The sequence below is a fragment of the Nelumbo nucifera genome, chromosome 6 (assembly GCF_055504915.1).
Source record: "Nelumbo nucifera cultivar China Antique chromosome 6, China Antique-T2T, whole genome shotgun sequence".
Lineage (NCBI taxonomy): Eukaryota > Viridiplantae > Streptophyta > Magnoliopsida > Proteales > Nelumbonaceae > Nelumbo > Nelumbo nucifera.
Genome location: NC_142654.1, coordinates 42645526 through 42717614, shown reverse-complemented (window position 1 = coordinate 42717614; position 72089 = coordinate 42645526). Strand labels below are relative to the sequence as shown.

The 72089-nt window shown below is 42.7% G+C and overlaps 1 protein-coding gene across 2 annotated transcripts; it reads right to left on the bottom strand.

Moving 5' to 3' along the window:
* Positions 1-48996: 48996 nt before the first annotated feature.
* On the bottom strand, positions 48997-58802 carry LOC104611520 (putative polygalacturonase). 2 transcript variants are annotated; one of them, XM_088890556.1, is made up of 7 exons: positions 58525-58670; positions 58092-58207; positions 57718-57937; positions 55102-55222; positions 50198-50372; positions 50026-50096; positions 48997-49923 (listed from the first exon to the last, which is right to left on the bottom strand). In XM_088890556.1, exons 1-7 carry the CDS (start codon positions 58555-58557, stop codon positions 49208-49210), a joined length of 1452 nt encoding a protein of 483 aa, XP_088746682.1. In that variant the 5' UTR covers positions 58558-58670; the 3' UTR covers positions 48997-49207. The 2 variants fall into 2 exon arrangements, with proteins under 2 accessions (XP_088746682.1, XP_010276902.1); XM_010278600.3 differs by lacking the exon at positions 58092-58207 and having other exon boundaries at positions 57718-58050; positions 58525-58802.
* Positions 58803-72089: the final 13287 nt, after the last annotated feature.

The following is a 72089-nucleotide window of genomic DNA, read 5'->3' as shown; positions in this document are numbered from 1 at the left end:
TATTTTGTGAAAACTACTCCTTAAAAATACTTTCTGGAAGTATTTTGTAAAAATTGCTCTTTAAAACTACTTTCTAGATGTAATTTGTGAAAACTAAACTACTCTTTAAAAGTATTTTCTGGAAGTATTTTGTTAAAACCGCTATTTAAAAGTACTTTCTAGAAGTATTTTGTGGAAGTATTTTGTGAAAACTACTCTTGGAAAGTACTTTATGAAAGTATTTTGTGAAAATTTCTCTTTGGAAGTACATTTTGAAAGTACTATTCAATATTTTTTATTTTATTATTATTTTTTGTGATTATTATTATTATTATTATTATTATTATTATTATTGTTATTATTATTTATTAATATTATCGTTATTATTGTTATTATTATCATTATTAATGTTCATTATTTTTTATATTAATGGCATGTGTGGGGCCATGTGGATTCATGTGTGTCACGACATGGTGATGTGGCGAGTTTCCTTGAAATCTATAATATAATATGTGAAAACCATTATTTATATGTTTGGGTGAACTAGAAGCTAAAATAAGCACTTGTAGGGAAACTAGCTCACCAAACATCCCCACCCCAAGAAGTCCTTAAGAAACCCAATAAGTGATTTGGCAAATGGGTCACCAAAAACATTAAGTAGTTGTTAAAATAAGTACTTAAAATAATCAATAAGTGCTTATTTATCAAAATTTCACCCCAAAATTTCACAAGAACATGGGTAACAAAAATAGTGCTCCTTGCAACTTCCACAATATGTTTGTTTTCCTCTCTACTACTCCATTTTTCTATAGAGTACGGACACAAGAACTTTGATGAACAACCCTAAAATTTTCAAAGTAAAAGGTAAGGTTCCTCTCAAAATATTGTTTAGCATTGTTTGATTGGAATATTTTGATGTGGGTATCAAACTGAGATAGTATATTTCATGAAACTGTTGCATAAGCTTGGACACTTCATTACAAGAGTGCATAAGATAGACCAGGTATATCATGAAAAATCATTAATAAATAGGATGAAATATTTATAGCCAGCCATGCAAGGTAAATGGTAAGGTCCCCATACATCAGAGTGAATAATAATAAAAAGGAATAGTAGATCTTTTATTGCTTGCAGGATAGGTGTTCTTAATGCTTCGAGAACTCCAAGGCTGACAATGTAAACTTGACAGACTAATTCCTTTAATTAATTCTAGAAATAACAAACTTAATAAAAAAAAGGACAATGATCCAAATGATAATGACATAACATAATACGACTAGTTGACTCTGAAACAAAAAGTAGTTCTTTGAGGTTGTACTTGGGTCTCTTTAGGAATGTCTAATAGATATATCTTATTCACCACATGGCCACTCCCAATCACCTTTCTAACATTTTATGTCTTGAAAACACAATATGAAGGGAAAAATGTCATACATAATTCAAGAAGTAGGTGTTGTAGTAGTAGGAGGCAAATATGTGTGAAACATTGGTCATATGGTTAGAGGCATCAGAGTCAATTATCCAAGGGATTTTATAATTACCTGAAATAGTAACATGATTTGTAGTGGTAGGAATACATGAGTGTAATAGGGAAAGGAACAACATTTAAAGGAGTAGGTGTTGTAGTAGTAGACTCCAAATGACTGATGGTTCAACCATACTTGTCATACTTAGCCCTGGTGGCTTCAAGTTGCTCTCCCATTGACTTCTCAACACTCTATCCCTGTTCACCCTATGAGGAGGTGGCTACATTTGCATTTCCACCTTTTTCCACTCTCAATCCTTTTTCCACTATTTCTATTCTTGAATTTGATAGGCATAAGCTCTCGATATAACTTCCAACAATTATCTTTAGTATGTTTAGGCTTCTTTCAGTACTCATAAACAACATATTTTTTCCTAGTATTAACACATCAACTTCATCCCAACTTTAGCATAGTGATCAACTTGTGGCTCTATAGACTGAACCTATCTTTTACCATCCTCACTACTCATTGTAGTATAAGCGTAAGGCAAAGTCACCTCATCCTTTGCTAAAACATCCTGCTTCACAATATCATACTTTGGGTTGAGTCCGGTGAGGAACTCAAAGACCTGATTTCTCTCCACCAACTTCCTATGTGTTAGCATCTTTTGTACACCCCCAAACAGTAGTCCCCATCAAGTCAATCTCCTCCTACCAAAGAGATTTCAACATGGAGAAGTAGATGGCTAAGGGCTTCTCCCCTATTATTCATCAATTTATAGGCCCGAGCAACATTCAGCTTAGGGAATAGGTATCTGTAACACTGCCCTACACTTCCTTTGTAGTTTCCATCCACAAATAGTGTTGACTAATATGTGGTTGCATTATGTTTACTAACCAACCCACAATTGTGTAATTTCCCTACATCCACCTCTTACTACTAGAATCATCCAGTGTAGGTTTCTTCTTGCTCCCAGTGATGTAATCCCACTTCCCTCTACTACACACATGTTTCTTTATAGATTAAGACCAAGAGAAAAAGTTGGTTCCATCAAACTTTACAGTGGTCACTACTCCTAATAGTCTCCATAGACATTCCATGTCCAAACCAAGAAATTGTGGGATATTTGGTTTCTCCTCCAGTTTGCTCCATTGATAGAACGAATGCAAATGAAAATCAAATTAGGGTTTACTAATCTAGTATTTCTATCCCAAAACAAAAAGTACTCTTTAACCATCCAAAACTGGGGTTCCATAGAACCCAATATGATAGGAGAAGAGTGTAAGCATATGTAGTTCACTACTAAGGAATTTACGATATAAACTATGAATAAGAACCACATGAAGAAATCCCATTTGTGATAAATTCAATGATCAAATAAAGCATAACAACAATCAATGTCTAGGCTATCAAAATGTGTAGTAAACCTCTATTGACTTATGCTTGCGACGAGCATACAAACACCCCTTCATAGTTGACTTACGCTTCCTATAATTTTAGAACTATGATGAGGCATTTTGAGGATGATTGCTAAGCCATCTGAACACGTTAGCTGTTCAAAGATCTTACCCCTGACACGTGGCGATGGGAAAACCTACGAAGGAACATAGCCAGCATGTGCTATATGAGAGTCCTTGGAGAAAAGGAAACCTTGTTGATCTCGCTAGATACGTTGCAAAACCCCAATGGAGTTTACCTAGCAACAGATAAAAGAACCAAAATCCCCTTCTTGAATGAGAAAAGTCCTCTTATGGACGATTCTCTTTATAACTTCAGGATCTCCTCTATAAAACAGAGGCACAAATCATGGGGGAAAACACTGAAACCCCAAGATCTTCCAACCGAAATTCCTTAACATTCCCCATAGAGAAACCAAGCTCATCCCTAACACCCTTTTCCAAACTCTAAACCTATACCATCTTCGTTCTTCGAGGAGAGCATTCCTTTCCGCTTACCATCCCACTTACATTAGAATCTTTGGTTCTTCCCTTAATCAAAGAAGATGGCCGCAAGAACAATCAACCTTTCACCAATCCCTGAGGAACGACACACTGATCCCGAAAATCACAACATAGACCCTAGGGAACAGATTCCTCAAGAATTGAAAAATCAGGCCTACATCAAGCTTCTACCTTACAAGGTCTATGAATTCGAAACATGGTTTAATTGCTTAGAGCAGATGCAAACCGAGATAAGAAATACCCTACAGTTATTTCTACGATAGATGACCATGCCAAAGAATCCCCTTTTCACCCCTGCCAATCCATCTACAATGTCCTCTAGCCGCATAGGAGACCCTGCACCCAAAGAACCTATCCTTCAGCCACATGGAGGTAGTTACCTGTCCATGGCCAACATTGCTCATAAAACACAAAGCCCCATTGTCCCTGACCAGACACTAATAACCATAATCGAGGAGCGTAGCATCACACCCATAGAAGCACCTGTTAGCCATATGGAAATTTGGGAATATGTGCAAGGTCTTATAGAAGCCAACCAAAACAAAACTCAATCTGGCTATATACCTCAAAATCCCTATTTAAACTGAATCCTACACAAGCCTTACCCCACCAAGTAAGTTCCCCCACAATAGTGGCCCCTATGTGACAAATAGAAGGGGAGTTTATAAGAGCACATGAGCAAGTTCGAAGACATCCTGGGGGCCTTCGTCTTAGATGGCAATGTCAAAGTCCATGAATTCTCTAAGTCCCTTATAGGGGTAGCCTATTCATGGTTCACTAACTTGACCCCAAGAATCCTAGAGTCTTAGAGGGATCTCATTGCCAATTTTTTGTGTAAGTGGTTCACCCTAGAGTAGAGACTCACAATGACTGACCTTCGTAACATCAAGCAATGGTAGGAAGAGGACCTCCTAGCCTATGTTATGCAATTTCAGAAGCTTACTCACATCATATTCGATGAAACCCACTAAAAAGGGGTTTGTAGAGTAATGCATCCAAGGAATGCACCCCACCTACTAGATCGGGACCGAGAACATTAAGCTTGAGACTTTCAACCAACTGTGCAAGTGTGCTAAGAGGACAATGAGGACCGTCACTACACCTAGACCATAGCTAGTCCTGGCCTAATGTACTAGTGACAAGAAGCATATGTCTTTGATCACAAGTCGCGCAACACCCGGGGACCCAATTGTACTCCATACTTCTAGCCTATCAAACAGGGGCAACGAGATAGTGTCCCACAGCTGCCACCTCCTACTCCATTTGGGTGCAATAAGAGCGAAGTGATAATGATAATGAACAAAATGGTGGAGGATCTATCAGCTTACCCCCACCACCTATTAGCATGGACCCTAAGAAAGATTGACACAAACCAAGATATTGTGACTTCCATCACTCACCAAATCATGACCTCATGGACTCCTTCACCCTACAACAGTTGTTTGTTAACAAAGTCAAATTAGAAGACTTCATCAAGTGCAAGCCTGCACAATTTGAAACCAATCCTCTTCCCTTCCATTAGTAGGGAGGAAGTGTGAACATGGTCGGTACAACAGCTCACAACAATATCGCCGCAGACATGATGATATAGCACTTTGAGCAAATTGAAGAGCTATGACATTTCTTCAATAAATAAGGGCGAGTAGCACCACGCAGAGGATTGTTATCTAGGTATTGGATGAAGCATTCAGGAAACCTCTTGAGCCCCATCACATAAACAACTTGAATGTTGAGTTCACAAAGGTGGATATGCTAGCAGCTGATCCCCACCACAATCAACCCCTGTACATAACAACAAAGATAGGAGGGTACGAGATGAGATGGTTACTGGTGGACCAAGGTAGTTCTATAAATCTGATCTCCACACATATATTGAAGCTAATGAAAATGGAGGGAGAAGAGATCAATGGCTTACACATGGAAGTTGCAGACTTCAATGGAAATGTGCCCGCTACTAGAGGATCCATCATGTTTCTGGTCATCATCAGCCCGCTTCTTATAGAACCAAAATTCCAGATAATATCAGGGTAGACCATTTATCACACCCTTCTCGGGCAACCATTAATACATGCTTTGGCATTTGTGCCATCCACCTATCATCAATGCATTAAGGAAAACACAAGGGGAGAACAATCTGCATCCGTGACACTAGGGTGCCATTTCATAAGTTAGAAGCACCTCTGCAAGACATAATCTACTACATTGACTTAGCCAAAGACAATTGTAAGTGTGGTGGTGAGGCAATCTACGGGGATCTCCTTGAAAGACAAAGGAAGACCGGATCCAGGAGGTAGGCTAAAGGCTAGGTATTAGCACCCAACTTTTATTTGATCCCTTCTTTAACCCACCCAAAATCGAGAAGATTTGTTGCACAAAGAAGGGTCAACTGCAAGCCCCTTTCTCTCAAAATCCTTGCCTATTTTGGTGAAAAAACTCTACTGAGCTATAGACACTGTAGTTGGATGAGTTTCAGACCCATCTCCCTCCCTTTTCTCTATAAATAGAGGCTCACCTCGAGCTTGAGGTGAAGGGGGGAGAGATTTTCAACTCCTATAACACACCCAACTTGCTTGAAATCCCAGAATCCTTGCAACCAAGCTAAAGCCTCATCCTTTGTTTTCTAGTCTCAACACTAGAAACGCCTAGCCTAGCTCCTACCTTGTGTTCAAGTTTCATTTGAAGTCCTTTCGGCTGCTAGATAGCTTGTTTCAAGGTCGTCAACTAAAGGTAAGCCTCTCATTCCATCATCTCTTTGCTTTTAGTTTAGTTTCAAGTTGCTCAAAGCTCTGAAATCTTGGGAAATTTGCATTCCCATCTTCCTCCGGATTGAGAAAAAGAGGTAGAGAGGCGAGGGTCTTAGGGAAACTAGTACCTAAGACCTGATAATATCACCTCAAACCAATTCTAAGCGAAGTTGGGAACATTTTCACCTAATTTCAGGAGCTTTGAACAATCTCGTTAGTGCATGTTTTTGCCAAAATTTGAGCCTAAATTACTCCCGTAGTGGGCTGCTATAGTAGCTTGGAGAGAAGGGTGCCTAACACCTTCCCTCTCCTAATCCTTTGAACCCAAAACCTTTCGGTTCAATGCCTTTTCTTGGTAGAAAACGGAGTCACTATCAAGGCTAGTAAACCATTTTTTCAAACCCGAAAATGAGGGTCCATTTCCTCTAAAAAATGGGTGGCGACTACAACTCCTTTGAGCCGGCCATGAGCTTACCAAAGCTCACACTAGGGTAAATATAAGTGATAAGATCATCCCTTCATTACGAGATGGACCCCTATTTATAGGGAGAGATCCCGAGGTCCTAAAAGGAAGGAGCCAAAATCATTTGATTCCCACTAGGAAAGGGAATATTGGATTCATTGTCAATTGTTAGCGAACACTACTAGGGTTTCGTCACATGTCTTATGAGACATCTCTAGGACAAACTTTCCTTTTATCCAATGATTCTCATAATCTATGTATGCTACTTCCTTTCGTGACCCATTTAACCAATGTGGTACGAGTGACATCATCATTTAGCGAGCGCACCTTTACCAGGCCCACAGAGTGCTTTGTCACATGCGTAATTTAAAGACACACGTGTAACTAATATTTATTCCCAATCTACAATGGTTCTACGGTTCTACAATAGTTTTGAACTTATCACAACCTCGCATGTGTCTAAAGCTCATCGTGAATCTATGTGTGTCTAAGGTTCATCGCACATTTATGTGTGTCTAAAGTTCACTGCAGATTTATGCATGTACAAAGTTCATTGCGACTCGTTTTGAGTACGAGTTTGTCGCAGTCGTAAAATGAGTTATATACTCCCTGCAAATGTCAAATGAGTTATGAACTCATCACAAGCATCTTATGAGTTATGGACTCATCACAAGTGTTTATGTAGTATAAATTTGGTATACTCTACACTCTGATGGTCTGAATCATCACTATGTACCTACACTAGCCCCGCCCCCCCCCCCCCCGGCTTATCAATAAGTGGAATCTTACTGATAAGAATCTTTGTCTTCAGATTTATCTTAGGGTTTTGTGATGGAGTAATGTGAAGGGAGATCAATGCATTGTGGCATACTAACCTTTGTGCATTAAGTCTAGTGATCATTCCTGTCCCTATCTTAACTGGATCTTCTGCGATCAACGGAAAATCCATTTGGATTTGTTGTCAACCCCCCTGCTTATTGACAAGCTACGGACCAGTCAATAAGCAATCATGCATTTGGCTTAAGTGGTATCTTTAGATGGAAATCGGGGTGTTCATTTTGGGCTAGCTTTTCGTTCATTCTGTAATTCAGCCCCCCTATCTTTTGACAATTTTCTTTCTGTCAATAGGCAATTTTATGCTCAGTTTTTTAGCGAAGTTCTTAGCTCCCCTGCCTAATGGTAGGAAGTAAATTGTCGAAAGACAAGTGATAAACATTAAAGTATAGGCGTCCAACCCCCCTGTGTTTTCCGAAGTAATGCCCATCACAAATACACAATGTGATTTGGGAGTGTTTTGCTTGGTGGGTTTTCACATTTGGTTAGTTATTTGGTCAGGAACCAAGGACCGATAACTCAAAGTCCCTGGTTAGTTATTCGGGTTGGGCCCGTTACGTCCTGGAGAATCTGATGTTTTGTCGGCTGCTACGAGATGCCGAACTCCTACATTTTGTGGATTGTTTCATGGATCTTCCCGGCAAGGTGGGGATAAGTTACGTGAAACCCCTTTTGGAGCATTGGTGTTTCCGCACTCACACATTCGTGGAGGTGTTCGGTGAGTTCGGCATAACTTTAGAGGATGTGATTACCTTATTGGCTTTACCTATTGATGGGTCAATGTTTGCCCATCATTTGCAGTTCCTTGAGTCTCTCCCCACCAATTTTTTAGGGCTCTGTGAGGAGTTTTTGGGTGAGATTGCTGCGTTCAAGGCTCAGGTAGATCAATCAACCGCCCAGGGCAAAATGCCGCTTGAGGCATGGGTGGTGTGTTGGTTCAAAACTAAAGGTAGGGGGGATGTGATGGTACAGGGGGTAGATAGCTAGTTTCATCTTGCTGCATTCATTTTGTACATCGCATCCCGTTTCCTCTTCCCCAAGCTTCCTGATTACAGTCTGTGCATGGTATTGGTTCCACTTGGGAAAGATAGTTTTGGAGAAATTTTAGAGGGGGGTTGTCTAAGTGATTGGGAACACGAGAGAGAGAGAGAGAGAGAGATTTGGAGGAACATAGATTTCCTACTCAATTTTCCTACCCACTCTCTACCCGCCGTGAATTGCAGCCACACAGAGATGTAGAAGAGAGGGCTGCCACATGGTTACATGGAAGGGCTAGGGGTGGGTAAGGGAGAAAGGAGAGAGGTTTAAGGAGAGAAGAGAGAAGGGGGGAATGGGAGAAGAAAGGGCTGCTAACATGGAACCTAATCACTTTATAATATAGTAAAGATATTACAACAAGAGCAATGAGAACATTTAGATGTTGCTAGATTCTTATTTGGCTTAGTACTTTTTGGACTAATACGTGATCAAATTTTAGGTAGTAATGGTCTTCCATCTCGCTCCTGCAGAATGAGAACACATACTAGTCAGGACCCATGCAATATATGAGCTTTATTAAGAAAATATGAGGATGGGTCTCTATGACATTTCCATGTAAGTAGTGGCCATCTAAGTCTAATTGAAGCATTACTTTTTGGGTTATGTGTAATTTGTCCAATCACAATCCAAGTTGGACTTTAATGACAATGCAAATCGGTTATGCTCTAGATAAATTTGTATTAATTTTGTACCTTGATGCTATATTTTATTAATTTTTTAAATTTATTGGTTTGTTATTATTTTCGTAATATTTATAGGTAAAATAAAAAAAAAATCCTCCTATAACAATTCTATAAACCACCCTTGTGTTTTGATCCTAACAAAAACCTCTCCTAGTTTTGAAAAAAGTGCAAATATCTCCTCTCCATTAGTTTTCAATAACAAAGACGTTAAAGTTACCAAAATACCCTTATTACTGTTAATGCATTATTGTACACAATTAAAAGTTTCAACTTCACCTTCAATTAATTTATTTTACCTAACAAATTTTAAAAAGTAATGCTCTTTACATTTTTGGACGAAATAAGGTTAAGGTTGAAGTGAAGTAAAATGGAGCATAACTTTTTTTCAAGGAATCTTAGTAAATTTACATCTAAATAAAGTGGATTAAGGGTAAAGTAATATTTAAAACATCAATGCATTACATTGGCATTTTCAATTTGGAATGCTATTATCAGATATTTTCACCATTTTTCAAAATAAAAGAGGAGGTTTTTGTTATGGCTAAAACATAGGGGGGTTCATAGAATTGTTAGAAAACCCAAGGAGGTTTTTATAATTGCCCCTATATCTAAATGGAATTTAAATTGATTTAAAATTAATTAAAATATATATATATATATAAAACTAATAAAGTTTTATTAATTTTTATTAATCATTACTAACATTAATAAATAATATTTAGCTGTTATTTTTTAGTGGAATTTAAGTTGGTTTTAAATTAGTTGAAATTAGTTATAAACTAATAACTGTTAGATAATTTTGTATTATTTTTAAATGAATCTCAAATGGACAATAATTTTTATTATATTATAAAATATTTTATCAGTAATAATAATTAATAGTTATTTTTATTTTATTTAAGTAATTTACTGAATTATTTTTACTTTGGTCAATTAATATTTATTATTTTCAAATGGAATATAAATGGATTATAATTGTTATGATGTTTTGTTCAATGTTTTCAACCCGCCATTGACTTGGATTATTAAACCACGCAAATTGTGACTTCGCCCTATTTATAATTCTTGATTTCCTAGACCCACTATTTTGTCAAAAACCGTTGATCTGATTAAAATTTGTTGAATTTAGGAATATAAACCATTGACCCTTTTGACCCAATCAATGGGTCACAAATTATAATATATGTATTGAAAACTTCTAGATGACTTAACTTTCACAATCTTTGAAAACCCACTATACAATATAACTAAATTTTTTACCTCAAATTTCAATTTTTGGTCTTTTATTTATAAAAAAATTAAAAACTAAAATAAAAGTACAGATTAGTAATATTATAAAAAAAGACACATAAGATATAAGTTTTGAGTTTGGTTTCAAAACTGAACTCACAGCCTCTAGGGGTGGCCACGAAACGAGTTGTTCACGAGCTGTTCCAACTCGGCTCATGAAAAGCTCGGGTTGACTTAGTCTAAACCAAGCTTTGAGCTAAACTCGAGCCTAATATATAGGCTCATTTTCTATCTGAACCGAGCTCAAGCTTAATAAAGCTTGGCTCGTGAGGCTCGCGAGCCTAATCGAGTATATATGTACATAGGGTGTCACCTTGGCTACCAAGGCAGACCTCAACTCAACACTTCAACAATTGAAGGAGACCTCAGCTTGGCACCTTGGCAACTGAGGGAGACCTCTGCTCGACACCTCAACTGCTAGGGAGACCTCAACTAGGCAGTTTAGCAGCTAAGGAAGACCTGCAATCAGAGGCAGTCGACCTCGAACTTCTGAGCTTTTGACTCAAGTCGAGCTCGAGCTCAAGCTCAAATAGTCAAGTATTCGGCTTCGCAACTCGAATCCACCCCTAACAGCCTCTCAAATTCTCCCATTTCAAATGCTTCAAACCCAATTGTCACAGCCATTGTAGGTTTTAATGTCTGCAGTTGCAGGTTTTCAATCTTCAAGGTTTTTTTTTTTTTTTTTTAATTTGGTAGATTCAAACTATTAAAAGTTTCAAACCGTTCTAAGTTTAAAACTTTTTTCATTTGCACCAACCATAGATGTATAGAATATAGAAAAACAGAAATTAAAAAAAAAAAAAACTAAAGTTGGTGTCCCACCTTCGAAGAAGACAATCAAAATGGGTCTGTAGTGATCCACTTTCGATAAACTGGAATTTGAAAAGTTGGGCCATATGTCCAAACCTGTGTACTATACGGGTTCGCCATGACTCGTGTACAATACGAGTCATCTATCAATATCTACAACCAAATTAAATTTATAATAATTACAACCAATATTTTTAAAACTATTAATTTAACAATATTATTTGCATTGGATGGGAACCAACTCTACCCAAATGAGAATACTGAAAAAATAAAATAATGAAAACAATACAATTAATTTTTTGTAATTATAGGGCATATACTGAAAATTATATTTTTGATTAATATTTTATTTGAAAATTAACTGAAAATTGTTATTAGTGAAATTGCCAAAATGACTAGAAATTAATGAAAAATATGAAAATTAATGATAAATTATTTAAAACACCAAAAACACAAGATATTTATAAAAATATTTCAAAATCATTAAGAAAATATTAAAACGACAACAAAATGCTAATTTTCAAGTGAGAATTTTTTGAAAACCAACTGAAAAATATTAAAAATAATTAAAATACTGAAAAAGAAATAATAAATTAGTTTTCAACGAAATTAATTTTCTGGTGAAAATTTATTAAAAATCAACAAGAAATTATTGAAATTTTGCTAAATATTATTCAAAATTTACTCATAAATTCAGTTTTTCTAAAAATTAATGAAAAAATGCTGAGGCATAATGAAAAAAACATTGAAAACCAATAGAAATTATGAAAATGCATATTTTGCTTATTGAAAATTATAGAAAAATAACTGAAAATTGTTGAAAAACTATTGAAAATGCAAAAATTACTAAAATTTATTGAAATTTTCTGAAAATTACTGAAGAAAATACTAGAAATACCGAGAATGCAAAATAAATCTGAAAATTAATTGAAAATGTTAAAATTACTTAAAAAGAATCTAGATTTGTTGAAATTAATTTTCCAGTTGCTAACAATCAAGATATCCTTGTACAAAACTAACAAATAATATGTAAAAAGTAATTATTTTATTAAATTATTATCAATAATTTATTATTTTTGTTAAAAATACTAATAATTACTAAATTGGATATTACATTTTTCCATGCATCGCACGGGTCCCCACTAGTTACTTTATTAATGAGCTTAGAAACTTAACTAGCTTTTAAATAGAAAGAAACTACTTAGCCAAATAATATAATTAATCATTCAACATTTTATTTAAATATAAATAATTTTTAGTAATAATTATAATCTAAAGTAACTATATCCAATATGTCTAAAATTGTAGTTAAATTGAAATGTATATAGTTATAAATAAAGTTAATGAATTTATTGGAGTAATGGAGATGAGAGAGATAGTAGCATAAGTTATTGAAAGAGAGTTAATGGCATAACTAATGATGGGAGATAACTAAAGGAGTTATGACAAAGAAGAGAGATAGTTATGGTGAGTTAATGTGGAGAGATAAAAGTCTTAATGGTGATTGTCCACTTGAGTTATTTTGTTCAATTTTAGAATTAAAAAAATTCAAATAAAACCAGAGAAAATATAACTACTTTTAAAAACAACCAAAAGGAAGGAAAGTGCCATCTTGGCACATACAAAAAAAATTATTCAAAAAACTCAAAGTTTGGCCTCAAATTTCAACTTTTGGTATTTTATTTATAAAACAATAAAAACTAAAATATAAAGTAAAAATTAGACAAATTAGTAATATTATATACAAATACACATAATATATATGTACGTACGTATGTATGTATGTATGTATGTATGTATGTATGTATGTATGTATGTATGTATGTATGTATGTATGTATGTATGTATGTATGTATGTATGTATGTATGTATGTACGTATGTATGTATGTATGTACGTATGTATGTATGTATGTATGTATGTATGTATGTATGTATATATGTATGTATGTATGTATGTATGTATGTATGTATGTATGTATGTATGTATGTATGTATGTATGTATGTATGTATGTATGTATGTATGTATGTATGCATGTATGTATGTATGTATGTATGCATATATGTATGTATGTATGTATATACACACACACAAACACTCAAATGGATAGTGTCATGATATGACTCATCCAACTCGAATAATTGAACTAATAATCCATTACCTAGAGGCATAAATTATTCAACCTCTAAGCCATTTTTTAAAACACTGGTTTTATTTGTTGAGTGAAGTAAATAATATTTATTCTAAAAAGAAAATTACTTTATCAATTATCTTAAAAATTAACTCTCTTTGAAATAGAAATATATTACTTAGCCAAATAATATAATTAATCATTTAATATCTCTATTTCAATATAAATAATTTTTACTAATAAGTATAATTTAATGTAATATATCCAATATATCTAAAATTATAGTTAAATTCAAATGGATATCGATACAAATAAAGTTAATGAATTTAATGGAGTAATGGAGAGGAGATAGAATTAGTGGCATAAGTTATTGAATGGGAGTTAATGGCATAATTAATGATGAGAGATAACTAAAATAGTTAATGAGAAAGAGGTGAAGGAATTATGGTGAATTAATGAGGAGAAATAAAAGTCTTAATGGTGATTGGCCACTTCAGATATTTTGTTCAATTTTAAAATTAAAAAGTTCAAATAAAACTAGACAAAAATTAAGTGCCTTTTAAAGCCAAAAGAAAAGCGGGAAAGTGTCAACTTGGCACGTTTCATCTCAAAGAGATCTACCTTGATAGTTGCTAGAGGAGGTAGTTCTAGTAGAGGTGTGTGTTGTAGAGGTGCCATAAGAAATGTTGGTTATGGAGTTAGAGGTTGTGGTGGTGGTGGTAGATAAGGAGGTTCTAGGGGTGGTGGAAAAGGTGGTAGTATACGTGGATGAAAGGATGGCAGGTCCATCATATGGATGGCCGAACCCTACAAGAAGGTTGTGCAAAATTTTAAAAAATTTCTTTACTCCCATTCGGGAATCGCATTCCCTAATTTAAAAAACTACATTTTCAAGGTTCGTTCTTATAATCAAACTGGACCAAATCTGAAACCAAGATTAGGGAGGGATATACCTTATATGGAATCCACACAAAAAGCTCCTCCCAGCGCAGGTGTTCACGCCCAAAGAGTGTACCAAATCCTACCTCCGCTAAAGATGACACAACTTAGGATGATGTAGGATCAACAGGTAATTCTTCACCAAGAACCTTTGATTCTTCAGCAAGAATCAAATGGAGTAGTGAGCACAACTTCAGAATTGTTTCTTCCAGCAAGAAACAATATCAAGATCAAATCTTGATCAGTTCCAAAAATTGGAGATCGAACAGGGTAGGGCGGCAAGAGCAGGGAGAAAAAGAACTAAAGGCAGAAATAGTCAAACTGAATTGTCTTCTGTGTTGTTTGTGTGTGTTTTTCAGATCCAGCCTACTCTCTATTTATAGCCTTAAAGAGATGACCTCCTAATTTGATTAGGAGTCTCTTGATCCAAATCTTTATTTAGATTTGAACTCTTTAAGTTATAAGGATAATCCCTTATCTTATCTGCAGATCAAGATCATCCATTCCTAATCAAATTAGGAGTTCTCTGATCCAAATCTTCATTTGGATCTAGACTCTTTAAGTGGATAGGAGTTATCCTCTTATCCACATTTGCTGCTCCATACCCAAATTTGCACCTATTTAATTAATCCAACTAACCTATTAAAAAAAGGGCTTTAGGCCCATTAAGCTTTCAGGCTCACTTCTTTTTAATGCTGGCTAGCTTGGCTCTCTTTGTATGGCGTGGGACCCTATCATTGATCTACACATCAGCCACATGGGTTCAGCCTAGCCTCTATTACAAGGTCTGGCCAAATTCACTACTGAATACAGTGAACCCCTGAGTCCATCACTATGGGCTCTTAATGGGCCCAACATTTACACTAAATGGTCCTTGGGTCCAACCATCTTATGAAGGGCCCAAGGACTGTGGGCAGATGCAAGATTACCATCAAGTATAACCCTTAATGGTCTTACACTTAACCTCTCAGACCATAATGATCAAACACTACTCGACAAGAGAGGACCTCTCCCTCGGCTGCATGGTACAATGCTGCACTCTCTACTCACATGAATCCCGGGAATTAAAACCTTTTATAAACAATTTGAAACCATAATATATAAGTATATCTCTATATAAATATATTTTGCAAAACCAAATTTCAAACACATTTGAAATCAACTGCCGACAGTTTTGGTTTCCATCAGAGAGAGTGCATCCCCGATCATTTACTTTGTTCGACAAAGGGGATGATCCTGTCACTATGATCACCCACTCAGATGAATTCTTGGACTGTCCCAACATACCCAGGTTTTGACCCCCTCTAAGGATCTCACTGATTGGCATATCAAAGACAGCCCAATCCGACACCTAGTGCAGTATCATAATCGAGTCTAGGGGTCAGGTGTAGCATTCCAATTTTGCCCATCTATCTCCAAGGTCCAGGGCAATACTGGAATTCTGGTCCGGTTTAGGGTTTCAAGAAAACCCATACTGCATGTACCTTAGGTCTCACCCTGGCAGCTGAGACAAGAAACCCCAACCAACTTGGTGGCACATCAGTGTCAGCCTTGGTAGGATAAATCTCCCCAGATCATTCAACGGCTATGAAGATTCTAAACTAACACGAGTCTCATATGTGTCCAGTTTAAGGGTATTACACAGAAACACACCACAATAACATGAATCAAATATTTACTTTATTCATTTAGAATAAATGTCATAATGTACATCATGTTGATTAGAGCTAAGGGCATACACTGTCTAACAGTGGATAGGTCCGTGAGTGTTCTTATTATGGTCGTGAAGGCCACACATTTAACTTTTATGGTGATATTGGATTCTATTCTCACCTCATGTTTCCTAATGAATCACATGCCTAATTTTTTCGCGATGAACAATCACCTTTTCCTCTCTTATTTTTGAATGTTATGACACTCACAAGGTGTAAGTATATGTGGTTTGACACCATGGAATTTACAATAAGAACCATGAATAATAGTCATACGAGAAAATCTCATCCATAATGGACACATCAGTCAAATGAAGTGAAGTATCTACGAAAACCATGACAACGATCATTGGTCGAGTTATTAATAATTGCGATAAGCCTTCACAATAGCACAAGAACATCCTATGGGACAAATATAGGTTGAGCAGACTTGCAACGAACATAAAACCTCATCCATAACATACAAAAGTTGTAGTTAATCTTACTATTGATTGTGATGAGCTACGATGAGTTGTTTTGAGGGCGATTTCCAAGTTATTTAAACACTTCAATCGTCTAGGGATCCCACCTCTAACATGTAGCTATGGGGAAACCCGATCTGAGGTAGCCAGCATGTGTGGTGCGAAACTCCCTAAAAGAAAAGGAAATCCTTTTCTCAAAGGATCTTGCTTGACACATGAAGAAACCCCAATAGGGTTATTCAGTGACAAATAAAGAACCAAGATTCCCTTTCCCGATGAGAAAAGTGAAGGGATGAGAGATCCATCATATGGATGGCCGAACCCTGTAGGTAGGTTGGGCGAAATTTAAAAAATTTCTCTCTCTCCCATGTGGGAATCACATTCTCTATTTTAGAAAATTGCATTTTCAAGTATCAATCTTGAACCCTAAACCAGACCAGATCTGAAACCGAAAGGTAGGAGAGGGAAATACCTGATACAGAGTAGTAGTAACTCCCAATGAAGGTGTTCACGCCCAAGGAGATCACCAAAGACTGCTCCCACTGAAGATGACACAGCGTAGGGTGGAGCAGAATCAACAGGGTGGTTCTTAAGCAAGAACCTGATTCTTCACCAAGAATCTGATGGAGGGAGAGTGAGCACGACTTCAGATCAGTTTTTCTTCCAAAAACTGATATCAAGAACCTTTCTTGATCGCTCCAACAAGTGGAGATCGAACTGGCAATGGCGGTAACAACAGGAGAAGGCAAGAGCAGAAGATGGCGTCAGTCCAATTGCAGTTGTCTTCTCTCTTGAATCAATAGTCCTTAAGGATGAACTGGGGTTCACCCTTCTCCTCTATTTATAGCCTTAAAGAGAGGTTCTCCTAATCCCATTAGGAGTTTCCTAATCCAAATCTTGTATTTGGATCTGGACTCTCTTTAAGAGATAAGGATAATCCCTTATCTTATATGCAGATAAAGATCAACCCTCCTAATCTGATTAGGAGTTTCCTGATCCAAATCTCTATTTGGATCTGGACTCTCTAAGTGGATAGGGACAATCCCTTATCCTATCTGCTGATCTAAATCCCAGAACCGCCCCTCTTTAATTAATCATATTAAACCAGTTCAAAATGGTCTTTAGGCCCATTAAGTCCATGTGCTCACTTATCCTCCAAACTACTGCCCAGTTGGGTATCCTTGTATGGCGTGGGACCCAAACATTGATCTACACATCAGCCACATGAGTTCATCCCAGCCTCTGTTACAAGGCCTGGCCGAAATCACTGTAGGAGACAGTGAACCCCTGAGTCCATCACCATGGGCTCTTAATGGGCCAAACATTTACACTAAATGGTCCATGGGTCAAGCCACCTTATAAAAACCCAAGGACTGTGGGCAGATGCAAGATTAGCCCATCAGGTATTACCCTCAATGGTCTTACACTTACTTCTCAGCCCATAATGATCAAACACTGCCCGACAAGAGAAGACCTCTCCCTCGGCTGTAAGGAACAGTGTTGCACTCTATACTCACATGGATCCCTAGAATTAAAGCCTTTTTGCAAACATTTTGAAACCATAATATATATGTATATCTCTATATAAATATATTTTGCAAAACAAATTTCAATGGTTGAAATCAACTGCTGGCAGTTTTGGTTTCCATCAGAGAGAGTGCATCCCCGATCATTTACTTTGTCCGACAAAGGGGCTGATCCTGTCATTATGATCACCCACTCAGATGAATTCTTGGACTGTCCCAACATACCCAGGTTTTGGCCCCCTCTAAGGATCTCACTGATTGGCATATCAAAGACAGCCCAATCCGACACCTAGTGCAGTATCATAATCGAGTCTAGGGGTCAGGTGTAACATTCCAGTTTTTCCCATCTATCTCCAAGGTCCAGGGCAATACTGGAATTCTGGTCCGGTTCAGGGTTTCAAGAAAACCCATACTGCATGTACCTTAGGTCTCACCCTGACAGCTGAGACAAGCTACTCCAACCAACTTGGTGGCACATTAGTGTCAGCCTTGACAGGATAAATCTCCCCAGATCTATCCAATGGTTGTGAAGATTTTAAACTAACACGAGTCCCATATGTGTCCAATTTAAGGGTATTACACAAAAACACACCATAATAACATAAATCAAATATGTACTTTATTCATTTACATTAAATGTCATAAGGTACATCATTCTGATTGGAGCTAAGGGTGTACACTATCTAACAAAAAGTCATCTTTTAGGCATTTCTCTATATAGCCTTAGGATCTCCTCTATAAAAAAGGAGAAACAAATCACACTATATGAGTCTTTTGACCTTATGATCTTTCATCCAAATTCTTTAACATTCTATCACAATCTCTTCTTCTCCTCCAAGAAACCAAGCTCATCCCTTACATCCTAGCCTTGACTCTGATCTTGTACCATCTTTGTCCTTCAAGGATACCATCTCTTATTGCCTCACCACCCTACCTACATTAGAATCTCTAGTTCCTCCCTTGATCACAGGAGATGGGTGGAAAAAAGATCAACCTCTCATTGATCCTCGAGGAGAAACTTGTTGACCTTGAGAACCATAACATAGACTTCGAGGAATAGATTCCTCAAGAATAGAGCACTAGGCTGATATTGAGATCTTGTCTCACAAAGATTATGAATTTAAAATTCAATTTAATCGCTTGAAACAAATGCAAGTTGAGATGGGGGACACCCTATAGTTGCTTTTACAATGGACAAGTATGCCAAAAAATCCTCCTTTTACCCCCACTGCCCATCCACACTACCCACCCATGGCTAGCACTTCCTAGAGAGCCCAATGCCCCATCATCCCTGATCAAACGCTAGTAACCATGGTCGAGGAATGAAGTGTTGCCTCCACCGAAACACCCATCAGCTGGATGGAAATATGAGAATATGTCCAAGGCCTTATAGAAGCTAGCAAAAATAGGACCCAATCCACCTATATACTCCAGAAGCCCTATTTGAACTGAATCCTACATAGGCCTTACCCTTTCGAGTATGCTCCCCCAACAATAATGGCCCCTATATGACAGATAGAAGGGGAGTCCACAAGAGCATGTGAGAAAGTTCGAAGACACCCTGGGGGCCTTCGCCTTAGATGGTGATCTCAAGGTCCACAAGTTCTCGAAGTCTCTTACCGGGCCAACCTATCTGATACCTGGAAGCTTGGAATCTTGGGGGTAGCTCACCGTCAAATTCTTGTCTAAGTGGTTCACCTAGGAACAAAGGCTCACCATGGTTGATCTTTAAAACATTGTCTAGCGGTCGGGAGAAGATCTTTTGGCTTATGTCATGCGATTCTAGAAGCTTTCAAAGACTGTGTTCGACGAGCATGCCACTGAGAAGGGGTTCATAGAATAGTGCATCCAAGGGATGGATCCCACCTACCGGATCAGGATCGGGAATATAAAACTCGATACCTTCAGCCAACTTTGGAAGTGCGTGTTAAGGACCACAAGAATTGTCACCATGCTTGGTCCTCAACATGCTAACCCCAGCCTTACCTACCAGCAATAGGAAGCATATGATGTTGATTGCATTCCACGAAATGGTCGAGGATCCAATCATGCCCTATACTTCCGGCTTGGCAGATAGGGGTGACGTGATATTGGGCCATTGCCACCACCTCCACCATTCGGATGCAAAAAGAGCAAGGTTATAATGATAATGAACAAAATTGGTAGAGGGTCGGGTCATCAGCCTACCGTTGCTACTTGCTAGCATGCACCCCAAAAAAGATTAACACAGACTAAGGTGGTTTGGCTTTCATCAACCGAATCATGATCTCATGGATTGTTTCCCAACTCAGCGATGGTTGTTCATTCAGAAGGTCAAACTAGATGATTTTGTCAAGCACAAGCCCATGCAAGTGGCTACCAGTCCCCTCCTTATCCATTAGCAAGGGGGAAGTGTGAACATGGTTAGTGTGGCGGCTTACGACAACATTGCCCCGGACATGCTAATATATAGTGATTCGAGCATAACGAGGAATTGTGGCACTTTTTCAACAAGCAGGGGGAAAGCAACGTAACACAAAGGATTTCCATCAAAGCACTGGCTAGCACATTTAGACGACCCCCTAACCCCCATCACCAAAACAACATGAACGTTGAGTTCAAGGAAGAGGACATGCTAGCCATAGAGCCATATCACAACCGACCCTTGTATGTAATGGCAAAAATAGGAGGGTATGAGATGAGGTAGTCATTGGTTGATCAAGGTAGTTCCATGAATTTGATCTCCATGCACACATTAAAGTTAATGAAAATAGAGGAAGAAGAGATCACCGGCTTGCCTATGGAGATCAGGGAATTTAATGGGAACGTGTTCGCTACTAGAGGATCCATTTGCTCCCCGTTGTCATCGGCCCATTCCTTATATAGTAGGAGTTCAAGATAATATCAAGATAGATGATTTATCACACCCTTCTCGGGCGGCTTCTGATACACACCCTAGCATTGGTGTCACCTACATATCACCAGTGCATCAAGGCAAGGCATAAGGGAAGTGATGTAGCGCGATCCAGTCATTTCTAGCTGGCACTCACGTGGCTCCTAGAAGATACCTGAGAAGAAAAAGAATCCCGGGGGGAGTTACCCGGCGGGAACACTCCGATGATTAAGTTAGTACTCGGTAGGAGAAGCAAGGAGAAGATGAAGGCTAAGAGTGCAGATAGCGCGAGTATAAAAGATTAAGATGATGAAGATAATCAAGATCATACCTGTTCTCCTTGATACTAAACTCCTTATAGCAGAAATCGGTTGCCCCTAGCCCCTTGGCCTCTGACAGGGCGGGTATAACTGCCACTGCCAACCTGCTGCAGACGTTATTGGCAGAGCTGAGGTGGCACACGTGGGGCCGTCACTGCTAGGTACGAGCCTATCAGGTGTACGACCCTATCTAAAGGTGACAAGCATGACGCTGCCTGACAAAGGACATGGCTGCTGTCCCCAGATTTGTCGGGTACGGTGGTCGGGCAGGAGATCTTCCTGCAATATGTCGGACTGCCCTTTCGCGAGTTACCCTGTGCTGGGCTATCTCGTAAGCAGCAAGCTGCCTGTGGCAAGCTAAGCCGAGCTGTCTGGCCCGAGGTGTCTTCACCTCGGGTGTTTATAGGCGGGTCAGTGTGTTCCTGTCCGGGAGTGACCCGAGGTCCATTGGGAGGAGCTCAGGTATTAGGAAAGGTCAAGAGACCCCCAGCTCGGAGGCAGCTCGGGGTGCCTTAGCCCTGGGAAGGGGGTGTAGGCCAGGCGGCTCATTCGCGAGCTAAAATTTCCTCGGGGTATTCCTTCAAAGGGAGCTCGGGGAACCCAAAGCTCGCGTCATGGAGAGCTTCTCCTGTTGTGGGCTACGATACAGTGAGCTGCTTTTTGGGCCCATCACTAGGCTACAATGCTAAGCTGTTGCTCGCGCTGAGTCAATGTCCACATGTCATCGTTTCATAGGTCGGGTCAAACCGTCATCCATCAATTGCCCCCACTCCTTGTGCTGAGAGCATTGCCTTTCCGCGAGGAGTTCATGAAGCGTGATGGACTGATTTGACTGAAAATCAAACTTGATTGACAACTCGCGTTAAATGTATCCGCAAGAATCAAGAGATTTTCTGACTTTTCTAACTTTTCGGATGCCCAAAACGTGCAAAAGTGGCTTTTAATTTCAAGTGTTGTGCAGCCGTCATTGCCTTAATCGCGGAAGACGTGCCACCAATTGCCTTTGGTTTTCAGAAGGCGTGCGGTCAGTGCGCCTGTGAGCTGCTGAATCTGCTCAGATCTGGTCCGTCACTTCGAGGAACCGCTAATCACCTTCAATTTTCAGAAGGCGTGTGGTCAGCGCGCCTGCGAGCCATTGGATCTGCTTAGATCTGGGTCGTCGCTTCGAAGACACTAGGGCTATAAATAGGGGGGCCCTCTGGGCCTCGTTTCCCCCCACTCCAGTTTGCTGTCTTTGGATTCTGAGTTCATGCACCTATCAAGCCAACCTGAGTTCCTCAACTTATTTCATCCCATCTCCTGAGACGGCAGATCAAGCGGAGGAAGAGGAGCCTGACCCCCCAGAGGATGAGGATGAGGAGGCGGATCCCTGAGGCAGTGTTCTTCCTGGACTTCTGATGGCTTCTGGGTGCCATAAACCCGGTCTTTCAAAGGTCTTTTGTTGGGCGGTTGTGCCCTGTGTTTGTCAAACTTTTCCGAGCTGTTTTAGCTTGGTTATTGCATTGTTGTTTTTCTCTTTCTCTCTCTTTTTTTTTGAAGTGGTAATGAAAGTTATTTTTCTCCTAAGTATGGTGTGCACTCTTTATCTTTGCTAAGGCGATCTCAACACCCGAGCTATTAGAGCTACATACCCGAAGTGAGTGACATAGTAGGGTACATGCCTAACCTGTCTGCACTCAGGTTAAGTTGACATCGGTTGTCCTTAACGGGTTCAGCTTGTTGCATGCCAGGGCGGGCTATTCATTACAAGGTTCGTGCTCGAACCGCCTGCACCTTGGGCGTTGCAAGTACTTAGTTCATGCTGATGAGGCGACTAAGTCTTGTATGATGCCAAGGTCTTTTCATTAGCTCAGCATTTTAGCCCTTAGGCTGGAGGAGTAGCTCGTGGCCCACTCTCGGAGTCTGCCCATGCCATAGAGGTGACTGTGTCCTGTTGTGCCGAGGTCATGTTAGCTCGGTATTCTGTCCCTTAGGCTTTGGGAGTGGCTCGTGGCCTACTCAGTTCTTACAGATAGTATTGCCTTAAGTTGACAATATTCCATGCCCGAGGTACTTGTTTCCCTTTGAGGGTCTCGAGCTCGTATGTTCCTTCTCCGAGCACTCGTTTCACTCGGTAAGGACCTTCCCAGTTGGAACCGAGCTTGCCAGTGCCGGGCTCAGGTACCATAACTTTACGAAGGACCAAGTCGTCAACGCGGAGGTTCCGCTTCTTGACCCTGGCGTTATAGTACCGAGCTACTCTCTGCTGGTAGGCTGCGGTCCTGATGTATGCGAGGTCCCTTACTTCATCGAGTAGATCGAGGTTGGTACGTAGATCATCTTCGTTTGTCTGATCATTGTATGCTTCTAGTTGCAGCATAGGTACTTCAATCTCTGCGGGGATCACTACTTCAGTGTCGTAGGTGAGATTGAAGGGTGTTTCTCCCGTGGCGGTCTTCTCCGTGGTCCAGTATGCCCATAGAACACTGGGTAGTTCATCTGCCCACAATCCTTTAGCTCGGTCCAGTCGTGCCTTTAGTCCACGGAGGATGGCTATGTTCGTGACTTCTGCCTGACCATTTGCTTGAGGGTGTGCGACTGAAGTAAAATTCTGTCGGATTCCCATGTCTTGGCACCAGTCTTGGAATTTGATGTCCTCGAACTACTTACCGTTGTCAGAAATCAATACCCGAGGTAATCCAAAGTGGCACACGATGTTCTTCCAAAAGAAGTTTTGGACATTCGGGCTGTGATCGTTAAAAGGGGTTCGGCTTCTACCCACTTGGTGAAGTAGTCCACTGCTACTACTAAGAACTTCCTCCCACCCGTTGCTGGCGGTAATGGCCCGAGTAGATCGATGCCCCACTGTGCAAAGGGCCACGGGCTGGTGAGATACTTGAGGTCGACTGCGGGTTGGTGGTGAATATTGGCATGTCTCTGGCATTTGTCACATTTTCTAACGAGCTCAATAGCATCTGCCTTCATTGTTGGCCAATAATACCCCTGTCGAAGTGCTTTCTGGGCGAGGGCCCTACCCCCCAAGTGTCCGCCGCACAACCCCTCATGAGTGTCACGGAGTACAAGCTCGGCTTCGGTAGGTCGCAAGCAACGCAGGTAGGGGAGCGTGTAGGATCTCTGGTACAGTCGTTCGTCTATCATGACATATTTGGCTGCCTGGCTCTGCACCCTTCTGGCTGCATTGCGATCTGTAGGGAGGGTCCCGTATAGCAAGAAGCTCGCGAGTGGGTCAATCCAGCTCGGCTCTGCTTGAACGACGGGAGTGACCTCCTCTACCCCCCCGAGAATACTAAGCCGAGGAAAGTCCTCTATGTACACGGTTCTCATGGTGATGTCGCTGGCGCTGGCTAATCTGGACAAGGCATCGACTTCAGCGTTCTCTGACCTTGGTATTTGCCTGATAAAGTGTGACAGGAAGTTGAGCAGGGCCTCTCTGACTTTGGCTAAGTAGGCGATCATGGTTGGCTCGCGAGATTCGTACTCGCTGGTGACCTAGTTGACCACGAGCTAGGAGTCGTTGTAGACAACAATGTGCTTGGCTTTTACTTCTCTAGCTAGAGCTAGTCCAGCTATCAACGCCTCGTACTCCGTTTCATTCTTAGATGCCGCAAACTCGAAGCGTAGCGCGTACTACAGTTTCGTGCCACTTGGGCCGTGCAGAACTATTCTGGCTCCACTGCCCTGTTGGTTCGAGGAGCCATCTACGTGAAGGATCTAGGGCTCCTCACCCCAGCTCGCGCTTGGCCGAACTAGGAGAGATGCCACACTGGCTGCTACCTCATGGGGCTTAAACTCGACCAGCTTGGGAGCTTCGGGCTCACCCAAGCTGGGAGCCTCGTGCTCAACTGGCCTGGGGACTTCGGAGTTGAATGTGCACTCGGCGATGAAATCTGCTAAGGCTTGGGCCTTAATGGCAGTTCGCGGCTTGTATTGGAGGTCGTACTCACTGAGCTCAATGGCCTACTTCGTCAACCGACCAGAGACCTCGGGCTTATGTAAGATTTGCCTCAGAGGTTTGTCGGTGAGAATGACAACAGTGTGAGACTGGAAGTATGGGCGGAGCTTCCGAGCTGCAATTACCAGTGCGTATGCTAGCTGGTACTGGAAGATACCCGAGCTTCTGACCTCGGGCCTATATAGCGCGATACGGTCACTCCTAACTGGCACTCACGTGGCTCCTGGAAGATACCTGAGAAGAAGAAGAATCCCGGGGGGAGTTAATTGGCGGGAACACTCCGATGATTAAGTTAGTACTCGGTAGGAAAAGCAAGGAGAAGATGAAGGCTAAGAGTGCAGATAGCGTGAGTATAGAAGATGAAGATGATGAAGATAATCAAGATCATACCTGTTCTCCTTGATACTAAACTCCTTATAGCAGAAATCGGTTGCCCCTAGCCCCTTGGCCTCTGACAGGGCGGATATAACCGCCACTGCCAACCTGCTGCAGCCGTTATTGGCAGGGCTGAGGTGGCACGCGCGGGGTCGTCACCGCTGGGTACATGCCTGTCAGGTGTACGACATCTTCTAAAGGTGACAGGCATGATGCTACCTGACGAGGGACATGGCTGCTGTCCCCAGATTTGTCGGGTATGGTGGTCGGGCAGGAGATCTTCCTGCGATATGTCGGACTGCCCTTTCGCGAGTTACCCCGTGCTGGGCTATCTCGTAAGCAGCAAGCTGCCTGTGGCAAGCTAAGCCGAGTTGTCTGGCCCGAGGTGTCTTCACCTCGGGTGTTTATAGGCGGGTCGGTGTGTTCCTGTCTGGGAGTGACCCGAGGTCCATTGGGAGGAGCTCGGGTATTAGGAAAGGTCAGGGGTCCCCCAGCTCGGAGGCAGCTCGGGGTGCCTTAGCCCTGGGAAGGGGGTGTAGGCCAGGCGGCTCATTCGCGAGCTAAAATTTCCTCGGGGTATTCCTTCAAAGGGAGCTCGGGGAACCCGGAGCTCGCGTCGTAGCGAGCTTCTCCTGTTGTGGGCTACGATACAGCGAGCTGCTTTATGGGCCCGTCACTAGGCTACAATGCTGAGTTGTCACTCGCGCTGAGTCAGTGTCCACGTTTCATCGTTTCATAGATCGGGTCAAACCGTCCTCCATCAGGAAGGACCATATCCCTACCACAAAGGTGTCATTTGATAAGTTAGAAGTGCATCTACAGGATGCGATTTACTATACTGACTTGGTGGAAGACGGCAGGTGGCGGAGGTCGAAGGGATAGAAATCCTAAAAGAAGCGGGGGTCGATGTGGAGCCCATAGAGAAGAAGAAATGCCAACACTACATTTGAATGACTGACGAGGAATGAAGGACCTAATACACAATCATAGAAGAAGATGCAGAGGTTGACGCTCCCACTGTGAAGAAGTTGTCATTAGAGGTATGATTAAGTTTTTTTTATTATATGCGATCAATTAATGTCGCATTGCCAACTATACGGGTAAAAAGTAATAAAAACCCTTTTCACCACACTAATGTTCAAAACAACATAACTAAACTTGTGATGTTCCCATTGCATCCTCAAAGCAAGCGAAACAATAAAAGTGACATCGTAATGCTTTCATCACACCAACAAAACATGGTACATATGAGTCTTCACCACAATTGGTAATAAGCAAGGTACATAGCCTGTTATGCAGTAAATTTAAATGCCCAAAGACTAAATTGACAATGAAAGAAAATCTCACAGGAGAATCCCCGATGATGTCGTCGTGTACTCTGACCAAGTCCACTCACTGCCCAATGAAAGAAAACCTCATGACTCAGTGGAAGAACCACTAGAAGAAATTGATATTGTTGTAGAACAAAAAGACAAGCGCCCTTTGTTTATCTCCACTAGGTTATAGGGTGACGATAGGACCGGATTAGTCGAATTGCTAAAAGGTACAACACCTTTTATCCTTAAACTAGATTCTTCATTAGGAGCCATACTCATTCTTTCCTCAAAATCGATAATGTTTCAGGACGTTTTCTCCTAGTCGTATGACTAGATGCTGGGACTAGATCTAGACTTGATCAGCCATTCTCTATACATTGCTTCCAAACACAGGCCAATCAAACAGCCCCAATGAGTCTTCAAGCCAGAGGTAGCGTTGAAAACTAAAGAAGAAATAGAGAGGCACTTGAAGGCTGTTTTATCAAATCCATCACACATCCCAAATGGCTAGCAAATGTTGTGCTAGTCAAGAAGAAGAACAACCAACTAAGGTGAGCTCTAAAACTTTCCCCTTTAAGTGCTCAACGCACCGTAGAACTTAGCTTATCCCCATCCTTTGTCAATTTTTAGGTGCCGCGTCGACTTTCATGACCTCATTAAGGCCTACTAAAGGACGAATTCTCTCTATCGAATATGGAGATATTGATAGATGCCACAACTGGGAATGAACTCTTCTCCTACCAATCAGCCCCAGGCACCTATCTTATACGCCTCGCAACGATTACAGAGCCCTAGGTAACCAGCCCCAACACCTATCTTACAAAGCACTAGGTAAACAGCCACAGGCACCCATTTTACAAAAGCCTTGGGTAACCAGCCTTGGGCACTAACACTGCATCTCTAAAACAAGCGTCTACAAGACAAATCACAAAATTTGTCACGATAGCCTGGGTATGATTTGATACCGATGCATGACAATATAAACATGCATTCTCAGTCTGAGATACCATGTGAAGAAAACTGTGAGAACTGCCAGACTAAATTTAGTGACTTGTGCACAATGACCGAAGGTTACATAAACCTATATCTAATGACAACGACTCGTACTTGCTTTGAAAGTGCTCTGCATTCAAAAATTGAATAACACGTACTACGTGATATTTCATTGCAAAAATCATATATGATATTGACTATTGTTAGTTGCTGCCTTTAGAGGGAAGTGATCCACATTTGTTGAGCAATTACCCATCCAAAAGGGGGGCTCTATACTATGCCCTTAACGTTGAAAGTAATGATTGCAAATAGCCACAAGGCTTTGTGATTACCTAAACTTACAAAACTCTATTTCAATGACTGGCATTTCCCCTGAATCATGATAACATAAGAAGATAGTTTACATCAAGAAATTTAACTCAGAAATCACATATTTCCCAGAAATTTACATTATAAAAAAAGGGGTACTATGCTAACATCTACCGCATTACTTTTATAGCATCACATTATTCTGGTAGTCAGGTGATGCAGGCATACATGGCCCAATCCAATAGCATGCGTACACGCAGCAGGCAGCAGCACTCAGGGCGGACCCAATGAGGGCGCATGCAGAGCATAGGTTGGCGCCTCACCCGGAACCAATGATGCAGTCACACGTGGTGGCCTTGGATGACCACGCTCCTCAGAGAAGGACCACATCCTGACCATCCAAGCCCACCTACCTCCAAGAAGCTTTTAGTGTAAATAGGGGGCAACCATCTCAAGCTAATCATCTGGAATCTAGACTCAAGACTTCTAAGAACTCCCTAGTTTCCTCTATGGCCTCGTCTGAGTGTCCTCACCTCAAGCCTCATCCACCTAGTGTTGTATCCATACTAACTTAACCATCGAAGTCTCTGCCTTGGGTTAGCACCCGGGGCCTTTGACGCTCTCTCTTTCTCTCCACAGGTTCGACCTACCAATCCTCATCCATAGGGACCTCAGACTCCCCAATCAGCCCTCGACTCGGAAGTAGAATTATAGTGTTGCCCTCACTATAAGAAACTTATAGTGGGAAGCTTACTAAGACTTCCCTCAATTAAATTCACACTCTAAGAAACTTATAGAATTAACTCCTAAGCTTCAACCAATATGGCAAGAAACATAAGGAACACTCGGAATTTTGTCACGATGGATTAGTTTTAAGTGGTTCTCAACTAGCTTCACAACCTCGCACAGAGGTTGGACGAGGTGGGGCGCCTAGCAGGAGGCCACAGGGTAGACGCCTCGCTGGAAGCCTAAGGCACCATGGCGAGCTCACGTCTTCAAACCCGTTAGCCATCGGCCCAGTCGAATCCAATAGGGCTGACCCCTCAGAGTCCGTCAATAGTCGACGTGCCAGCCAGCTGTCGAGGACCTCCAAACCCCCTAGCCAAAGATGGGAGGAATCTGTACAGTCTCACGATTACCGCCAAGACTAAGAACAACACCACCGCCGCCGATGCGAAAACTCTCAAGACGAAGGTAGGCGATCAGGCCACCACAGCTCCCCTTTGAGGGCGAGGGTCGACGCTGCACCTCTCCTACTCGTGTCTCAGATCTCAGAGACCTCCTGAACGACCAATGGGCCTAAAGAAATGGACATGTGCATGCATCAGAGGACTTGGGGAACTGGGCTGACCCATACCGCGTCCGAGAGCACTGGGGCGGAGCCCAAGCCCCCATCGACCAAAAGATCGTTGACCTGCAGGCACATCTCAACGCTATCAAGGATGAGCTCCGCCAAGTCAAAGAGAGCCGAGCTAACACCTCGGCCAGCCTGAACCCCCCATCTAGGAGGATGGATGCCTTTACCCCAGAAATCATCTCAGAGCCTCTTTGCCGCACTTTAAAGCACCCATGCTCAAGATGTATGATGGGACGACAGACCCAGACGATCACCTAGAAAGTTTCAAGGTGCTCATGCTCCTCTACGGATACTCCGACACCCTGACGTGCCAAACTTTCCAAGGAACTTTCAAAGGGGCAGCCCGCCGATGGTTTCATGGGCTTCCCCCTCAGTCCATCAGTTTGTGGGAACAATTCGCCAGCCTCTTCCTCACCCACTTCATCAACAGCTGACGATGCCAGAAGAGCATTGTCTCGCTAATCGCTATTCGACAAAAACGCGGTGAGAGCTTATGGTCCTACATTGATCGCTTCAAGAAGGAAGAACTCGAGGTCTAAGACCACGAACCCATGGTCTCCATGCACACCGCCATTAGTGGCCCCCTACCGGTCTCGGCCCTCAAGTGCTCAATAGCCAGGACACCGCCGAAATCCAAGGTAGAGTTTTTAATGAAGGCTTAGAATTATATCGCCGCCGAGGAAGCCTTGGCCGGCGATCGCCCCGAAGGAGAGGCTGACCACCACTGAGGAGGCCCGGAGAAGAAGAGAAGAAATGGAGACAACTGCAACAGTGGCAATAACAACAACAACAACAAGCCACCGACCTCGGCCCTGGCTTACAGGAAATACACGCCACTCAACTCCACCCAAACCCAGATCCTCATGCAAGTAAGAAAGGAGGAATATGTGAAGTGGCCAGAGAAGATAAAGATAAACCCCAAGAAGGGAAACCCGAAGTACTGTAAGTATCACCGCGGAACCGGCACCAACACCTAGGACCGCTATGAGTACAAGAACAAAATTGAGTCCCTCATCCACTATAGCCATCTGAATCAGTACGTGGGGGTTGAGGCCAGCGCCTCGTCCTTGTAGCAGCAGCAGCAACAGTTAGTCGGCATCATTGACATCATCACCGGGGGCACGGCTTCGAGTGGAGCCTCGACCTTGGCCCGCAAGGCCTATGCCAGGCAGTTGAACATCTAGGGGCCTGCTCGCAAGAAGCCAAAGTAGAATGAAGCCCTCACATTCACAAATGAGGACTTAAAGGGGATCTCAGTCCCCCATGACGACGCGCTCAAGGTGTCCACCATCATCGCGAATTTCACGGTGTAGAGGAAGTTGGCTCCTCGGCCGACATCCTCTTCTATGATGCATTCAAGAGAATGAATCTGGCGCCCGAGCACCTCCAGCCCATCGACGTGCCACTCATCGGCTTCTCTGGGAATGTGGTCAGACCAGAGGGAAGAATTACCCAGCCAGTCACAGTAAGGATGGAACCTCAAAAGGTGACGAGGATGAATGAGTTCCAGGTCATAAGGATTGGCTCTCCCCATGATGCCATCATCGAGAAGCCGACCCTCCACGTGCTCAAGGCAGCTATCTCCTCCGACCATCTCGCCCTCAAGTTTCCCACCGAACATGGTGTCGGATTCATTCGGGGGGACTAGCAAGTTGCCCGTAGTGCTATGTGGCAGCACTGAAGGGCAAAAATAAGGAAGCCCTACCACTTGAGGGTTTTGACCCCAAGGAAGAACTAGAGAGCTGAGGCCAATAGGATGAGGACCTAACCTCAATCCCTCTAGATAAGGCCAAACTTGAGAAAATAGTCTGCGTTGGGTCCAACATTCTCCCAGAAAGCCTATCTGAACTATCTAAGCGTGGACCCAAGTTCTAGACCAGTTCGGTAGAGAAAGAGGAACTTTGCACCAGAGCGATGGAAGGCCATAGTAGAGGAAGTTGACAAGTTACTCAACACCAGTTGAATGAAGGGGAAATCCATCATATAGATGAACGAACCATGTTGGATGGTAGGGCGTAATTTCAAAATTTTGTTTTACCCTTCCGGGAATGGCATTCCCAGTTTTAGAAAAACTACATTTTTAAGGTTGGTTCTTGCACCAAATTGGACAACATCTGAAACCAAAAGAAAGGGATAAGAATACCTGATACGGATTCCACACGAGTAGCTCCCAAAGTCGGTGTTCACACCCAAAGAGGATATCAAAACTAGCTTCCACTGAAGATGTCATAGCTTGAATTGAAGTCGGTTCAGCAACGTAGTCCTTCAACAAGAACTGCAATCCAATAGCTTGGATCGAGCAAGGGATGTGAGCACGATGCAAATCAGATTTTTCTTGCAAAAATTAGAAACCAAGACTGATCAAGATCAATCACCAGATGAAAAACGAATTAGGGTTTGGGCAGTAAGAGCAGAGGGAGGAAACTAAGAACAGAAAGGTGAAGTCTGGAGCAGTTCACCCCCATCTATTTATAAGCCTTAAAGATCAACATATCCATACCCAAATTTGCCCAACTCAAATGACTACTTAAGCTATCATGTGACTTCTTAATTAATCCAATTAATTAAGCAAGTAGGCTCACGTCCCTTTTAGTTGTTGGCCAATTTGGCTCTCTTTGTATGAAGTGGGACCCCAACAATGACCTCACAAAAGCCCATATGGGTTCATCCCAGCTTCTATAACAAAGCCTGGCCGAATTCACTACTAAGCACAATGAACCCCTGAATCTAGACTCTCTAAGTGGATAAGAGTTATCCTCTTATCCTATTGCTGATCTAAGCCCATATCCATACCCAAATTCGCCCAACTCAAATGACTACTTAAGCTATCATGTGACTTCTTAATTAATCCAATTAATTTTGGGCCCTAGGCCCATTAAGCAAGTAGGCTCACGTCCCTTTTAGTTGCTGGCCAATTTGGCTCTCTTTGTATGGCGTGGGACCCCAACAATGACCTCACAAAAGCCCATATGGGTTCATCTCAGCTTCTATAACAAAGCCTGGCCGAATTCACTACTAAGCACAATGAACCCCTGAATCCATCAGTATGGGCTCTTAATGGACCCAACATTTACACTAAATGGTCCCTGAGTCCAACCATCCTATGAAGGCCCAAGGACAATGGTCTTAAGTGAGATTAGTCCATCAGGTATAACAGCACTAAATGGTCTTACACTTAACCTCTCAGCCCATAATGATCAAACACTGCCCAATAAGGGAGGACCTCTCCCTTAACTGCAAGGTGCAACGTTACACTCTCTGCTCGGATGAACCTCGAGGAATTAAAACCTTTTGCAAACCTTTTCTTAAAACATAATATATATATATATATTCATATAAATATCTTTTGCAAAACAAATCTCAATCAGGTTTGAAATCGACTGCCGACAATTTTGGTTTCCATTAGAGAGAGTGCAGTCCCAACCATGCACTTTGTTCGACAAAGGGGCTGATCTCACTATGATCACCCACTCGAGTGAATTCTCAGACTATCCCAGCATACCCAGGTTTTGACCCCCACTAAGGATCTCACTGATTGGCATATCAAAGATAGCCCAATCTAACACCCAGTTCAAAACCATAATCGAGTCTAGGGGTTATGTGTAAGTTTCCAATTTTGCCCACCAATCTCCAAGGTCAAGGGTATAACTAGAAAAAGGTACGGGTTTAGTGTTTCAAACAAACACACAATACATGTGCTTCAGGTCTAACCCTGGTAGCTAAGATAAGCCACCCAACCTACTTGGCAGCACATTAGTGTTAGCCTTAGCAGGATAAACTTTCCCAAGTCTATCCAATGGCTGAGAACATTCTAAACTAACACGAGTCTCATAAGTGTCCAATTTAAGGGTAATTACACAGAAACACACCAGATATAACATGAATCAATAAATGTTTACATAGAAACACACCAGATATTCATTTACAATAAATGTTTATGTACATCAATCTCATTAGAGCTAAGGGCATACATTGTCTAACACCGGTTTCATCAAAAAGGTACAATACCCTAACTAGTTGTCCAATGTGGTTATGGTGAAGAAAGCTAATGGGAAATGGTGGATCTATATTGACTTTACAAACCTCAACCGATCCTGCCCCAAAGACAATTTTCCTTTGGCGAGGATAGACCACCTTGTCGACACCACCGTAGGGGATGAGCTACTTATCTTCATGGATGCCCTCTTCGGATATAACCAAATCAAGATGCATGTTGAGGACGAAGAGAAGACCTCGTTTATCTCCAAGCACGGTGTGCATTGTTACAAGGTCAAGGGCCACCTATCAGCACCTCATAAACAAAGTCTTCAAGCACTAGATGGGAAGAAACGTCGAAGCCTATGTAGATGACATGGTTGTGAAGAGCCTGAAATCCGACCAACATACCTCGTAGCTGAGCCCTTTGACACCTTGCGGATATACAACATGATCTTCAACCCCAGCAAGTGTGCCTTTGGCGTTACATCAAGCAAACTTTTGGGCTTTGTCATTACGCAATGAGGTAATAGGCCAATCCAGAGAAAATCCATGCTATAATGAGCATGGCATCACCTTGGTCGGTCAAATCAACCCAAAGTCTTATCAACCGAGTGGCTACCCTTAGATGCTTCGTATCAAAGTCGGCCGACCGTGTTTGCCCTTTTTTCGAGCCATCAAGAAAGTGAAAGACTTTCAATGGATGGAAGAGTGTCAGTGCACCTTTGAAGAGCTCAAGTCTTACCTCGCCTCACCGTCCCTCCTCACCCGGCCACTTTCGAGAGACGTATTGTAGTTATATCTCTCAATCGAGGACGAGCCCATCAATTCGATACTGATAAGAGAAGATGGAGTGCAGAGATTGATTTACTATGTCAACAAGGTTCTCTGCGACGCCGGGACCCGGTACCCCAAGGTAGAAAAGCTAGCCTTTGCCCTAGTGGTCTCGGCCAGGAAGCTTAGGCCATATTTCCAAGCCCACACCATCACGGTCTTGACCAACCAACCCCTTAAGGCCATATTTCCAAGCCCACACCATCACGGTCTTGACCAACCAACCCCTTAAGGCCATCTTCACCAAGCCAGAGGCCACGGGACGACTGATCAAGTGGGTCATCAAACTATCTGAGTTCAACCTCCAATACCAACCAAGGCCTGCAATCAAAGCACAAACCTTGGCCGACTTTGTGACAGAATGCACCTTCAGTCAATCCCTTCACCGAGCCCTAGAAGAAGAAGAGGAAGAAAGGCCTCAGCCGGCCGAGCAACCTCGGCCTACCTGGAAGTTGTTTGTCGATGGATCATCTAAATCTAAGGGAAGTGGAGCCGGCCTCATACTCCTCACCTCAGACAACACCAAAGTAGAGTACGCATTGAGGTTCGTCTTCTTGGCATCCAACAATGAAGTCGAGTACGAAGCCCTCCTCGCTAGATTGCAACTGACGAAAGACCTTGGCTCCCGACACATAGAGGACTTCAGCGACTCCCAGTTGGCGATGAACCAAGTCAACGGTGAGTACGAGGACAGGAAATAGAGCATGGTCAAATACTTAAACAACGTGCAAGAGCTCACCCGCCACATCCAACACTTCTCCCTACGACAAATCTCATGATTCGAGAACATGAGGGTTGACGCCCTATAAAAATTGGCAAGCACCTCTGGCACAGCCCTCAACCGCACTGTCCACATGGAGAAGCTAGCTTGTCCTACCATTGAAGAAGTCCAAATACTCCCAGTACAGGCCAAGCCGTCCTGGATGGATCCCATCATTACTTTCCACCTGACTGAGCAGCTACCCGATGACAAAAACTAGGCCAGACAAATCTAACAACAGGCCACCCACTACACCTTGCTTGAAGGGAAGTTGTACCAAAGATCTTTTATCTTGCACTACCTCCGATGCCTCCACCAAGAGGAGGGCGAGTACGTGCTCCAAGAAATTCATGAAGGCATTTACGATAACCACCTTGGAGGTAGAGCCTTGGCCCAAAAAGCACTAAGGCAGAGGTATTTCTGGTCGACAATTCAGAAGGATGTAGTCGAGATGGTGTGGAAGTGTGACCGATACCAGAGACACTTTAACATCTCCCTCCGGCCAGCTACAACCCTTTCGGCCCTTAACAGCCCCTAGCCCTTTGCCAAGTGGGGCATGGATCTCCTCGGCCCCTTCCCTCAAGCCACCAGAAACAGAAAGTACCATGTCGTCACCATCGACTACTTCACCAAATGGGTCAAAGCCATGCCCTTGGCTACCATCATAGCCAGGATGATACAAAATTTCTTCTAGAAGAACATCATCTGCCGCTTTGGCCTCCCCCACATGCTCACCACCGACAACGGGAAGTAATTTGGTGATGTGAGGTTCCGAGAATGGTATGCCTCCCTTGGCGTTAAGCAACCATACACCTCGGTGGGATATCCACAAACTAACGACCTAGCCGAGGTCACCAACAGGACTATCCTAAAAGGGTTGAAGACCAGGCTTAGTAGAGCCAAAGGCTTCTGGGCTAATGCCAGCTTGGATAGCCACGAGAGAAACCCTGTTCAACTTAACTTATGGCACCAAATCTGTCATTCCAGTAGAAATCGGCCAATTGATGCTTCAAACCAAGGCGTACAGCGAGGCTGAGAACAACGAAGAACATAGAACAAGCCTGGACCTATTGGAAGAAGTCTGAGAGTAGGCCCAAATCAGGAAGGCAACCTACCAATAGAGAGTAGCCCACTACCATAACTCAAGGGTGAAAGGGAGACACTACAAGGAAGGAGACCTCATCCTAAGAGAAGTCATGGTGCCCAAGCCCGGCGGCCCCGACAAATTTTGACTCGAGTATCTCAACGGAATACCAGTCCCTTAGACATGGAACTCAGAGAACCTTCGGATGTATTATCAATGAATGTACCTCCTATTGGTTGAACAATGAATAAAAGTGCAAAGCACCTCCCTCTTCTTAGTGTATAAGTTCTCACTGTGCTAACCGCTAGGACCCCTCGGCCGCTCGACCAACCAATGCATACAGCCTCCCTCGAGGTAACATGCTTGGACTAGACAACGGTTAAGGCACACAACTCCATAGAAACCATACGTCCACCTCTCCTTTATGATTAGGTAAGAAATGATGGGGACCTCCGTCGTGAGCACTGGCCAACGATCTCAGCCTACGACGAACAACCACTCTAGAAGCGACTTAAGTATTTCGCCAAATAGGAACGCCTTGGAGGCCTCGGCTAGGCACATCTCGGCAACCTCGGCCATCGTCAGAGAACAAGCCAGGGGATCAAAGGACTTCACTTAGCCTCCCTTTATTCCCTACCTAGGAAAGGTGCCTCGAATATTTTGGCGGCATGTCTCGGCCTCGGCTGCACTCCTTTAACTTGAATTCCTAAGCGAACGGCTGTGACAAGCCACCTTAGATGATAACTTCTTTGTTACTTGTGACCACTCGGAAGGGGGCACTGACCACCAACAGAAAAAAAAAAAGAGATACAATGCAAGAAACAAGCAATAAAGGCATAAGTTGCACAAAAAAGTATATTCCATTGAGTATTCATTCAGCACTTTACAAAAATAGACATCGGATGGGGAGATCGAGCCCTTTACAAGAAAGTTAAAATAACAAACAAGGAGAAGGAAGAAGAAGAGCCGCTTATGCATCGCCCTCAGCAGCAAGAGCAACAAGGTCCTCCGCGACAGGAGCAACTGAGTCCTCAGTGGGAGGGGCTTCAACATCCCCCGGAACCTTCAGTTGGTCCACCAGGAAGTCTGGTATCAGTCGCAGCACCTCGAGATGGCGACAGTGTCCTTAGCCCTCTCCTCGACCTCGGCCACCGCCAAGGCCTCGTCGAGGAGAAAGCGCTCAAGCTCTAACTTCTTTAGGGCCTCTTGGAGCTCGGTCGTATGGGCCTTCTTGGCCTTGAGGTCCTCCTCCAACGTCTTCTGAACCTCCTTCTCCTTGTTCCCAACCGCTCTCGGCCATGGCGACCCGTACCTCAAGTCGCTCTTTCTTCTCCTCAGCCCTCTTTAGATGTTGGACGAGGAGCCCAACTCGGTCACGTAAGCTGATGAAATAACGGAAGACCTACAACAAAAGCGCCTTCATCAATAAATTAAAGCGAAAAAGATAGCGCCAACGGAGAAGTTATGGAGAGAAAATCTTACCTCCTTCATCATTGCCAGACGATCCCCTTGAGGGATCATCCCCTTGATTAAAGCCCTCCCGACCCCTTCGGTGTCAAGGGAGTCCCCCTCTTAGACGTTCCATTGGGGGTGGAACACTCATTGCATAACCAGCTCCCCTTCTTCCCGTGGCCCCAACAAAGATTGAGGGCCAGAAGGATGAGGCCCCATCGTGGCCCCCTTTGCTGGAGGCCCCCTCGGCGCGTCACCGGCCTCTCCCCCTTGGACACCACCCTCGGTTGGGCGGTCCTGGTGTGTCGACCTCTTCCCTAGAGAGGGTTAAGGTGCATCAGCTAGCCTTTCTTGGCCACTCTTGTTGTTAGCCACCCTCGACCGGTCTCTTGCCTCAGTCAGCTCCCACATTGGCCGAAGCTTGAGGCCGAGGTGTCCTCTTGGCGAACACCCTCGGCCTCTGCCTCCCCGACAAGCCCTCCCCCGGTGCCTTCTTCTTGGCTTGGGCCCTCTCTAGCAATAGCCTCTTTGCATCAACTGGCATCTCCACAAGAAAACGAAACACACATCAATACTTCCAAGAAAGAAGGAAAGACCAACATGCTAAAATTCGGCATCAGGACTTCTCCTACCGAGGTGGGCGGGACTAAGACCGGTGAAAACCAAAGGAAGCTCCTCCTCCACTAGGGGCGTGGCCCGGATCGTCCCCAACACAAGAATGTGAATCATCACGTCGGCTTCATCAAGACTTCTCAACGACTAAGTTCATCTCCCCCCAGCCCAACCTAAACGACCAACCCTCAGGACAAAAGATAAAGAAGAACTTGCTCTTCCAGTGGTGCACAGATGAAGGGTTGTCAACAGGTCGACCTCTCTTAGACTAAAAGTAGTATATGCCATCCTCGCAAGGGTGTGACCTCGACAAAAACATGGCACGGAAAATTTTTTGGGAAAGCTCAACATGAAAGAATGGTAGGATTCATTGTATGGATGCCAAAAAGGTTGCGGAATGGGTGGGCGAATTTCAAAAATTTCCTACCTTCTTCCAACTGGGAATCATATTCCCTAAATTTAGAATACAATATTCAAGGATCCTACTTGAACCATAATCGAACCAGATCTAAACCAAAAGACAAGGGAGGAATTATACCTGATCCAGAGAAGCAGTATCTCCCAAAGTTGGTGTTCATGCCCAAGGAGGACACGAAGAACCGCTCCTGCTGAAGATGACACAGTAATAGGTGGAACAGAACCAGTAGAGTGCGTCCTACACACTGATTCCTTCGCAAGAAACCTCTGAAAACTCTGAGCACCAAATCTTTTCAGTCTTTTTTGTAAAACTGATGTCAAGAACTGATTTCTTGATTTCTTTCTTCTTCAAAGATCGAATCTTGTCAGAAAAAAATGGCGGCGGCTGGAGGAGAACTCCTAAAGTGAAGATGGCTGAAATTGCTTCTCTTCTCTCTGAAGTGTGTATGAGATCTTATCTCAATTTGCAGGATGCTTTCTTGCACAAAAACCCTAGGTTCGAAATCTGATGATGTATCTCTCTCTTAGGGTTTCTCCTCTTTTCTTCTTGATTAAGAAACCTCCTAATCCAATTAGGAGTTATCCCAATCCAAATTAGTATCTGGATAGGAGATGATCTTAATCATATCTGAAGATTAGGTTAGCTTACTCCTAATCTTATCAGAAGGTTACCAGATTCAAATATGATTTGAATTTGGTCTCCCAAAGTGGATTAGGTTAAGGGCCCAATCCTTCTGCTAACTTTAATCCCAGATCCGCCCCATAAGTGGGTGATCATATCAGCCCAGTTCGAAATGGGCTTTTGGCCCATTAAGTGTTCAGTGCTTAATTAGTTTCCAATCTACTGCCCAGTTGGGCTTCTTTATATGGCGAGGGACCCAAGCATTGATCTACACACCTGCCACATGGGTTCGGCCCAGCCTCTATTACAAGGCATGGCCGAATTCACTAGAAGTCCCAATGAACACCTGAGCCCATCACATGGACCCTATGGGCCCAACACTTACACTAAGTGGTCTCTAGGCCAAGCCATCTTATAAAAACCCAGGGACTGTGGGCAGGTGCAAGATTAGCCCATCAGGTATCATCCTAAATGGCCTTACACTTAACCTCTCAGCCCATAATGATCAAGCACTGCCCGACAAGAGAGGACCTTTCCCTCGACTACAAGGAACAGTGATGCACTCTCTACTCACATGGATCCTGGGAATTAAAACCATTTGCAAACATTTTGAAACCGTACATATATATATATATATATATATTATAAATTTTGCAAAAAAAAAATTCCAACAATTGGAATCAACTGCCGGCAATTTGGTTTCCATCAGAGAGAGTGCATTCCCGATCATTACCTTTGGCCGACAAAGGGGCTGATCCTGTCACTATGATCACACACTCAGATGAATTCTCAGACTGCCCCAACATGCCCAGGTTTTGACCCTCGCTAAGGATCTCACTGGTTGGCATATCAAAGATAGCCTGATCCGACACCCAGTGAAGTATCATAATCGAGTCTAGGGGTCAGGTGTAACTTTCCAGTTTTGCCCATCTATCTCCAAGGTCCAGGGCAATACTAAAAATCTGGTCCGGTTCAAGGATTCGAGTAATCTCATACTACATGTGCCTTGGGTCTTACCCTGGTGGCCGAGACAGGCCATCCCAACACTTGGCGGCACACCAGTATCAGCCTTGGCAGGATAAATCTCCCCAAACTTATCCAATGGCTGTGAACATTTAAAACTAACACGAGTCTCAATTAGTGTCCAGTTTTAGGGTCTTACACAGAATTATACCAAACAACATGAATCAAACATGCACTTTATTTATTTACACTAAATATCAAAAGTACATCAAAACAGATTGAAGCTAAGGGCATACAAAACTGTCCAACACAACACCTCAAAGCCAAGCCACCACCAACATGGAAATGATGGTCCTAAGGGCATTAGGAGCCAACTGATTGATGGAGATGCCATACCACCTTAGCAGCTCGGGGACGAGGGAATGGAGGAGAAACCTAAGGTTGAATTCTAAGAAATGTTGGTAAATGCAAATTTCCCCCTCCTACGGCATCCACAGTCGATCACCGATGTCAGGAACCCTAAGCCTATAGGACCGAGGGATGTAGTACTTCCTCACCAAGGTCTTCACTTGCTTGAAGTCAAGGATATTGTATTTCTCCGAGCATGGTAGGCGCACTATGTTCACCCCTCAGGCCGCATATTGAGCCACCGCCCTTGAGCGAGGCTCGAGGACTTCCTCAACCTCGACCACCTCAGGGGACCCCTCGGCCTCCCTTGACCTCGTTGATTCGACGCTCTCATCAGGAGAGTCATCGCCCCTTCAACTGCACTTGGTGCCTACAGAGGCAGTCTTCTCCCTTAGCACCTTAGAGTGGGAACCTTGGCTCCAGAGGAACCCCCACTATCGTTGGCAGGTGACAGAGTCTGGTAAGAGCTCGCCCCCGAAAGGTCTAGGAGCTCAAAGCATTCTAGGTCGGAGTCCGAGCAAGACATTGCGGCGGATAAGTCTTTACCTAGAAAAGACAAGGTCTGGGAAGCTCTAAGGAAAGTAGGAAAGTCGATGAGGTCTCTAAAAGCAAAGGCGCTTTGAAGAAAATGATGAAAGCGAACGCGAATGAGGCCCCTATTTAAAGGAAAATGGATGGCCTAGATCATCTCCAATCCAATGTCTGTGAAGTGACCACCCCCGCGGTCCTATCTAGTGATCGACACGCATCACTCGCCTCAAGCAAATGAAACGATGCCAGGCGAGCCGATTGGCCTGCTCACCCCATCGACTGGTTCGCCTGACAACACTGAATTGGAAAATGCATGACCTGGCCAGTCTAGCACCCATCTCGCTTACGGATGCGGCGCTACAACCCGTCCCATGCACGGCCCCGACCCACGACATGGCTCTGACCAATTAGCACAAGAACCTATGGCGCACACAGTCTACGCTCATCATCGAAATCCATCTCCTACACGAATTATGACCTATCAACAATGAGATGAGACCCGTTCCACACATGGCTAAGTCGTGACCACCAAACAACAAGTGATCCCCTCAGCCACCCCAACTGAGGCCGACGCCTCACGTATACTCACTTCGGCACTAGCACAATGCAGGACCAGGGGGCAAATGCCCTTTCATTCATATCTAGCATGTACCCAAGCTAGTTGATGCCGAGGCCAAAGCCAAGACCTCCTGACGGTGGAAGCCTCCACAACACCCCTTAGAGAGAAGAATGAGGACCAAGTCAACGCCACCACAAGCAACAATAAAGGCATCTTCGACAAGCCAAAGCCAAGGTCGAAGCCCTCAACAAAGGGAGCCCTTCGGCGCCCCCCCCCCCCCTAGTAAAGACAAGGCATTCACCTTGGCTGAGGCCTTAGTTAGACAGGCCCAGCAGTGCCTCCCAACACAGATGATGCACTCTCTTCGGCCAAAGCCAAGGTCCTAAGTCGAGACCTCCACCACGGCCTCAAGAGTGGGGGGCAAATGATGTAGGCGCACATGGCCTGATCAAATAGCATGCGTACACGCGGCAGGCAACGGCGCTAAGGGCAGACCCAATGAGGGTGCACGCATAGCAGAGGTCGGTGCCTCACCTAGAACCAATGACGCAGCCACACACAGTGGCCTCGGATGATCACACTCCTCAGGGAAGGACTACATCCTGACCATTTGAGCCCACCTACCTCCAGGTAGCTTCATGTATAAATAGGGGGCAACCCTCTCAAGGTAAACATTTGGAATCTAGACTCAAGACTTCTAATAACTCCCCAATTTCCTCTATGGCCTTGTCTGAGTGTCCTTGCCTCAGGTCTCGTCCACTTGGTGTTGTACCCGTACTAACTTGACCGTCGGAGTCTCCACCTCGGGTTAGCACCTGGGGCCTCTGACACACTCTCTCTCTCTCACCACAAGTCTAACCTACCAATCCTCAGCCACAAGGACCTCTGACTCCTCAGTTAACCCTCGGCTTAGAAGCAAAATTATAGTGTTGCCCTCAGCCCATTCTGACCAGGAACATCAGGTAAGCTTGCAACAATAGTATGGCAAAAGGAAAGTGGAACAACCCATATCACATTAGTCATTTTACTCACAAAAAAGGCCATATAAACAACAACAATATAGTAAAGAGAAACCGTACAAACTTTTCATTTACAAAATTTCAAGTATAACTAAAGTCACTGGTCTCATTTACAAAACATAAATAATCACGACCTGACCCAGTACCACTTGTCCCATAAAAATGTGATTTTGTTCAGTTTGCATCTTTGATCTCATGTCTGAACAAGTTGGGTGTGTTCCTCACAAAGTTTAGCCAATTCTTCACAAAGGTGGTCTAACTCTATAGAAAGCTTTGCCATTATAGCTTCACTCTTAGTGATGGTAGTTTCAACAACTGATAATTGCCCTTGGAGGTCAGTGTAGGCCTGGGTGGATAGTGGCACATGCTCTTTATGCCTAACTTTCCAAAACGCGTGAAGCAACTGGAGAGCGAAATGAAGCACATGTCTTCATGTTAGACAGTGTATGCCCTTAGCTCCAATCAGCTTGATGTGCATTATGACATTTATTATAAATGAACAAAGTACATATTTGATTCATGTTATATTGGTGTGTTTCTGTGTAATACCCTTAAACTGGATACTAATGAGACCCATGTTAGTTTAGAATCTTCACAGTCATTGGATAGACCTGGGGAGGTTTATCCTGCCAAGGCAGACACTGATGTGTTGCCAAGTGGGTTGGGGTGGCTTGTCTCAGTTGCCAGGGTGAGACTTGAGGCACACGTAGTGTGGGTTTTCTTGAAACCCTAAACCAGACCAAATTCCAGTATTGCCCTGGACCTTTAAGATAGATGGGCAAAACTGGAATGTTACACCTAACCCCTAGACTCAATTATGGTACCGCACTAGGTGTTAGATTGAGCTGTCTTCGATATGCCAATCAGTGAGATCCTTAGAGGGGGTCAAAACCTGGGTATGTTGGGACAGTTTGAGAATTCACCTGAGTGAGTGATCATAGTGACAGGATCAGCCCCTTTGTTGGACAAAGTGAATGATCGGGGAATGCACTCTCTCTAATGGAAACCTAAACTGCCGACAGTTGATTTCAAACTTGTTGAAATTTGTTATGCAAAATATATTTACATAGAGATATACATATATATTATGGTTTCACAAATTATTTGCAAAAGGTTTTAATTCCTAGGATCCATGTGAGTAGAGAGTGTAACACTGTACCTTGTAGCCGAGGGAGAGGTCCTCTCTTGTCGGGTAGTGTTTGATCATTAAGGGCTAGAGGTTAAGTGTAAGACCATTTAGGGATAATAAACCTGATGGGCTAATCTCACACAAGTCCATAGTCCTTGGGCCTTCATAAGGTGGCTGGACCCAAGGACCATTTGGTGTATGTTGGGCCTGTTAAGAACCCATGTTGATGGACTCAGGGGTTCACTGTCTTCAGTAGTGAATTCGGTCAGGCCTTGTAACAGAGGCTAGGCTGAACCCATATGGCTTTTGTGGAGATCAATGTTAAGGCCCAACACCATACAAAGAGAGCCAAGCTAGCCAACAATTAAAAGGAAGTGAGCATGAAATCTTAATGGGCCTAAACCCCAATTCGAACTGGGTTTAGTGAGATTAATTAAAAGGGGTGAATTTGAGATTAGACCTGCTTCTAGATCAGCAAGAGGATAAGATTTGTCTTATCCACTTAGGAATTCTTATCCAAATAAAGATTTGGATCAAAGAACCCTCTCCTAATATGATTAGGAAGCTAAACCAAGAAGGATTATAAATAGAGGGAGAAATCCTTCTGTTAAACACTTTTTGCAAATCCAGATCTTCTCTCTGTTCTTGTCGCCCTACCCTGTTCGATCTCCAGTTCTTGGAGTGATCAATATTGGATCTTGATATTGTTTCTTGCTGGAAGAAACAATCTTGAAGTTGTGCTCACATTCCTGCATGATTCTTGCTGAAGAATTAGGGTTCATACTAAAGAATTCCTTTGTTGATCATGTCTCAACATAAGTTGTGTCATCTTCAGTGGAGGCTGGTTTTGGTGATCTCTTTGGGCGTGAACACCTACATTGGTAGGAGCTTTTGCGTAGATTCCATATTAGGTATTCCTCTCCCTCTTTTGGTTTCAAATCTGGTCCGATTTGTTTCAAGAATGATTCTTGAAAATGCAGTTTTCTAAATTAGGGAATAGGATTCCCAGAAGGGAGAAAGAAAATTTTTGAAATTTCGCCCAACCTCCCTGCAAGGTTCGGCCATCCATATGATGGATCTCCCTTCCCTTCACTTCACCCATCGGATGAAAGCCGACTAGGAGAGCATCTCGATAGGTTGATCTATCATTGAGTTCATCAGACCAGCGATCATATTCAAGGATGCGCTCATCACGATTGGGGGAAGTTCAGCGGAGGGGAGCCACCCCTTTCAAATTATTAGTGAGAGATATCTACTAAGTCTGTGGAGACTATGTAGCACTCACATCTTCTTATACCTTGGATCCTTATAGGGTTTTCCACAGTGAAGCCAAGGGGTATCATCTCCTCCTTCTCATAGTATTCTGTTAATTCCTTCTTGGCAATGCCAAATTCTGCCTCAACTGATCAAACCTCTTGCCCAACATCACTCTCGTCGCTCTCTTCCTCAGATGGCATAACATGAATGGTTTGGGTACGAGGTCACCCCCACCTCCAATGACATTTGAAGCACCATTTACTACCTTAGGGTGAATAGTGGACGTTACATTAAATCCTGGCTCTGTTGTGTTCCTGGTTCTGTCTCCACCTACCATAGTCCTACCATAGTTCAATCGCAAGGAAGACGAAGATGAACAATGAAGATTTTGGGGGATTGGAAGAAGAAGAAGAAGAAGAAGAAGAAGAAGAAGAAGAAGAAGGAGGAGGAGGAGGAGGAGGAGGAGGAGGAGGAAGAGAGAGAGGGAGAGAAAGAGAGAAGGAAACAAAGAGATAGAAAGATCACCACCGCCTCTGGTTGTTTGAAGAAGGGGATGAATAGTGGATTTAGGGGCTTTGGGGCTGAAAGTTGGGATCTTTGGGTTTTAGGGTGTTTTAGAGAAATCGAGAGGGTCTGATTGGGTGTTTGGGGTAAATTGGAGGTTCAAGTGGTGAACCAAGCAAAAATCAGGTACTGTCATTGGGGCTCCATAGGGTGGCTGAATCCAATGATCATTTAGGTGTAAATGTTGGGCCTATATTGAGCCCATGTGCTCAGGGGTTTACTGCCTTAAGTAGTGAATTTGGCCCAATCTCTTTCAGAGGTGGGTCGAACCCTCATGGACGTATGTGAGACCTTTGTGGGGTCCTACGCCATATAATATCAGGTCCAAAGTGGTCATGCAACACTTAGGAACGTGAGCCTTTAAGAGAAATGGGCCTAAGCCCATTACTAATATGATTAGTTAAGCTGTCAAGTTGTCATGTAATTTGGGTCAAAAACTGGGTTTGGATCTGGGTATGGAGCATCTATCCTCTCAAGAGGATAATGTTTATCAAAAGAAATTTTTTAATCCAAATCAGATTTGGATCACCTCTGAATTAGATTAGGAGTCTTGCTCCATAAAAAGATAAAGAGAGAAGAAGGTGAACCAATCTTGAATTCTTCACATTCTTGCTCTCTCTTCTTCTCTATTACCTCTCAAGAAACCCATCACGACCTAGCCTTTTCAAGAACTGATTTTTATCAGTTTTCTTGTGTTTTTCTGCAAGAAAAACATTGAAGAAACTTAGGCTTGATCATCCCATTCGATCCAAGCCAATTGGATAGCAAATTTGTTGAAATCAGAGTTGTTGAATTGGTTTCTCCCATACACTACACCATCTTTAGTAGGAGGTCGATTTTGGGACTGATATTGGGCATGGACTTCCACCTTGGGATTTACAATTTTTGGTCTCTGTATCAAGTATAATCTCCTTCCAATTTGGTTTCAAATCTGGTCCGGTTCAGTGCAAGATCGATTCAGAAAAAATCAGTTTTCAAATTCATTAGGAAATCGGTTTCCGAAAGGATTAGAAATTTTTGAAAATTCACCCACATCCATCTAGCATAGTTTGGCCATCCATATGATGGACTCTAAATCCTTAATAAGCCTTCTTTCACCCTCAAATGACTCTAAACCTCATTCATAGAGTACTAGATATGCAAAAAAAAAAAAAAATGTAAGAAACAAGTGTGAATCATCAATGCTCTTTAAGCTTTTCGTATTTTGAAAAATATTACAAAAAATAGGTTGTTTTTTCAATTTTTCATAAATATCTTATGATTATTTTTTTACTTAAATCCTTGAAAATATTTAAATCTACAGTAGATCTATGGAAATTTTATGAAGATTTAGGAAAAATATAAAATAACAAAAATTTTTAAACATACTTTTTTATCTGCCTGTAAAGACTTAGTATGTTTTACATATATGGATTATCTACCATATCCATAGAGCAATTAAAATTTATTCTTTAATATTTTTTTATATTTTTAGAATTAAAAAATAAATAATAATTAATTATGTTTATAATCTAATTACAATGATTGAATATATTATAGATCTGGATGATCTATCATATCCATAGAGCAATTGAAATTTCTTCTTCAATAATTATTTTTTGAATATATTGTATAGTGTTTATTTATTTTTTATCTTTTGTAATTTTTGAAAATAAAAACTATATAGTAATTATTTAAATAAGCAATAATTATTAATTATATTTTTACTTAGAAGTTGTGCCAATGAATGTTTTATGGTTGGATAGGATAGTTGGGCTTTCCCATCCCTTAAAACTTAAGAATTATAGTTAAGCATATGATTTTTTTATGAAATTGTAAGTGAATCCAATACATTTCTTCCTAAAACCATTAAAATATATTAATTTAATATATGTACATCTCATTAAGGCCTTGTATTTAGTGTTATTGATGTATTCTTATAATTTATTAAAGTATTTATAATGTTTCTATGTGTATCTATGTGTATCTTAATTTTTCTCTAATACGCATGCGTATGCAAGGCATATCCCGTTATGTATGTCTCTTAAAATTGCCTTTTCTGATACACTTGGCATTTCAAATACTTTGAACCTTGGCCATAGGGTGTAACCATTATACCTCCAATTGAACCAATCAAGAAAAGAGAATCATTTCATGTGTTTTCAGCAAGATAATGGGATTATTATTGGATAAATTTGAGCAATGATTCAAATTCCAAAATTTAAACCAAAAGATCTGATACCAACTAAAAGTTGTGACACAAGGAGAGAAATTTCTGTTCAAATATTTTTCAAAACTAGGGTTCAAGAACCCAAGAATTGGATATATAGGAGAATAGCAAAATCACATGAGAGGAAACTTGCTTTTCTCCTCAAGATCGATTTTGGTATTTGAACCAGATGGAATTAGATCCATAACAATAAGAAAGGTTAGAACTTTACATGATAAAATGGTCTTCACAAGTGTAAGAATAACTGTGGTTTTCGCACCCAATAAATCGATCTCCTCTTTCTAGTGATTCAATCCTACTGAAGATGGTGCAACCTTTGATATTGAATGACTCGATCCCTTGAGAATACAATTATGTTTGGTCACCCAAATCACCATTGTTAATGGAAGCATTCTACAATAGAAGACACCCAAGAATTATATTCCTTCTTGATTGCGGTTTAAATTGGTGAAGAAAAGAGAACACAATTGTAAGTTCGATCCTAGGTAACAACTAGGGGTTTTGGGCTAAATTGTGTTTACTCCGATTGCTGAAGGTTTAACCTGTTGTTCCAGCCTCTGATGGGTATTTATAGACTTCTAATAAATCTTAAATAAACTTTTGAAAAGTCCCAAATTTAATTGGGTATTGGCTGGTTTAAATTAGACAACTAATTCAGTCCTAGTTTGATTAGTCAGCTTTCTAGTCAAATTAGAAGTCTTGTAACATTGTTTGAACCACTCCCAATAGGTCTCTAATTTCTCAAAGCATATGGAGAGACATTCTTATATGGAACGAGACCCATATGCCAATTGGATCCAACCATTATGTAGCCCATTAACCCACACTAAGTGAGTTGGGACCACTAGGCCCAATTCATTTTAATTAAAGAGTGGATCGCCTATTATGTTATGGGCTTGAACATTTCAGCCCATTAGTACCTAATGCTAATGGGCCTCATCCACCCTATAAGTTCAAGTCTAAAGGTCCAAGTCATGTCTAACAAGGTTTTGGGCCTAACAAGACATTTGCAACATGATCTCTTACCCATTAATACCTAGCATTATGATTCAAGGAAGGACTTATTGCCATTGATACCTAACATTGGCGATATATTATTGCAATTGAATCAATGTCTGTATGTTAAACATCCAAATCCAATGTGTCTTTTTGATACTTAAAACACTCTTGCACTCCCATTTCCCAACATTTTACAACCCCACAGCTACCAACAGAGAGAAGGGGTGGGGTCTCTCTTGATGACCACTGTATCAACAAGACAACAACGTAATAAATACAAGCTTAATCGCTGTATCCTATTAGGTAGTTCCTTTTGTAACTGCACGCCTGAATCTGAACAGCTTCAACCGGAAGGCACTCGGTGGGGAAAGCGCAGTTAGTGAGTGCCTGATCAGGCAAGAGCTCGCAGGGCTGAGGCGTCACGTCACTTGTGATCCCTTCGATGTTGGTGCAGTTCCACTGGACCTTCTTTGCTGTGGCCGCCAACCCGATTGTGACATTAGAAATGCAAATTCCGGTGAACGGATCTCCGGCGATTCCTTCCAATCTCGCAGCCATGGTAACATTTTCGGCCACCATATCCCCGTAATTGATGCCTTGGATCGCCGGAAGTGCATTCGGATCGAAATTGCCATCAGGATGGGACCCATAGTTGCCTGTCATCCAGAAGACCCACTTCATGGTTTTCATGGTCATTCGCCTCACGTATATGTCCTTCACATACCCTCCTCTTCCCACCGACGTCTTGATGCGGACTCCGGATTCTGTATTGATGGCTAAGATGTCCTCGGCCCTGACGTCCTCTATCCCACCGGACATCTCACTGCCCAGTGCGATGACCGCGCTGTCGGGGGAAATGCACGTCAGCCGTCTGATCATTAATCCTTTGGTTGGCATTCCAAAGGCGATTCCGTACTGGTCCCACCCGCTTTTCACGGCAATACAGTCATCTCCGGATACTATGTAGCAATCCTCGATGAGGACGTTGGTGGAAGAGTCTGAAACAATTAAACAAAGGTCAGACTCGGATAACTTGTTAAATTTGTTCTGTGGGCCAGAATGGGCCAACGCCCAACGGGCCCCAGAAATGGAAAACGAACCTGGATTAATGCCGTCGGTGTTGGGAGATGTTACGGGTGCTGTGATGGTGAGGCCTTGGACTATAACATTGCTGCATTTCATTTTCAATCGTGGGAATTCAGCCAAAATTCCAAATAAGTGAAGAGATCAGTGAAAATGAAGATTGATTAGAGCAAGGAGGAAAGACCGAACCTGCTATAGACGGGATGAACGTTCCATGATGGGGAATTCACTAGAGCAAGATTAGATATCTGAACCTGATCGGAGTACATAATTTCGATCAGGTAGGGGCGTGTGTAGTTAAGTTGACCACTACGATATTTCTGCCACCAGAGATCACCCTGGCCATCAATCGTGCCATTATCCCCTGAAATCAATCAAGGAATCAGGTAGATAGAACACAATCAATCAAAACATTCTTAGCATCATTTTGTATTTGGGCCCGGAGGGGTAGGTTGGTCAATCGTAAAATGACCTACTGTTGGCCAATTTACCCGGGAACACATTTGCGCCCCACACAGCGTGCCCCACGGGCACTCCACAGCATATTCGAATCTTGTACATGGGAGATGTTTCCAATGCTGAGATGTGTGTGAAACATACTCTACCGGGCACTAATATGGACCAATTTACCTACGTCTGTGTATCAGTAATTGTGGGTATTACATGACATTAATTTTCCATGAGTATCGTATTATCCATCCTTCAGGTGGTTAAATGACTTTTTCGCCTAGGGAGACTTGTTAAAACATCATCGTGCTTTTAATAATAAAATGATCAATTTGTTGACTTATCTGAATATATTTTAGGGCAAATTTTTTAAATTACCTGTATTGTTTAGCTATTTGACAAATTGTATCCTGTTTATCTATTGTTTTGGAGTATCACTACTATTTCCGACAATTCACTAATTCTACCCTTGCCCGTTAAATTTTGCCAAAATTCATACACACATGACATCACATGGCATAATTTATTTTAAAACCGAATGTTACCCTTCATTCATCTTTTGTAAGACGGCTTCAGATCTCTCTTCTGGTTCTCTTTCACCCCATTTGATTATCCAGTATTCCCAAGTTGAAGCTCTCCGCATCCAACCACACCCCTGTTGTCTCCAAGTAAATCCAAGAGATCGTCCATGACTTTTCTAAGTCATAATTTTGTAGAGGAACCTGGAAAATGGGAATCCATGGTTTGACAGGTGTTGGAATGTGTCGTGTGCTTATCCAAGTCCGAGGAGATTGAGAAGGGTTGACTCCTCCCGAGATGCAAGCACAACTTCTCTGCGGTTCCATTTTCATTCCATCTACCCACTCTGTTGAGCCCCTATCAAACCTGAAAATGAAAGTCCAGCCTAGAAGATTGAAGCTGTCGTTGAGGAGATTCAGCTTAGCAACTGAGCACGGCAGCCGCTGTGGAACAGTGGTCGTGCAGACTCGGAAGCCGTGAGTGGTGACGGTGACCGAGATTTTTCCATCGTTGACGATTCTGTTCCAGACAATTGAGTCAGGGAAAAAGAGGGAGAGAAATAGAGAGAGCTAAGAGGGTTATCTCAGTTGGGCTGGTTTTCTGGCAAGCTCCTGAGATACAAAGATGGGAAGTGGAAAGTGATGAGGGCGGATTTGGCCCTCCAATGATATTGTGACACATGGCACCTCAGAACAAATAAGTGACACCCAGAACCACTTTGGCAATAACTTGCCTTAGCCAAGTTGATGGTGTCCCACCTGGCAGCCTAGGCACGACCTAGTACAGGCGCGGCCTGGCGGCCTGGCCCTGGCGTGGCCTAGCACAGGCGCGGCCTGGCCCTAGCGTGACCTGGCGGCCTGGCCCTAGCGCGACCTGGCGGCTTGGCCCAGGCGCGACCTGGCAGCCTAGCACAAGCACGACCTGGCGGCCTGGCAGCCTGGCGGCCTGGCACAGGCACCGACCTGGCAGCCTAACCCAAGCACGACCTGGCAGCCTGGCACAGGCGCGACCTGGCGACCTGGCACATGCGCTGACCTGGCAACTTGCAAGATGTGCTCGCCGACGAATTCGGCATGCATATCCTAATACTCCCACGATCCTTGGAAGTTGGCCCATGTGTCGAACGATCCGGAGGGTGGTCAACGTGCATGGCGGTTACCTCCAGGAATCTCGAACCACTTAGACGACCTCGCAGAAATCTCGGATATGGTGCATGAAGCCCACGCCAAACAATGCCTATATAAAGGCACCAATCCCAATGGCAAGCAGGCAAGCAAGTAAGCAAGTTCTAGCTCGCAGTCTACTATGAGAATACTGACTTAAGCATCGGAGCGACCTCGCCGAGTTAGCCACCCTGGGTCCTCTTACACTTGGTTCCTTCCAGGTCTCTAAAGAGCAACGAAGTTCATCAATTCAGCTCGGCACCTGGTCAACCCGACACCTCACAGGCAGCTCGGCACCTGGTCAACCCAGCACCTCACAGGCAGCTCGCCACCTGGTCAACTCGGCACCTCACAGGTAGCTCGCCACCTAGTCAGCCCGGCACCTCATAGGCAGCTCACCACCTGGTCAACTCGGCACCTCATAGGCAATTCGGCACTATAGTCAGCTCACCACCTAGCCTGCCCAGCTCGACTCAGCTCAACAGCCAAAGTTCACTTCCGCCTGAGTCATCAACCACTTGAAAGCAGACCAAATGACGAGGTACTTAGCCAAAAAATTGGCCATCAACCAAAAATCGATTCATCAGAAAGGGAGAACGAAGAGGGGAAGGGAGTGGAGGAAGAAGATCACCGTCGTTGTTGGAAGTTGTAGCGACAATAGTGATTTTGGTAGATCCAAAAGTAGAGGTGAAGGAGGGGGGAGGAAGAAGAAGATCATTGTTGCTGCCGTAAGTTGCAATGGCAGTGGTGATTTTGGTGCCGAAAAACAAACGGAAAAGAGAGCTTTGTTATTCGAATTGAATAGGCCATTGGTTAGAGAACTCTGATTTCTCTCTCTGCTTTTGTTATTCGATTGCTTCCAAGGGAGAACCCAAGACGTCCATGGCTGCAGACCATTAGATCCGTTCAGGTGCATCCTTTGTTCCCAGTTGCAGATCCACTAGAAGGCAACCACACTCCCTCCCTCTCTCTCTCTTCCTTCCCTCTCCCCTCTTTTTTCTCTTTCATTGTGAAAATTTGAAATAAAATAATGGGTAAAATAGTCTTTTTCATCATTCCGTTAATGTTGATAATGGTAAAGAGGTTTTAGACAATTGTCGGAAACAGTAGGGGTACTCTAAGACAATAGATAAATAATAAGCGTGTAGTTTGTCAATTACAAAATTGCCCTATATTTTATAATCAAAAGAACATAGATGGAATAAATTGAAGGCATTCGTTTAATCCCATGTCACTTTCCAAAATGAGCTATAACTGGTTTTGGAACACAAAATATTGTGCCATTCTAGCCACACCATTTTTTTGTGTTTTGGAACGAGCTACACCCATTCTCAATATTTTATTGATTCTTCTCAACCCATTATTTCAAGCCTTCCACCAGTTTAATGTTGGTCCGTTGCCACCATTCTCTCTCTATCTCTCTCTTGTAGATTTGTGACACTTTGTTATTTTTAATTAATTATTAAACTATCCTTGATACTTATATGATTTTTATTATGTTTAATTAAATTTATATGGTTATATTTAAAACTATCAAAAATATATTTTATATATTATATTATATATAAATTTATATATAATAAATTTAGTATATTATATATACATTAATTTATTATATATAAAAGTTGAAAAGTAATTACCTTTCTATTTTTTTATTTTAAAAAATTAAAGCAGAATCCAAATCTGACCCGAGTCCGTTATGATTCGAATCCGAATATGATATCTTCAAATCTAATTAGACTTCAGGTTGGATTTAGATGCAAATTTTCAATAATCTAATCATATTTAGATTTTGTTGAACATAATCTTAATACAATCCGTTTATCTATTTCAAATTATCACCTAGACATGATTTAGGGTCTAGTTGTACTAAAACCTGGGAATTGGTCAAAAATTGTTGACTTAGTGAAAAACCATTCAACCCAGGCAGTTGGATAGTTGGCCCATTCAACCCGATGATCAGGTCACGGGTTGCACATTAAATGTGTATGTAAACTTCTAAAAGTCATAACTTTGTGCTTTGATATCCAATTGGAATGATTTTTTTTTTATTTTTGTTAACTTTTTGAGATCTACATGTCCCAAGGCGCCTTGCCCCACTATTTTTGTGAAAAAAACACTTTTTTCCTCAAATTACAAATTCAATATTTTTTACAAATAAAAATTAAAAACTAAATTAAAATATAAAACAATAGATGTATTACATGTAAAATATAATTATGCATTATTTATTGATAAATTATGTATGTGTATATATATATATATATATATATAATGGTTGAACCAGTGTGGATTGCGACCCAAAGGCAAAAAACGATTTAGCATATGGATTGGTTTTTAAACATTGATTTTATATATGATGCTTTATTTGTATAAATTGATTTTAAAATTATTTTGATTAATTGTAAAATGTGACTCATATAACATACATGTTGAAAATATGTATTAAAAGCAGGATCAATGGTATTAAAAACATGATCAATGGTATTGATATCAATTATGTATCACCCATTAACATATTCTATTAAAAACACACCACAATGAAGAACATATAATTTGTTGTCTCATCCCGGAACACACCATACTACATCCAACAAAACGACTGGTATGTTCTAGAACCAACCATGGTTCTAAACGCACACTATATAGTGGTGTGTTTTGAGAGAGAACAAATCAGCCCCCATTGTCTCCCACAACGTCGCACAGCACATTCTTGCTGTGTATTAGAAACATTTTCCGACGATGATATTAAAAATAGTGATGTCTTTATTAGGAGATATTCACAATACACGGCTGAGGGGCTGTAGAAAGTTGTGGGGAGCAATCAGGTGGGGGCTGACACACCTTTTCTTGAAATCGTTTTGAGATGACACACCTTTTCCCAACCACACAACAGAACAAGCGCTAGGTAACCGAAAAAAATGACGGAGGCAAAGCCTAATTTATATAGATAAGATATATTACCTGTAATTACAACATCGGTGAGGTTTGTTCCAAAGATGAGACTGATGTACCTTCCACCTGGTGCGTCCCTTCCCCTACCGTAGGATGGTAAGGGCTCGATCAGAGGCCATTCGCTCACGTCCTGACCCAAGTAAGCATTTTAGTCAGAAATTTTAATTTGTAACACGGTAAGTTGCTAACTATGAAGAGGAGACCCGAACCATAAACACTTTTTCCAATGTGAAATGAACTTTTCTCATTGACCAAACCGCAAACAATACAAAGTGGTGGTAGGAAAAGGAAAGTATCCTTTGGTCCATCTTGCAAATAAAAGAAAAACCAATATCATCGACCAACCCACAAAAAGTAGGGATCTTTTCAACCTCTTGGTTCATTGTTTGTGTTGACTTCAGCCATATCCATGTGCTGGTCAAGCTCTTGTATAGGCCCACAGCCAAAGTTCATGTTATGTGGACCGAGTTACATTCCATCACAGTATCATTTATCAAAGGAGTCCCAGGTTTGATAATGCTTTCAGCTCACATACAGGATTCTTGTATTTGAGAAAGAAAAGTTTATAAAAATCAATGTTAATTCTTTGTGTGATATTTTTTCGGTAGTCAAGGAAAACGACCAACAAAAATGGTCTCAAATTTCTTTGATCAGAAATCACTACATAATCCAGGGAAATTTGGTGTCTGAGTGAATGTCATCGGTCATCCTCTATGGGCCGTGGCTATGGATATCAGGTTCTCCTTGACTTGGACATGAGCTAGAGTTGGGCTAGCGCTTGGATTGACCAAACCAAAGCTTGCACTCTCTATATTGCGCTGATGAGTCCCATCATTTATTAGAGGGCTGAGTCAGGCCTCGCATACCAATGTGACTTTTAGCCCAACTGGAGGGTTGGGCCCCTCGCTGCAGTTTCAATTTCCTTTGTTTTTGTTTAACAACTAAAAGGAAAGTGAAAGTCAGGTGCAATGACAAACCCAGTCATCATTGTAGGGAAGAAAAAAGGCAGTCATCATCCGAAAGCAATGCTAATTCTTTCAAATTTTCATACGGAAGAAAGTTCCGGTTATTTCATCATCTAGAACGCAATATTTCCTTTACTGGTCGAGTTAGGTGAAGGCTCAACCTAAGCTCGTTAGGAATTCGAATTTGGTCCTCACAGCCCCTTGCAGCAGCTGTGCATTTTAAATATCTCTTATAAATAAAAACAATTAAGTATGGAGATATTTTCAATACAAGGTTTGTAAAAATTTTCTTATATTTCTCTTTCTTTCCTTATTTTTTTCCTTCAAATTGCAAAGAAAATTTGAAAAAACATAATACAGTTTAAGAAAAAAAAAGCCTCAATATCAGAGGTGTTGCTTGATATTAGGTAGGGTTTTGTAAATCTTTAACCTTATCTGCTTCCCTAAACCTCCAAACTGGTATCTGCCCTAAGACCTGTAGTGGGTTGGATTTTGAGAATCCAAACCTTCCCAGCATATGAAAACATAAAACTCTTCTCACATTCAAGGGTAAAGTGGGTTGGATTTAGAATCTGAATCTAATTTCTTATTGTTTCCCGTTACATATATGCAATAAATAAGTAAAATAACATAAACAAACTACAAAAATTCTAATCATTTGATTAAGACATGTAAAAAATACGTAAACCATCAATTATTCTTCATATAAAATTCAAAGTATTATTAAATTTAACACCTGATAAATAAAGCTCATATGCTTTCTGATTATATACGGGTCAGGAGGGTCGGATTTTTGTCTAATACCATACCCTATCTATACTGGTACGATATATAAGTCGGGGAGGGTCAGATTTTTGCCTAATACCATATTCTATCTATACTGGTAAGGATTGTAAAATCTCAAAATCCATCATTCAAACAATAAAACCCACCCAATAGGGCGAATACCCATTAGATAGGGTAGAAATTGTCATCCCTACTTGATAAAGAAGTGTAATGCTCAACTTAATAAAGAAGTGGTTTTCTAATTGGATCAAGTAGGAAGCTTCCAAGACATCCATCTATGGAGGTCTCTTATAATCCACGTCAGCTCTATGTCTTCCTTTGTGTATTCACATGCCACATGGCAAAATAAAAATCTTAATCTTTGAATGTAGAAAACACCAATTAGAGGTGTGGATTGGGTAGGTAATGGTAAACTGGGTAAGAATTGATATGAATTAAAAGCTCCCAACACTCTCACAACAAATCACCTCACTTACATTGGGAATATCTCCCTTCTTATTATTCAGGGCTCGGATACATCTCCCTTGTCATTCTTGGGAGATGTAACCGGTACATGGCAGTGGTGTTCCGTGGGTATGAACGTGGGAACAATTTGTGGGTAACAATTTGGGACAAGTTGGAAGCGATGGTTGGCAGCAGATCTGGACTCGGTCAATCGACAGTAATCCTAGTTGGCGGATGACTTAGATTATCCACCTCATTTATCCATGTGGCAAAAAAAGGGCAGATCGTGCAGGGAAACTCCCGGGCTCAGGCTCAGGCTCAGGCTCAGCTTGAGTAAAGCTTTGCCGTTGGTGAATGAAGTAACAGATTTACATGTATCGGTCAACACACATAATTGTTGCAACGGAGGAGTAAGTTAACCGAAACGAACCTGAGATGCAAGGAGGACTGCGTCTTTGTGAAGGTAGAGGGTGAAATGGCTGGTTAGGTTAAAGCTCCCGGTCAACCATCTTCCACGGGGAACGAAGAGCTGAGCACCGCCGTCCGACGCGAACTGGCTCAGATGATCGATTGCTGCCTGGAAGGCTTTGGTGTTCAACGTCACTCCGTCGCCGACTGCTCCGAAATCCGTCAATGACGCGCTGTGTGCCCTGCAACTCACAGCAGTGTATTCGAAGGAATCAAGAATTCTGTCTTTCCTGCACTCAGCTCCTCGTGTGGCCAGTAGCCCCAGCACAAGGAGCACTGAGACCGCATCAATTATCTACAAGATTAAATGAAAAGCAAAATTAAGTAGGGGAGTACCACTCTAAAAAAGGCAACAAAGGAAGGGAGATTGGAAAGTGCCACACGAGGTATGTGAACGGAAAAAGCCATAAAGAAGGGGAAACGGAATGAAATATATGGCTTCTGAAGAACTCCTGTTCCAAAAATTAAAGAAAAAAGGGTAAAAAAATCGAAGTTTAGAAGGATTTGAGGTGAGATGTCGTTAATGAGAAGGCAAATATCATGAGAGATGAAAACGAGAAAAGGCTTTAAAGATGAATCGTGAAACCAAAGCGAATAACCTACATAACAGAGACACTAAAAAGAGTAAAAACTACAACTTTAATTCACCCGAAAGACCAGTGCTAATGAAAAAGCTTCTTCAATTATTATTTTCCTGGATTCTAGGGCTGTAAAAAATTAGAGAAAATAGAATAAAAATAGAGGGGAGGAAAAAAGGAAGAGAGAATACATGATTTGTTCTTTGACTTCTCCGGAGCTCCATTGTCGGGAAGGAGTTTTGGTGCCTTCCGTCTCTGTTCGGAATTCGGACGCAGAGGGAAGAGAAGTATTTATAGACCGAAGTTTGGCTTCGCTTGCTGATTAATATACCATTACTTGGTTTGAAATTTTAGACGAAGATTTCTCACACATCCCAAGGAGGCAATGAAACTTTACGCAAAAACCAAAACATTTTCTTTTCCGTGACCGTGAACACGAAATTATAAAATTACGACCATACCCTTGCTTAAATGTGCAAATAAAAGAGAGAGAGAGGGAGAGAGAGTTCCTAAGTTATTTGTACAGTTGTACTTGTCTGTTTGATCAAGACTGCTGCCTTTCACGTGCTCACGTGCTCAGGTAAAACGTAGAGACGTGATGATGTTGATGACGGGTAAAAAGAGAATTTTATAGAGGTAAATGCTAATATGTGGGAAACACTCTACACTTTATGCTGTAAGAACGATGCCACTTCGTAAGCTATGGTTGTCACGTGCTACCTGCTACATGATAATCCATTTGTAGAATACAACAATTTTATACAATTCTTGATTCGTCATTGTACAGACATGATGGTACGATAATAACGCTATGATGACTTCCAATCAGCCCCCACAAGATTATCCCATAACGTTTCACTACACATTTTCGTCATTACCATCGGGAAGATGTTTTTAATACCGGTCATGACACAGTTCCTTCCACTTACACATTTGGACTCCAAAGGCCCCATATAAATGCAAATTGAACAACCCCAACATGTCCGGTAACACCTTCCTAGCCAAACCCTTGTGGTTGCTGGCCGGAATTTGTACGGCGGCCTCCTCCATAACCTGTACGTTCTCTGCCGTGTACTAAATCACATCGCCTTCTTCATAGTCGTCTTTCTTCTCCATAACATCTTCCGATTTGTCTAACAAAATAGCTAGAAAGGCGTCATTTTCCCGGCACTAGGCAGTGTTAAGTTGTTAGGATTTGGTTTAGGTTGTTATAGTTTTGTGGAATAATCCCTATTGTTCAGGGAGTGTTTGTTTAGTTTGACCTATTCTCTAGCTCTATACCACGCAGTAGGAAGTTGTTGTGTGTAGGCTGTATTTTTAGTGTTTCTGTTTTGTTTTAAGGCTATATAATAGCCAGCTAGTTCTGTTCACAAAAACAACTTTCCCAAATACTACATATTCTACTTACAGTTTTTGGTGCTTAAGATTTGGTATGAGCCTCATCACGGGGCCTGACTGAAGTTAAGAAGCAGCAGTCTTCTTAAAGTGTAGCAGAGAGAGTATGGTGTCAGAAAGCAGCTTTGTACAACCAGCAATTCCAAAGTTTGATGGGTACTATGATCATTGGTCTATGCTCATGGAGAACTTCTTGTGGTCAAAGGATTATTGGGCACTAGTGGAGAATGAAATTCCTGCAGCAGCAGAATGATCAATACCCTCAGACACAGTGCAGAAGACCATTGAGGAGTAGAAGCTGAAGGATTTGAAAGTGAAGAACTATCTCTTCCAGGCGATCGATCGAACAATTCTTGAGACTATCCTCAACAAAGACACTTCAAAGAACATCTGGGATTCAATGAAGCAGAAATACCAAGGCACAACAAGAGTCAGGTGGGCACAACTTCAAGCTCTTCGTAAGGAGTTTGAAATCCTTCTTATGAAGATAGGAGAATCTGTGGATGAGTACTTCGCTCGAACTCTCACCATAATCAACAAAATGAGAATACACGGTGAGAAAATGGAGAATATTGGTGTCATTGAAAAGATTCCGAGGTCTATGACTCCAAAATTTGATTATGTTGTGTGTTCTATTGAGGAGTCTAATGATTTAGACACTTTAACAATTGATGAGCTACAAAGTAGTCTTCTTGTGCACGAGCAACGCATGAACGGTCATGCTATAGAGGAACAAGCCTTGAAAGTCACTCATGAAGATCAGTTTGGAGGAAGGGGTCGAGGACGTGGAAGTTTCAGAGGAAGAGGAAGAGGCAGAGGCAGACAAAGCTTTGATAAGTCCACTATGGAGTGCTACAGTTGTCATCAGCTGGGACATTTTAAGTTTGAATGTCCGAAATGGGAAGTGGCTAATTATGTAGAGTTTGAGGAGGAGATGTTGTTGATGTCTTATGTGGAGATTAACAATGCTAATAGAGAAGATGTATGGTTTCTTCACTCCGGATGCAACAATCACATGTGTAGGAACAAAGGTTTCTTTTCTGATCTCAATAGTGATTTTCGGCAATCCGTGAAGTTGGGAGACAACTCAAGAATGACTGTGATGGGAAAAGGCAACGTCAGGCTGCAAGTTAATGGAATGATTCAGATCATCACTGAGGTGTTCTATGTACCTGAGTTGAAGAACAACTTACTAAGTGTTGGACAGCTACAAGAAAAGGGACTTGCAATCTTGATTCATCGTGGGAAGTGTAAGATATATCATCCTGAGAGAGGTCTGATCACTGAGAGTGAAATGACCTCAAACAGGATGTTTATTTTATTGGCTAAATCTCAACCAAGAGCTTCTACTTGTTTCAACACAATCACAGAAGATGAGACTCATCTGTGGCACTGTAGGTATGGGCATTTGAGTTTCAAAGGTCTGAAAACTCTCCAACAAAAGAAGATGGTGAATGGCCTGCCACAACTCAAGACTCCTTCGAGGCTGTGTAAAGATTGCATGGTTGGAAAACAACCGAGAGATCCATTTCCAAAGCAAAGCACATGGAGGGCTTCTCAAAGACTGCAATTAGTACATGCTGATATTTGCGGTCCAATCAAACCCATCTCGAACAGTAAGAAAAGGTACTTGATTAGCTTCGTTGATGATTTTAGTCGCAAAACTTGGGTTTATTTCTTGATTGAGAAGGCAGAAGCTCTTGTTACTTTCAAAGACTATAAGAACCATGTTGAAAAAGAAACAGGCCTATACATAAAATGTCTACGTACTGATGGTGGAGGTGAATTCACATCACAAGAGTTCACTGATTTTTGCAAAGAAAGTGGTATAAGTAGACAGTTAACAGCAACATACACTCCACAGCAAAACGGGGTTGCGGAAAGAAAGAATAGAACCATTATGAATTTGGTTCGTAGTATGCTTTCAGAGAAGCAGATACCAAGAACCTTCTGGCTTGAAGCAGTCAATTGGGCCATACATGTTCTGAACTGGAGTCCAACATTAGCAGTGAGAAACATGACTCCAGAAAAAGCTTGGAGTGGAGTGAAGCCATCAATTGATCATTTTCGGGTCTTTGGATGTGTCTCTTATGTTCATGTACCTGACAGTAAAAGAACAAAGCTAGATGACAAGAGTTTCAATTGTGTTTTTCTTGGAGTGAGTGAGGAGTCAAAAGCTTATAGATTATATAATCCAGTTTCTCAAAAGATCATAGTTAGCAGAGATGTTGTCTTTGAAGAAGATAAGAGTTAGGATTGGGACAAGAGACATGAAGAAGTGATTCCTGTTGACTTGGAATGGGGTGATGATGAACAAGAAGCTACTGTAGCTGATGACAATGGAGTACAAAATGCAGCTGACCTTCTAGGTGGTAGAGAAGAAGAAAAGAGAATGAGTCCTCAGCTGATCCAACTAAAGAGAGCTCACCTACCTCAAATGAAGGGAGAATTAGGCAAGCACCAATCTGGATGCAAGATTATGTAAGTGGAGCGGGACTTTCAGAAGAAGAAGATGTGGCTAATTTGGCCATGTTTACAGATGTTGATCCAATTTATTATAAAGATGCTGTGAAGAGTGCAAAATGGAGGAAAGCTATGGATTCGAAGATAGAAGCACTAGAGAAGAATGATACATGGGAACTGACAGAATTACCTACTGGAGGAAAGAAAATTGGAGTAAAGTGGGTTTACAAAACAAAATTCAATGAGAATGGAGAAGTAGACAAGTACAAGGCTAGACTTGTAGCAAAGGGGTATGCTTAGCAACATGGGATCGACTATACGGGAGTGTTTGCACCTGTGGCACGATTAGACACAATCCGCTTGGTGATTGCACTTGCAGCTCAAAAGGAATGGACCATGTACCAATTAGACGTAAATTCAGCCTTCTTACATGGTGAATTGAGTGAGGAAGTTTTTGTGGAGCAACCTCATGGTTATGAAAAGAGGGGTGATGAGCAGAAGGTGTACAAGCTGAAAATGGCTTTATATGGACTCAACCAGGCTCCACGAGCATGGTATAGTCGTATTGAATCTTATTTTGTGAAGGGAGGATTCGAAAAGTGCCTTTGTGAACACACTTTGTTTGCCAATACAGCAAAAGAAGGTAAAATATTGAGTGTGAGTCTTTATGTTGATGATCTTATATTCACTAGTAATGATGAGTCAATGTTTGTTGAGTTTAAAAGATCTATGATGCTTGAATTTGACATGACTGATCTTGGGAAGATGAGATACTTTCTTGGTATTGAAGCAATGCAAAGGTCTACTGGCATCTACATTAGTCAAAGGAAATATGCTCTGGAAGTATTGGAGAGGTTTGGGATGGATAAAAGCAATCCGATGCATAATCCAATTGTTCCAGGTTGTAGGAAGTCTCATGTATTTGACAGCTATTCGATCAGACATGATGTTTGTAGTGAGTCTTATCAGCAGATATATGGGAAATCCTACTGAGCTTCACTTACAAGTAGCAAAGAGAGTCTTGAGGTATCTGAAAGGTACTACTAATCTTGGTATCTTCTATAAGAAGGGAGGAAATGAGGAATTGATTGCTTACACAGATAGTGATTATGCTGGGGACTTGGATGATAGGAAAAGCACTTCAGGATGTGTTTTTATTGAGTTTAGGGGCAGTGTCATGGTCTTCAAGAAAGTAGTCTGTAGTAACTTTATCCACTACAAAGGCAGAATTCATACCTGCAATCTCATGTGATTGTCAAGTTGTATGGTTGAGAAGAGTTTTGGAAAAGCTAAGTCACATTCAAAGTCAGTCCACCACAGTTTATTGTGACAAAAGTTCAGCAATCAAGCTTTCCAAGAATCCAGTAATGCATGGACACAACAAACATATAGATGTTCGCTTTCATTTCCTTCGTGAACTTACAAAGGCTGGGACTGTGAAGATGGTTCATTGTAATACTCTAGAGAAAGTAGCAGATGTGATGACTAAACCTCTAAAGCTCGATGCTTTTGAGAAGCTACGAAGCTTGTTGGGTGTGTGTCCAGTACCCGATGTATAGCATTCAGTTTAAGGGAGGGTGTTAAGTTGTTAGGATTTGGTCTAGGTTGTTATAGCTTTGTGGAATAATCCCTATTGTTCAAGGAGTGTTTGTTTAGTTTGACCTATTCTCTAGCTCTATACCACGCAGTAGGAAGTTGTTGTGTGTGGGCTGCATATTTTTAGTGTTTCTGTTTTGTTGTAAGGCTATATAATAGCCAGCTAGTTTTGTTCAAAAAAACAACTTTCCCAAATACTGCATATTCTACTTACAGTTTTTGGTGCTTAAGAGGCAGATCATCTCCAGCTTTGTTAGTACAGTTTCCAGCACTTTGGGTTCAGACAGAGGTGAAACAACCAATCCAAATTTTTGTTCGTCAGAATGAGCTTAGGGCAACGCAGTTAATTTGCTTCCAAGCCGAGGAGTGACTGAGTGATCCGAGGCCTTGAGTGGTTCAAGGCTTGGTAGGCCGGTCTTGCTAGGAGCAAAGAAAGGAGAACATCATAGGCCCTGGGATGATACCCGAGGTGGAGACTCCAACGGTCAAGTTAGTATGAGAGCAACGCAAGGTGGACGAGGCCTAAGGTGGGAACACTCAGATGAGGCCACGAAGGGAACTGAAGAGTTCTAGGTAGTCTTGTGTCTAGATTCCAGATGTTTATCTTGAAGGGGTTGCCCCCTATTTATACTTGAGGTCGCCTAAAGGTAGGTGCACTCAGACGGTCAGGATGCAATAATTTCCTGAGGAGCGCATCCATCAGAGGTCGCTACGTGTGGCCACGCCATTGGTTCTGGGTTGTACGCCGACCTTTGTTCTATGCATGCCCCTATTGGGTCTGCTCTCGGTGTCGCCGCCTGACGCATGTGAGCACGTTATTGGTCAAGGCCAGGTGCACCTACATCATTTGCCCCCCACTCTTGATGTCGTATTGGTGGTCTGAGTTGAGGACCTCAGCTTCGACCGAAGAGAGTGCATTGCCTGTGCTAGGAGGCACTGTTGGGCTTGCATGATGAGGGTTTCAGCCTTGTTTGAGGAAAATATCTCACCTTCAATGGGGAGCACCGAGGAGCTTCCTTTATCGAGGGCCTCGACCTCGGCTTCAGCTTATTGGAGAGGAATCTTGGCATTGCTTGCGGTGGCATTGACTTTGATCTTCGCTCCCCTCTTTGAGGGATGTCGTGGAGGATCCAACTGTTTAGAGACCTCGGCTTTGGCTTCAACCTCCATGTCTGTCTCGAGCGAGAGGGGCTCGTGCCCCCTATCCTACTTCTTACCAGCACCGAGGTGAGTCTGCGTGAGGCATCGACCTTGGCCGAGGATGTCGAGGGTAACACTTGGGGATAGGAGGTTGTGACTTAGTCATATGTCGAATGGGTCTCACTGCTTAAAAGCTGCAATTCGTGAAGGAGACGGATTCCGGTGACGGGCATAGACTGTGCACGCTATGGGTTCCTGCATTGGAAGGGTAGAACCGTATTCGGGACAGGCTCCAAGTTGGAGCCATGTGTAGGACGGATCGTAGTGTCACATCCATAGGAGAGACAGGAGTTAGGCAGGCCGGGTTGCATATTTTTCAGTTCGACATCACTAGGCGAACCGGTCGATGTGATGAGGAGACCAGTCGGCTCACCCGACGCCGTTTCATCTTCCTGAGGTGAGCAACACGTGTCAGTCATTGGATAGGACCGTGAGGGTGGTTGTTGCACAGCCGTTGAATTGGAGGCGATCTAGGTCATCCATTTTCCTTTAAATAGGGGCCTTAGTCGCGTTTTCCCCCACCATTTGCTTCCAAGGGCCTTTGCTCCTAGAGACCTCAGCTTCTTTCTTTCCTTAGTCTTCCAGGCTTTGTATCATTAGGTAAAGACCCCCTTCTGCACCCATGTCTTGCTTAGACTCTGGCCTAGAATGCTATGAACTCCCAGATGTCTTAGGAGCGAGCTCCTTCTAAAGTCCGTCGGTTGCAAGTTGCAGTGAGGACTCGGTGAGTGGACCCGAGATCATAGCTCCGAGGCCCGAGGTCAAGGTGTTGAGGGAGAGGACTGCCTCGATAGGTTCTGAATGTAGCCGAAGGGGCGATGAATCTCCCGATGAGAGCGCCAGATATACGAGGCTGAGGGGTCTTTAGGGTCACCTATAGTGGTCAAGGGCGAGGAAGTCCCCAATCCTAGCCTGAGGACGGTAGCCGAATACGCAGCCCGAGGGGTGAACATAGGTCGTCTGCTACACTCGGAGCAAGACAGTGTTCTTGACTTTGAGTAGGTGAAGGCCTTATCTAGGAAGTACTATATCCCTCGGTCCTATAGGCTTAGGGTTCCTAACACTAGTGATCGGTCGTGGACGTCGAAGGAGGGGGAAATCTATGTTTACCAACACTTCTTGGAGTTTGGCCTTAGATTTCCCCTCCATCCTCTCATCCCCGAGCTATTGAGGTGGTATGGCATATCGATCAGCTAGTTAACCCCCAATGCCCTTAGGACTATCCTTGCCATATTGGTGGTGGCTCGGCTTTGGGACGTAGAGCTAACCCAAAAGATTTTTCATGCCATGTTCATGCCGAGGCCACACCCTAGTGAGGATGGTATATACTACTTTCAGTCTCGGAGAGGCCGACCTGTAGACAACCCCTTGTCCATACACCACTGGAAGAGAAAATTCTTCTTTATCTCCTGCCCCGAGGGTTAGTCGTTTAGGTCGGGCTGGGGGAGATTCATTTAGACGCTGATAAACCCAGGCCTTTCCTTTGGGACGATGAAGCCAAAGTGGTGACCCACATTCTCGTGTTGGGGACGGTTCGGGCCAAGCCCCTAGTGAAGGAAGAGTTTCCTTTAGTTTTTGCTAGGCTCAGTCTTGCCCGCCCTGATAAGAGAAGTCCTACTTTTGGCTTTTAACACGTTGGTCTTTCCTTTTTCCTTGATGTACTGATGCGTGTTTCATTTTCTTGGAGAGATGCTTGTCAATGCAAAGAGGTTGTTGCTAGAGAAGGCCCAAGCTAAGAATAGGGCATCAGGCGAGGGACCGTTAGGGAGGCAGACACAGAGAGGGACTGCGCTTGCCGAGAGGACACCTAAGCCTCAGGCTCCAGCTGACATGGGGGCCGACCGAGGCAAGAGGCTGGCCGAGGGGAGTCAGCAGCGAGAGACTAGCCAGAAGAGGCCAACTGATGCATCTCAACCCCCTCCGAGGAAGAGGTTGGCACACAAGGATCGCCCAGTTGAGGGCGGTGTGCGAAGGAGAAAGGGAGCCTTCGGCCAAGGAGGCTATGATGGGGCCTTTTTCTGCCCCTCCATCTTCATCAAATCTGCGGAAGGAAGGGGAGCTGGTCACATGGTGAATGTTCTGCCCCCAGTGGCCCATCCAAGAGGGGGATTCCCTTAACACCGCGGGGATCGAGAGAGATCTAATCAATGGAATGATCCTCTAGGGGGATCATCTGGCCATGATGAACAGGATCCCCCTCGCCCTCTAAGGTCACGGTCTGGACCACCTGGCCAAGGTATGCTTTTCTTTCCATCGCTTCTGTGGTTGGGGTTGTCTTTTTTCTATCTTTTTGGCTTTAACTTCCTGATGAGGGTATTTTTGTTGCAGGTCAGCCGGTACTTTGTTGACTTGGGTGACCGAGTTGGGCTCCTCCTCGATCACTTAAAGAAGGTCAAGGATAAAAAGGAGTGGCTTGAGGTGTGAGTCGCTAAGGCCGAGAGTAGCCGAGGTGCCACCACCTTGGCTTTGAACAAAGAGAAGAAGGTCTAAAGGACATTGGAGGAGGACCTCAAGGAAAAGAAGGCCCGTACAACTGATCTTCAGGAGGCCTTCAAGAAGTTGAAGCTCGAGCATGTCTGCCTCCACGAGGCCTTGATGGCGGCTTGGGCGCGGGTGGCGGAGGCCGAGGAGAAGGAGAAGGATGCCTTGGACATCTGTAATATGACAAAGGGTTATCAACGTTGCCTCACCGGTTATGGGGCCGACTCCTACCTAGAAGGGGGATTGAGGACACAAAGCTCGAGGTACTGAGGCTGATGCAGGAGTTCTCGGTGGACCAGTTGAAGGTCCTGAAGGACATTGATAAAGGAAGGATAGGATTCATCATATGGATGTCCAAACCATGCTAAATGGCTAGCAAAATTTCAAAAATTTTCTTAACATTCTGGGATTTGATTTCCCTGATTTTTGAAAAAACTGCATTTTTCTATGATCGATCTTGCACTGAAATCGGATCAGATTTGAAACCAAACAAGAGGAAGATGTATACCAGATACGAATTCCACAAATGTAATTCTGAAGGTGGTAGTTAACTTCCAAATCAGTCCCTAAAACCCGCTTCCGTTGAAGATGGCGTAGCTTGAAGTTGAAGTCGGTCCAGTAACGCAGTTTTCAGCAAATTACAATCCAATAGCTTGGATGGAACTAGGGAGGTGAGCACGAATTTTCTCTGTATTTTTCTCACAAAAATTAGAGAAAGAACTGATCAAGATCAGTTCCAAAAGCTGAGATCGAAGTAGGTTTTCTTGGGCGACAAGAGAAGAAGAGATAAAGCAGAATTCGTAGTGTGTTGTTGAGCAGTTCGATCTCTTCTTCTTTTATCCTTTATAGAGCACTTCTCCTAATCAAATTAGGTGATTTTCCAAATCTTTATTTGGATCTGGACTCTATCAAGAGATAGGTCTTATCCTTTTAAGAGAATGGGTGCTCCATACGCATTTCCAAACCTAGATTCGCCCATGTCACATGACAGCTTAAACAATCACGTGACATCTTAATTAATCATATTAATTATGGGCTTTAGGCTTGATGATGCACAATTCGCTCATTCCCTCGTGTCTGATGAGGTGGCATGAACTGAGTCTAGATCTAACAATGGCGAGCTGTGATGCCGAGCTGGGAGTCCGAGCTGAGAGATGTTGTAAAGAGAGATAGCTTAGAGTGCTTGGGTATGTTTTACCCAGGAAAACACTCCGATGCTTAAGTTAGAGAGGAGATTTGATGGAAATCTTTGAGAGAGTTCAAGAGCTTCAGTGTGCATACCATTTAGAGTGTCCCTGGGTTCTTTTTATAGTTACATTGACCAATGTCTTTGAGTTTTCTATGGAGTTGTTTTCGTAGTTTGAGGGAGTGCTGGGCCGTTAGTTGATAAATTCATGCGGCAGTTACAAGTCTCTTGCAGGTCTCGTGGCGCTTGGTTCAGCGAGTTGTTCTTGTAGTTTCAGTAATGGTGTTAGAACAGATATGGCGTGCGGGATGATTTCGGGCAAGTTGTCGTTGTCGGTGAATCGAGCTCGCCTTAGCTTGGCCATGCACCTGTTATAAACTGCCATGTGCTAATCTGGTGAGCTGTCTCGTTGAGTTGGACGTTGTGCTACTAGCAGCGTCCACGTGTCCACCGTTAAGCGAGTTGACCAAAATGCCCCTCATCAAGGCCCATTAGCTATATGGCTCACGACCCAAGAGTGTTGCTTGGCTATTTTAGGTTTGATTTGTATGGCATGGGACCCCACAATGGCCTCACATAAGCCCACTTGGGTTCAGCCTAGCTTCTGTGGAAAAGGCCTACCGAATTCACTACCAAATGTAGTGAACCCCTAAGTTCATAACTATGTGCTTAAAATGGGCCCAACATTTATAGTTAAATGATCATTGAATCCAGTCATCATATGAAGACCCAAGGATAATGGACTTATGTAAAATATAGCCCATCAGGTAATCAGCCCTTAATGGTTTCTTACACTTAACCTCTCAGCCCATAATGATCAAACACTGCCCGATAGGGAAGGACCTCTCCCCTGACTACGAGGTGCAGTGTCACACTCTCTGCTCGGATGGATCCGGGAATTAAAACCTTTTGCAAAAACTTTTCTATATATATATATATATATCATATAAATATATTTTGCAAAACCAAATCTCAAACACAGTTGAAATCCACTATCGGTAGTTTAGGTGTCCATCAAAGAGAGTGTAGTCTTGATCATTCGCTTTGTCCGACAAAGGGGTCGATCCTATCACTATGATTACCCACTTAAGTGAATTCTCAGACTGCCCCAACATACCCAGATTTTGATCTACAAAGGATTTCACTGATTAGCATATCAAAGATATCCCAATCTGACACCTAGTGCAATACCATAATCAAGTTTAGGGGTTATGTGTAACTTTCCAGTTTTACCCATCAATCTCCAAGGTCCAAGGCATAACTGGAAAATGGTCTGGGTTCAATGTTTCAACCAAACACACACTACATGTGCTTCGGGTTTAACCCGAACAACTAAGATAAGCTACCCCAACTTCTTTGGCATCACATTAGTGTCAGCCTTGGTAGGATAAACTCCCCAAGTTTATCCAACGACTGAGAACATTCTAAACTAACACGAGTCTCATAAGTGTCTACTTTAAGGAGTAAATTCACAAAAAACATACCAATGACAACATAAAACAATAATGTACTTTTATTCATTTACTATAAATATATATGTACATCAATCTGATTGGAGCTAAGGGCATACTCTGTCTAACAATTGAAGCTCTCCCTATTAAGGACCCCATCACTTCTACCGTTGAGGACTCTGCTGCTCCTACCGCTGAGAGCGATGCATAGGCGGCTCTTCTTCTATCTTTTCCTTGTTTGTTATTTTTATTTTCTTGTAAAAGGCTCAACCTCCCCATCCGAGGTTTGACTTTTGTAAGTGCTAAACATGAATACTTAATGAAACACACTTTTTGCATAACTTGTGTCGTTATTGCTTGTTTCTTGTCTTTCTTCCCTTTTCTTATTTTTCTTTTTTTTTTTTTTGCTCAAGGGTCTATGCCCCCTTCTGAGAGGTTACAAGTAGCAAAGAAGTTATCATCCGAGGTGGCTTGCCACTTAGCTGTTCACTTAGGAAGTCAAATTAAAGGAGTTCGGCCGAGGTCAAGCCATGCCACCAAGGTGATTGGGGCCCCTTCCCTCGATAGGGAGGAAAGGTAGGCGAAGTGCTTTGCTCTCCTGGCTTACTTTTCATCTCCATAGGGTTTTGGCTTTGCCTCGCTAAGTGAGTGAAACCGAGGTGGCCTATTGCCGCCGAGGGGTCAGGGCGAGGAGTATGCATGGGCCGACCTGGTTGGACTTTCTTGGGAGCTCCCTAGGGTGCGATCCTTTAGATGGCCAAGGCTATCGAGGTGCACTTGGCTGAGGTCACCATGTTCTTCCTATTTGGTAGGGCACTTGGGTTGTTTTTATGTTATAGGACAAGGTTGTTGGCCGATGCTTATGGTTGAGATCCCCGCCAATCATTGCCTTAGTATGAAGGCAAGGTGGACGTATGTTTCGTAAGGAACCATGTGTCACAGCCACCATCCAGTCTGAGCATGTAACCTCAGGGGAGGCTATACGCGTTGGCCAGTTGTGTGGCCGAGGGGGAAGAACTTTGCACTTTTATTCAGTGTTTAGCTAATAGGGAGTACATTCACTGATAATACATCCGAAGGTTTTCTGAGTTCCATGTCCGAGGGACTAGTCTTCTGTTTAGATGCTCAAGCTGAAACGTGTCGAGGCCGAAAACTTGCTTGATTCTGTAGGGACCTTCCTAGTTGGGGCCGAGCTTGCCTACACCGGGTCCGGGCACCATGATCTTTCTACGGACGATGTCTCCTTTTTTGTAATGTTTTTCTTTCACCCTTGATTTATAGTAGCGAGCTACTCTCTGTTGATAAGCTACTACCCTGATCTACGCTTGTTCTTAAACTTCTTCCAACAGGTCCAGGTTGGTTCTGAGTTCTTCGCTGTCCTCGGATTCGTTGTACGCCTCAGTTCAAAGCGTTAGCTATCCGATCTCTTCTGGAATGACAGCCTCGGTGCCATAAGTTAAATTGAATGGGGTTTCTCTTGTGGCTGTCCAAGGTGTCTTCTAGTACGTTCACATGACACTGTTTAGTTCATTGGTCCAGAGGCCTTTGGCTCTATCGAGTCTAGTCTTCAGCCCCTCTAGGATAGTTTTGTTGGTAACTTCGGCTAGGTCATTAGTTTGGGGATAACCCACCGAGGTGTACTACTACTTGATGCCAAGAGAGGCAGACCATTCTCAGAACCTCGTGTCATCAAATTGCTTCCTGTTGTTAGTGACTAGCATGTAGGGGAGGTTGAAGCAGCAGATGATGTTCTTCTAGAAGAAATTTTGTATCATTTTGGTTGTGATGGTAGCCAGCGGCCCGGCTTCGATCCATTTGGTGAAGTAGTCAATCGCGACGATGAGGTACGTTTTGTTTTCGGTGGCTTGAGGGAAGGGGCTGAGGAGATCCATGCCCCGTTTGGCGAAGGGTCAAGGGTTGCTGAGGGCCGAAAAGGTTATGGCTGGCTGGTAGGAGATGTTAGAGTGTCTCTGACATCAATCAC

Coding starts and splice junctions, on each gene's coding strand:
- LOC104611520 (XM_088890556.1), bottom strand. CDS start 58,557: ATGGAGCTCCGGAGAAGTCAAAGAACAAATCAT. Junction 55,223..57,717: donor CAGTCCTCCTTGCATCTCAG/GTTCGTTTCGGT, acceptor TACTTGGGTCAG/GACGTGAGCGAATGGCCTCT. Junction 50,097..50,197: donor GTTCATCCCGTCTATAGCAG/GTTCGGTCTTTC, acceptor AATGAAATGCAG/CAATGTTATAGTCCAAGGCC.